The sequence below is a fragment of the Lontra canadensis genome, unplaced genomic scaffold, assembly GCF_010015895.1.
Source record: "Lontra canadensis isolate GAN:19392208 unplaced genomic scaffold, GSC_riverotter_1.0 scaffold1, whole genome shotgun sequence".
NCBI lineage: Eukaryota > Metazoa > Chordata > Mammalia > Carnivora > Mustelidae > Lontra > Lontra canadensis.
In genome coordinates this window covers 54316899-54388987 of record NW_022630995.1, presented here as the reverse complement: position 1 = coordinate 54388987, position 72089 = coordinate 54316899, and the positions used below count along the sequence as shown (strand labels likewise).

The following is a 72089-nucleotide window of genomic DNA, read 5'->3' as shown; positions in this document are numbered from 1 at the left end:
AAACACACATTTCCTCCACATACTTCATGTACATCTTACCTACAGATTGCACACTTCCTATTGATCCCACCAGCTGGATGCCTGGCATAAGGCACAGTCACTTTTGTGATGTAGGGACAGCACCCCAACATCATCCATAATCTAAAGAGTTAGAAAGTCCTTGCTGCTCCTCTCTAAGCATCCAGCTTGCTGTCCTTAGAGGGGAGGTATTGGTAATTTGATGTCAGAAAAGAATCAGAACAAGAGAGTCACCATGACTGGATGATATGTAGGTTTAATCAGAGGCTAAAATCAAGTCTGTTCAGTATGTATGTCTCACTCAATTATAGGACTCCACAGTAAAAATTGTAGTATAAAGTGCAGGTCTACAAAAACCCACTTCTGCTTATTTTAGTTCACTATTAATAATATTTTATTAAAAATGAAGGAACGGGGGTAAATGCTAAGCCATTTAGCAAAGACAACAGGCACAAACTCGGGCTGCCTCATACAATCCAGAACATATGGTTACTGTAGCAGTGGGCAGACTTTCTAGCTTGCTTATCAGAGCGGAGCAACCTCCTGGCAATAGTGATTGGTTCAAAGTTGAATCCAAGGCCTTCGTTGAACCAGTGAGAGTCAACTCCTGATATTTTGCTGAAATTTTTAGAAAAGACCTGTTTCCTTTCCACTAAGGGTTGCTAAGTCAAACCTGTTAGAGGTCATCTTGTCACCACATAGGAAGAAGCTGAGAATGAAACCAACATGGAAAGAGGCAGAGCCAACTGATTCCTGAGGACATCAGCTGAGCACCAGGATCTAGCTATACCCCAAATGGATAATACTTGGTCCCTCCTTGCACAAAGATCATTATATACTTAGGGAAAAAGTCAAACCAAGAAGCCATTCGCAATCTGAGTAAGTTGATCATTTTGAACTAAAAGTTACCAGCTATTTTAATATAATCTACTAATGTAGGGACACCTGGGTGATTCAGTTGGTTAAGTGTCCAACCTTTGTTTTTGGCTCAGGTCATGATCTCAAGGTTGTGAGATTGAGCCCCATGTCAGGTTCCTCTCTAGGGGTAGAATCTGCTTAAGATTCTCCCTCCTCCTCTCCATCTGACCCCCCCTACACAAAAATACTAATGCAGATAAGGTGTTTAGCAGTAGGAGAGATCACCATGGATGGCAACAATCAGAAAAAGCTACATGGATAAAACCTGAGCCGGACTTTGAAAAGTGAGAAACCAGAGGAGGAAAGAGGAGAGAGAGCAGGTGTGAGCAGGATTCAAGGCAAGAATGAAAATGGCATTTGGTAAGCCACCTGACTATTCACATGATGCCTTTCGTACAGCAGTTATAACTCAAGACCCATCTTAAAACTTGAACGGTTCAAAGGACCAAAGAGATAGATAATCAGTTGGTCAACAAATACCAAATATTTATCTAGCACCTAGTAACCCCAGGCAACTATCCTGGATGTTGTGCAGAAAAACAAAACAGAATGAGACAATATTCTTAGATTTCAAGGCATTTAAAGGATGATCAGTATGATCTGTAGATGTGAAAAAAATTGTACAAGAGCAAGTAAAGCTCTTCTATATCCAAACATGAGCAGGGCACTTTCGTAAGGAGTACAGCTTAGCTCTTCTGCCCACTTGAAATCTTGAATACAAATGATAGGTCAACACAATTCCCATCCTTTTCTTTAAACATCCTGGCATGGCGCTTTTTCATATACATTTTGAAGAACAGTGGAGTAAAATTGAACTCAACTATGTAAGACATGAAGCTTACTATATAGTTTTCTTGAGCTTTTTTCATGGAGAGCCAAATGATCAAAATACAAAGATTTAACCATGGTACAATTCTGGTTATAACTACAATTCTCATTACGGAACTCCTCAATCTAAAGGAAAGAAATGCTCCTGTCCTGGTCCACTGTTTGTGTTTCTTGTTCAACATTTTTCAAGAACCCTCATTTAATCCTCATGTTTACTCATATGTAAGGTTACACTGGAAGGTTGGCTACCATGTACCGTTTCACTGGCTAATTGAGAGTTCTCTGCTTCCCCATCTGGCATTGCTCACAGGTTTTATCACCTATATTTCTAGGCTGGAGCTGTTCCTACCCCTAACTTGATACCAGGTAGATTCATGCAGTGGTAAAACTTAAGGAAGCTCATATTTGTCCAATTATACTCTGCAAAATTTCCTGGTGCTGCAGCTTCTTTCTCCCAGATGTGATATCAAGGAGTTGGCCAATAATGGGTTTTGATTTAAAATTGTTTTTCTAAACTGTCCTCAAAAGTCTTCCACCATTTTTGAGGGAAAAAACAAATCTATTATTATTTACCAGGTTATGCTATCAAACATTCCCCACCATCTTCAAGAGTCAGAGTTTTGTTTTCTAGCAATTTATTTTCCACTTACCAAGGTGATATTGGCACTTCCAAAAATAAGCACTATTTAAATGGTACAAACAATAAATGCCATGGAAGTCTACCGCAAAAAAATTCCAGGACAGTCTACCATTCATTAACTCATTTATCCACCCAGGGAATATTTATTGATAATGGATCACATACCACACACCAAGTTAGTCAGGGTGATGAGTGAGATGGACATGATTTCTACCATAATGGAGATGGCTGTTTAGATGGAAACACATACAGGAAATACACAAACAGAGATGTCATTATAAAGTGTGGTAAGTGCTGTGCAAAAAAGGTACAAAATGCCATGAGAAAGAACAACTGGCATGGGAACTAGGACTTAATTTAGATTTAGAAGTGAGGGGGGATTTGATTGGGCTATAGGCAATAATCAAGATTTAACATGATCAAAGGAGTCTGAACTAAAATAATAGGTTATCTGAATATTGGGGCCTTGCAGGAGGGCACAAATAACCAAAAATAATTATGATGACTTCTAGGCCCCAGCAGGTGGTCAACCCCAGGAAGTCATGAAACTATGGTGTCATGCACAGAGCCCTCCCAGAATCTAACGGCTCATCCAACTTTCTGACACCGGTTTGTTATTCACTTTCTGCTCAGATTTACTCTACAAGTGGAGGGCTCCAAACTGTGGTGGTGGCAAATATCATTAGTTGTTTCAGTAACTGCCTCTGGCTAAACAAATCCATCCAGGGTCCCTGTCAACTAGCACAGTTGCGAGTGATAATAAGGGAAGTCTTACAACACAAAGAAATGGAAAGATATTCCATGATCATCTTTTGGAAGAATAAATATTGTTAAAATGTCTATATTACCTAAAGCAATCTACACATTTAATGCAATCCCTAGTAAAATACCAACAGCATTTTTCACAGAGAAAAAACGAACAATCCTAAAATTTCTATGAAACCACAGAAGACCCTGAATATTGAAAGCAAACTTGAAAAAGAAAAACAAAACTGGAGATATCACAAGTCTAGATTTCAAATCATGTTACAAAGCTGTAGTAATCAAACAGTATGGCAGTGGCACAAAAATAGACACATAGATCAATGGAACAGAACAGAAAACCCATAAATAAACCCACAATTATATGGCCAATTAATCTTCGACAAAGGAGGAAAAAATATACAATGGGAAAAAGATATTCTCTTCAACAAATGGTTTTGGGAAAACTGGACAGCTACATGCAAAAGGATGAAAGTAGATCACTTTCTTATATTATACAAAAAATAAACTCAAGATAGATTAAGATCTAAGTGTGAGAATTAAAACCATAAAAATCCTCGAAGAGAGCACAGGCAGTAGTTTCCTGGACATTGGCCATAGCAACCTACAGAATGGGAGAAGATACTTGCAGATGACATATCTGATAAAGGGTTAGCATCCAAAATATATAAAGAACTTACACAACTCAATATCCAAAAAGCAAATAAGCCAATTAAAAATAGGAGATATGAAAAGACATTTCTTCAAAGAAGACAGACACTCAAATGGCCAACAGACTCATGAAAAGATGCGCAAGATTGCTCATCATCATCAGGAAAACACAAATCAAAACTACAATGAGATATCACCTCACATCTGTCAGAATGACAAAAATGAAAAACACAAGAAAAAAACAAGTGTTGGCAAGGATGTGGAGAAAAAGAAACCCTCATGCACTGTTGCCGGGAATGCAAACTGGTGCAGCCACTGTGGAAAATAGTACAGAGTTTCTCAAAAAGTTAAAAATAAAATAACCTATGATCCAGTAATTGCACTACTGGGTATTTGTCCAAAAAATACAAAAACACTAATTCAAAGGGATACATGTACCCCTTATTTTTTTTTTTAAAGATTGTATTTGTTTATGTGACAGAGAGAGATGGCGAGAGCAGGAACACAAGCGGAGGAGTGGGAAAGGGAGAAGCAGGCCTCTCACACAGCAGGGAGCCTGACGCGGGGCTTGATCCTAGGATCCTGGGATCATGACCCGAGCCAAAGGCAGACACTTAATGACTGAGGAACCCAGATGCCCCTACCCCCTATATTTACTGAAGCTTTATTTAAAAGAGCCAAGTCAGGGGCGCCTGGGTGGCTCAGTGGGTTAAAGCCTCTGGGATCAAGACCCGCATCAGGCACTCTGCTCAGCGGGGAGCCTGCTTCCTCCTCTCTCTCTCTCTCTCTCTCTCTGCCTGCCTCTCTGCCTACTTGTGATCTCTGTCTGTCAAATAAATAAATAATATCTTTTTAAAAAATTACCAAAAAAAAGAGCCAAATCATGGAAGCAAGCCATGTGTCCATCAATAGATGAATGGATAAAGAAGAAGTGGTATATATATATATATATACACACATACAATGGAATATTACTCAGCTATAAAAAGGATGAAATCTTGCCATTTGCAATGCATGGATGGAACTAGTAAGTATAATGCTAAGTGAAATAAGTCATTCAGAGAAAGACAAATACCTTATGATTTCACTCCTATGTGGAATTTAAGAAACAAACAAACAAAAAAAAAAAAAGGAAAAAAGATAGAGAGAATGCAAGAAACAGACTCTTAACTACAGAGAAGAAACTGATGGTCACCATGGGGAATGTGGGTGAGGGGGGGATGAAATAGGCAAAGGGGATTAAAAGTACACTTATGATGAGCAATAAGTAATATATAGAATTGTTGAGTCACTATATTGCATACCTGAAACTAATAAAACACTCTATGTTAGCTATACTGGAATTAAAGTTAAAAACTTAATAAAAAGAAAACAATCAGGGAAGTCTTAGAGTGAGCCTCATTTGGTCAGTTACTGAATAATGACCTCAGTATTCTTTCACCTGTTGTTGAGCCTGGGGGAAAGAACTGGTACCAGCTGGCATTTTCTCAGGACCAGCAAAATGTGAAGCAGTAAGAGGGAAATGAGCAACCAGGCCATAATTCTAAAACATCCTCTCTGTAGCCCTACTCTCAATTAAACCAAATGAGTATTCCTTTACTGCAGAATTTCTCCATGTCTTTATTATGCCTTTATTTATTGTGAATCTCCAGGAAAGTAGCATATTATGAGACATCTTCTATGTTTCTATGACTACTGTGATAAATTATACAACTGTTTGCCATGCATCCAGTTCCCCTAGCTGATGGAAAATCTACATCTCCATTTTGAATAAGTCAAGTGTGGCCATATGGCTTGGCATGGCCAATGAAATAATGGTGGAAGTGATACCTGTCACCTCCTGTAGCCATGTCCAAAAGGATACCTTAACTGCCAGCTCATGGCTCCTCTTGTGTCTTCCATCTACCAAGACAATCATCAATATTCCAAGAGCAGTTTGCTCCTATCCTGGGTCCTGTAGTGAAGATGACATAAAACAAACCTTTAATCATTCTATATGGACATGAAATACGAGCAAGAAATAATAAGCCCTTATGGTTTATGTTCCTGAAGATCTGTAGCCATTTGTTATCACAGTGTAACTATCCTAGTGGTCCTCAAATTGTGGTCTTCCACTCCTGTGGATCCTCAGAGCTTCTCAGGGCATCCAGGAAGTCAAAATTATCTTCATAATGATACTAATTGTTTACCTTTTCAACATGCTGACATTAACATTAATGCTGGAAAAGTAATGGTGGGTAAAACTGCTGGTCCTTATCACAATTCAAAGCAGTAACACCAAACTGTATGAGAAGTCATGATATTCTCCACCTCATGCACAAGTCATTTTTTAAAAATGTAAGTTTCATTTCGTCACTTAACAGAAGAGAAACAAAGGACTGATTTCATTAAATCTCAGTCTTGAACACATATCTTCTTTTTTTTTAAGATTTTTATATATTTATTTGAGAGAGAGAGAGAGAGAAAGAGCACAATGAAGCAGAGGGTCAGAGGAAGGGACAGAAAAAGATTCACTGCTGAGCAGAGAGCCCGATGTGGGGCTCAATCCCAGGACCCTGGAGTCATGACCTGAGCCAAAGGCAGATGCTTAATAGACTGAAACACCCAGGCACCCCAAACACAATTGTCTTTGTAATGAAATGGAAAGTAAGCATAAAACTCTGTTGTAGCATCCCTAAATATTGTGGTTTGTTTTGAGGAAACACACTTGTAATTGTCTGAGTTGCAAGCTGAATTAGCCACTTCTTCATTTAAAAAAAAATTTAATTGGAAAGGATGACTGACGGACAAATTATGGTTATTTAGACTTTATTATTTGGCAAACATTTTCTTGCCATTGATCAACTTCAGGTTTTCAACTGAATATTAGAATTGTGTTAAACTGGTATCTATCACTATAAGCCTGACAGATTCTAATACTTAGAGATATTTTTCTGATGACATCACTGGTGATATTGACGAATGTGGTTTTTTTATATTGTATGGACTGTCAAAGTACAAGATAGATCAATGGATTTTAATTTCATATTCCACATCACAACTACTCTCTTGAAAATGACCATTTGTTGAGTTTGGGTGTGGCATCAAAGAAGACCTTCCACAATCATCTAAAAAGGGTGCTTAACTACTCCTCCCTTTCCAACTATATACTTGTGAGAAGACAAATTTTCTTCATAAATTTCAAGCTAAACAATAAATCACAACAGATTGTAGAAGCAGGTATGACAATCTAGCTGTCTTCACAGACATGAAAGACACTTGCAGAAATGTAAAACAATACTACTCCTCTCACTAATACATTTTGTTTTCTTTTTTTTTTTTAAACTTTATTTATTTATTTGAGAGAGAGACAGTGAGAGAGTATGAGCGAGGAGAAGGTCAGAGAGAGAAGCAGACTCCCCGTGGAGCTGGGAGCCCGATGCGGGACTCGATCCCAGGACTCCAGGATCATGACCTGAGCTGAAAGCAGTCGCTTAACCAACAGAGCCACCCAGGCGCCCTACATTTTGTTTTCAAAGATGTGTTTTCTTCAGTGTGATTTAACTTGTAATGGGTTTACCATTTTCAAGGAATTAATAAATAAATGTGTTTAATTTTGTCAGATTTATGTCTAATATGGTAATATCATTAGATAGAACCCACATGAACAGAAGCTCTTTGGAGTCTTCAATAATGTTAAGAGTATAAGAGTTCTGAAAATAAGAACTCTTTGAAAGTTTGAGAACCAATGTTAACCTGTCACTGCCAAGAACACAGACGCCACACAGAAACCTGAACAGGGCTATTGCTCTAATATAAAGAATTTGTCAGCGTAATAATGGAATAACTATAAAGATGTAAAGAGAATTCTAAACAACACCCTAGAGCCAAAGAGGAGCTTCGAGGGAAGGACAAAATCCTAGAAAAGAGGGCCCTACTCCGTCCCCAAGCTTGGCTGCAGCCCACTGGATGGCCAAGAAGTTCACTTAGCTAGAGCTGGCCCACAGTCTGCAGGGAAGCAGCAAACATCTGTCCAGAGCACAGAGGGGTGGGCAACAAAGTTGTCTGGGCAGCACAAGCCTGAGAGCACAATGTCCACACTAGGGGACTGTGTGAGGTGGTCACCAGGCTAGGCAGTGACCATGAGCTTGCTGAGGAACTGTGTGCTCTGCGCATGCAGCTGGAGCTAAATGCTGTTGACAAAGGTGCTTTTAGAACCAAAAAGAGGGGTGCCTGGGTGGCTCAGTGGGTTAAATGTCTGCCTTCAGCTCAGGTCATGATCCCAGGGTCCTGGGACAGAACCCCACATTGAGCTCCTTGCTCATGGGGGAGTCTTCTCCTTCTCCCTCTGCCACTCCCCCTGCTTGTGCTTGCTCACTCTATCCCTCTATTTCCCTCTCTCTGTGTCAAGTAAATAAATAAAATCTTTAAAGAAGAAGAAGAAGAAGCAGCAGCAAAAAGAAAGGAACACAGGAGTCTAGAACCTGAAGAGCAGCTCCTTCTTCCTGCAATGTCTCTCCAGCGCCGTCTACTGACGAAGTTAGATACCACGTTCTCTATAACGCACACTCCATGATGGAGCTGGTAATGAAGGGTGAATTTAGGGCTGTGGGGTGATAAATTGGTAGCTAGCAACTGACTGAAAACATACCACATACGCCTTTTTAAAAAAATATTACTTCTATTTAAATTTCAAAAATGATATTCTGGAAACCACGGGTTAAGAAACACTGATCTTTTTATATGATGGAAGAATTGTTCTGAGTCTCCTATCCTCACCCCCTTTTGTATTCTTCTTTGTTGTCAAATTCCAAAATCTGCATGTCAACAACCACATCTGGAAAACACACTCTGCTTAGGAAGGTTGCCAAGGGCCAAGAACTGGGTGTGTATATGTGTGGGTTAATTTCTGTAACAAGATTTTTTTAGAGCAGGAAGCAAAAAAGATTTGATGAATCATTAATAAGGGCAATTTAGCAAAATATATCAACAAGTTCTTGCATTTGGTGACAATATTATGACTATTTTCCCATTAGCCCAGATCTCTGGTTGCCTGGGCTTTGAAAATGCCCAAATTACACATCTCCTGAACTAGAGTTCCCACGGTTTTAGAAATAAAATCCTAAAGGGTAGAGACACAAACACTGGCTGTTTTTCACATCTCACAGAAAACTGTCAAGGTCTTTCTCATCCTTCAAGTGCAAGCGCAAACGTATAGTTTTCCCAGGCTCCCCAAGTCAGTGAATCTCTCTGAACCCTGGCTTTTATTGTTGCTGTTTATGCCTCTACTGAAGCACTTCCCCAGGCTAACTTGTTCTGTAGTGAATTATGTCTGCATCTTTCTTTCCCCCTAGACTGGGAGCTCCTTGAGAGGATGGAGGATATCTCAACATCTTTGCATCCCAGAGCCAAACACATGGCTTGACATGGAAAGCCCCCTACCCCTATATGTTGACCCAAATTTGTTCACTTCAAGTGAAGGAAGAATGGGAGCTTGACATCTCACCATTACCATCCCCAGCTTGCAAAGGAGCTCAGCCACAGACAAGCACTTAGCTGCTTTCTGCTGCGAGCAAACTTCAAGGCATTCTGAAAACAACTAGTCTTCAGAGGGATTCTTTTGAGATAGGCAAAGGGTATGAAATTTATTTGAGAATTTAAGAATGCAGAAAGTTTATGGGTTATTTCAAAACCCCCCCAAAATAATCAGATGTTATTTTATACAGTAATTCTGTTGCTGCTTATTTTGATTTATCGCTTCCCTTCCTCTCACCTCCCACTGCAAGCTTTGGTCCTCCATAATGTAAGACAGGAGTATTTTGTCTGGCAGAATCTTATGATATTTTGTTGGTAGCATGGAATGCTCCCCATTTCAAACCTTCCTAAAGAGACTCTCTTGGTCAAAAACAACTAGATTATGAGGCAGTAACAAACAGTCCCTGAATTTCAGTGCCTTCATGCCATAAGAGTTTATTTCTCACTTTTGCAAGGTCCACTGTGGAGCAGTGGACTCCAGGGCAACTGTGACCAGTGCAGTAACTCAGCAACGTAGATAAGTTTCACTTGGTGCTTCTGACATCTCAAGACAAAGTGAAGAAGCAAGAACGTGGAGATCTCATGTCTTCATGCCTTATGCTTTGGCTCAGAAGTGACACATATCACATTAGCCACAACCCTTTGGCCAAAACCAGACATGTAGCTCCCCAACAGGCAAGGGGGCTGGGAAGTGTAGTCCTCTGCAGACCCAGGAAGAAGAGGAAAACCAGGTAGCAGGGAGCTTTGGTGATCTCTACTTCCAAGGCTTTCCCAAGGACTTTATAAGTTAAAAATAGGCAAATGTCCTCCCATCAAGCCCAGTCCCATAGTACATGTGACCCTCTATGTCATCTGACCGAAGAAAGGCAGATGAGCAGAGGCAGCTCGCTTTTCCCACCCCTGCCTTCTGTCCTGAAAAGACTAACCAAGAAAGACTAAGCCAGGAAAGATCTCCTCAGCATCCTGGGAAGCAGAAGAGAGCAGAGAGCAGAGAGCCTTCAGAAAGCAGAAGGAAGAAATACGTACTCCCAACTTTTTCATCTACAATCTTATTTGCCCAAGGACATATTTAGGTCATAGAGCTATTCTGCCAGGGTTAAACAGGAAAGAAACAAAACAATTAAACAAATAACTGGTCATTCCAGGGCATCCAGCCTTAAAAAGTTCCATATGAGGAAAGGAAGAATGAGTAAAGCTTGAAAGGTTTCAACCTTCTTTCCAACTTCAATAACTAATTTTATTTTAATATTATACCCCATTTTGATTATTAATAACATACCTCAACACCTCCAACAAATATTCATTGAATACTTACAAAATACCTGACTGCAGAAAATGGGGACCCAAGTATTTATTGGACAACTATGATCCAAGTTTCAAATTATACCGACTTTACAAACAAATTATTTTATCCTTTTCATGACCTTTTGAAGTTATCATGATGGCTCCCATTTACAGCCAAATAAACCAAAGTTCAAAGAGTTAAGTACAATGTTCAAGGTCATGGCTAGTAATAGAGGGAAAGTGGGGATCTCAACCCACTCCTATCTGGTTCCTGATAAGAAAGTCCCACACATTCACCCCAAATCAATTAGAACTTAGAATTTATTGACTTAATAGCCTTTCTTAGACTTTGTATTGCTTGAAAAGTATAATCAGGAGACCACTCACTCATTGAAATAACTACAGCTGTATTTGAGTAAGTTAAAATTTGAAAGAATGCTAATCATCTCTTTTGTGTACTATTCACTCTGCCGTGATGATCTTTCTAATGCATCAATTTCTCTTTCTTTCCAATAAATCATTGAGCAGAATGCAGTCCTATAACATAGTCCACAGATGCACTCCTCTACCAGGATTAAATAAGATAATGTTCATTTATCACAGTGCCCAAAGCAGTTTATAAAGATCAGCTGTTATCTTGTCTGGCGAAGTTGGAGAACATTAGATCCTCATTTCATATAATGAGTGAAAAACTGAAAAAAACTAAAATGTCCATTTTCTGGTGGAAGGGTAAATGTCATAAACTAATAGAACTGAAGTGGACATCAAGATCATTATATGTGTCCAAAGTGACAAATCTTTAGCTTCTAAACAGGTACTCATGAGGCTTAACATGATCAAGTGTGTGTTTAATTATGACAGAGCAAACACAAAAACAAACTTAAAAGCATCCTGACATGTTGGAAATGTACTGGCAAAATTGCAACTAAAAGGCAGGATATAAATAGAGGCTTTATAATATTTTTTAGCTCTTTGAGAACACTTCACTTGACACTAGAGGAGCCTGTTTAGAATTTCTTACATTTCATTTTACACACATGTTCAGGGGTCATTATTCACAAAATTAGGTTAACGCCAGTGTGAGTGTTTGTTTGTTTGTTTGTTTGTTTGTTTTTTACACAATGGGTCTACTTTGTTCACTGTAACTTCAGCATCCAAAGCAATGGCTGGCACACAGTAGGTTCTCAGGAAGTATCTAGTGAACAAATAAATGGCATGATCTACATAAAAGAATATAATGTGGTGGGTGCCTGGGTGGCTCAGTTGGTTAAGTGACTGCCTTCAGCTCAGGTCATGATCCCAAGGTCCGGGATCGAGTCCCATATTGGGCTTCCAGCTCCATGGGAAGTCTGCTTCTCCCTCTGATCTTCTCCCCTCTCATGCTCTCTCTCATTCTCTCTCTCAAATAAATAAAGAAAATCTTTTTTTAAAAAAGAATATAGGGGCGCCTGGGTGGTTCAGTGGGTTAAAGCCTCTGCTTTCGGCTCGGGTCATGATCTCAGGGTCCTGGGATCGAGCCCCACATCGGGCTCTCTGCTCAGCAGGGAGCCTGCTTCTTCCTCTCTCTCTCTCTACCTGCCTCTCTGCCTACTTGTGACCTCTGTCTGTCAAATAAATAAATAAAATCTTTTAAAAAATAAATAAAAGAAAGAAAGAAAGAAAGAAAGAAAGAAAGAAAGAAAGAAAAAGAATATAAGGTGGTAATGAGGAAAAAATATTTCAAAAGCTGGATCTGAATGAGTACTGCCTTTTCTTGGAAAATATGTTGATGAGATTTTTATTTCTGGCAGGATAGGAGACCACGTATTTTAGATACCTGTCCACTGAAAAACCATTAAAATACTAAATGAAATTTTTAAAAGGTATCTTTTAAATGCATCACTTAAATAAGCCAGTACAGATGTCAGGAAGGTGCAGGGGCAAAAACAAACAAGACAAAAGCAGGAGCTAACTGAGCTCTAAAACTGACTTTCACCCTAAAGTTTTCTGCTCTGCTTTGCAGACCTTAAGCTTGCTGAGTGGTGGACAGAGGGTGAGGGAAGAAGGAATCAGGAACAAAACCAAGAATCTGCTAAAGTTGCCCAATTCTTCTTATTCTGACCTCCTTCTAAGGTTGACTTCTTTTTTTTTTTTTTTTTTTTTAGATTTTATTTATTCATTTGACACAGAGAGAGAGGGAACACAAGCAGGGGGAGTGGAACAGCGAGAAGCAGGCCTCCCGCTGAGAAGGGAGTCCAGTGAGGGGCTCGACCCCAGAATCCTGGGATCATGACCTGAGCCGAAGGCAGATGTTTAATGACTGAGCCACCCAGGCGCCCCTAAGGTTGACTTCCAATTCTGTTGGTTCAACCTACATATCCTACAAAGGGCTATATGTCACTTATAAAAGGGAACTGGAAATTAATTTTTTGTTCAGAAGGAGAGTATCTGGAAGGGACGGGAAAAGGTGAGTAGAGGGATTCTGAGTGACAACCAGGTTCTCTGACCCGTCTTTCCATTGGACAAGAAAGCCTCCCTGCTTTCAGACATTTCATCCAGAACACCTCCAAAGTCCAGTTCACGTAAGTCTCCTCCCAATTCAGTTCTTTATTTAGCTCAAGGGGTAAAAAAGTACAGCAGTGCCTTCATTTTAAGTCAACAGCTAAGCTTTCTTTACTGTATTAACATTTTCATTACTTCACCATAAATATGGAAAATGACTACCTGCTCAGGATTCTCTCTGCTTCTCAGAAATCTGCTGCCCCTGATTTGGGCGTGACCAGTACACTGCTTGGAGCAGCCACCAACGTGGTGGTGAGTGGTCACAGGACACCACACGTGGGTTTGTCATGTGTTCAGGTGTGTTTGATGACTTGGCCCCAAGCTTGGTGGACAGGTTCATCATAGCATCAAGGCGATTACATCTCTTTATCATGAAACAGTATGTCATTGATGCCTCCCAGGGACAAGGGGTGCAATTTAAGTTTCTGCCAAAATAATCAACTTGCCATAAACAAAAGAGGAAGAAAATGATATGAGAATGGGTTTTAGAAAGGAAAAACAACTTGTGGAGCATAAGGAATAGCAAGGAGGACATTAGGAGAAGGAAAGGAAAAGTGAATTGAGGGAAATCGGAGGGGAAGATGAAGCATGAGAGACTGGGGACTCTGAGAAACAAACAGAGGGTTTTGGAGGGGAGGAGCGTGGGGGAGTTAGGTGAGCCTCGTGATGGGTATTGCATGGAGCACTGGGTGTGCTGCATAAACAATGAATCTTGGAACACTGGAAAAATTAAATTAAAAAGAAAGAAAGGAAAAACAAAAGAGAGAAAACATGTTTTCAAGAGGCACCAGGAAAAAGCAGAGCATTCAGTTCAGTTAGATTCTACAGAGACCTACTGAGCATCTCCTGTGAGTAGGGTACAGGGTGAGGCCTGGGTAAATATCCACATACATATCTACATACCTAGCGGATAACATCTGGAAGCACACTAGAATGTGCTATAACCAGTGCTTCTGAAAACCTATCCCATTTTTTAATAACTTTTCATATTGAACTGTAGCCTACATGCAAAAAAGCTCACAGGAGTACCACTCAATCAATCTGTACAAGGTGAACATATTTAAGTAACCATTAGCTGGATGAAGAAGTACGAGACTACAAAAATTATTTTCTACCTTGACTGTTCTCTGATGCATTCAACCAGCTGTCTTTGTCATGTTTCCAACAACCAGCTGTCTGTTATTTTTCCAAACTGTAAATTTGTGTCCTTGGAAGGGTTAATCTGTTACCAGCTAGCTTGTCCCTCATCCTTAAGCAGAGGTTCATATAGACTACTGAATTCTCATAGCACCCTGTGAGGTGGCATTATTATCCACCAGGTTTAGGATACTGAGTTTCAGAGACACAAACTATATTCAAGAACCCCTGCTGGTGAGCAGCAGAGCTGAGGCTTAAACTCCAGGACTGATTCTAGAGCTCACCCACTTAACTGTGATACTACGAAGATGATACTACATTGCTTTTCTAATAAGACACAATCTGGCAAGTAAGGAACTTATGGTCTTTACAACATAATATTATATGTAAATTTTGGTACCAACACACTTATATGCTGCAGATGTATTATATAGAGATGAATTATATAATGTATTATCTCATTTAACCATTATAATATATTGTCTTATTTAAGCATTGTGACAACCCTGTGAGATAGAAATTAGTCTCCATATGTTACAGACATTAAACAACTTTCCTAAGAACACAGGTGCTAAGTAACCCAACTCCAGGGGTCGGGTTAGAGAAGAGACTCTAGCTCTTCCCATTCATCTGTCAAGACCACCCATCATTCACCTACACTACCCACATCATCAGTGGATGTCTGCAGGATAAAAGAGCAAATGCTATCAACACTCACTTGTGAGTTCAAGCTGATAGTAAAAGAAGATAATACCAGTCTCCTGAGATCATTCCCAAACACGGAATGTTGTCTAGCCAGATGTGCTCAGAGTCAACCCCAGTGAGAAAAGAAAAAGTTACCTTGATCAAGTTGCGCTCTCATTCATTATTATTATCTAGGATAGGTGTGAACTACCTCTCTTTACATAACCCTCTTCGAGCCTAGTCCAACAGAAGTTATTCTACAATCCGAGAAAGGAAACAGCAGGTTGCTGAGGACTAGTTATGTATATGCATGGAACTATATAGAACTAAGGAGACCTTTTCATATAGTTCCTCATTTCATCCTTTCTGTGAACCTGTGGAGCACATGTTTGTGCTCCCATTTCAAAGACGAGGAAATGGAGACTCATAGGGATGATGTGTCCAAGATCACACAGATAGAAACTGAAAGAAAGATCTGGCATTTGGATTCTGCCATCCTTCTACAGCCACATTCAACTGTAAGTGTTCTCACTCTTGTAAAATCTAAGAGCCTCAGAGGCAGTGACTGTCCTGAATTACCAGGGCACTCACTACATACCACTGGCACACAGGAGGACTGAGCCAGTAATTAGTAAGTAAATCTCTGACGTCCAATGCTGCCATTATGTTGCCTCCCTAAATTCTGTATCTACGCGAAACTCCGCCTTGTGTTTCCTCCCTGCCCTAAGACAACACTTAATTAGTTTGTCCTCTTGGTAAGTACATGTTCTCTTAAAACTCAGAGTTCTCCTTCATATTTTATCCTTCTGCCCCTGGGGAAAGGCACTCCTATTCCTGCTCAGATAGCCAGTTTACGGAAGTTGTCAACAGGAAGAAAGTACAGCTTGTCCATTGAACTGTCAACCAGGAACACGAGTTATATTTGGAATTTGCTGCACTGGAAAATCTCCAGCCTGCTTACAAAGCATCAGTAGAAGCTCAAAGAAAACCAGATACGACATAATCCTTTCCTTGTGCTAAATGACACCCTCATTTACATCCTTACCATATTAATTCTCTGTTTCAACCTTAACTAAAGTCAAGGAAGGCTTCTCCAACAGTGTCATTCACATGTATTAGATAGCCCTCGAATGACAAAAATGCTTTCATTCATTCCATCTGCTGATAAAAGTCCATTTGACACCAACACTAAGCTGTTATTTTTCAAATAACAATGGCAACATTTAATTAGAATTTAACCTAGCTGCTTGCTTTCACTTAACAATGTACAGTACAAGGGTGGTTCCCTGACTAAAGGAAAGATTGGCATCCAGGGTAAATGCTGCATTTTAAAAGGAGCTGCACACTAGTGATGTCTAATTATGCATAACACTCTGCCATTAATTGCTAGTATTTCAAGTGGCTTAAAGGGTCAGATGGTCTTTAGTTCTTCCTATTATGATGGCAGGTCCGGTTAAGTCTTTGTTGGACTATCACAATTGCTTTGTAAAGATTACTTCCATGGAGACAACAGAAGCCTCCCAAATGACTGGACATACCTCTCAATCCCATTTTAACTGAAAAGATAATAAATATAAGAAAGCATCATCATGCTAGCACATAGTAGGTACTTGGTAAATGGTAGCTTTAGCATAATCAATGTTTCATAAATATTTTACATTGGACCATAGTCCTGAGCTGTATATTGATCCGAGAAGTTTTCTTTCCCTGCATAGAACTCCTGCAGTGCATATCTGTAACGTTCACTCATTCGTTCATTCATGCCACACACATTCACAGAGTACTTTCTTTGTGCCAGAAGCACATTCCCTAAATAATGATCCCAAGGAAATGCTGTGTACTACATGTCCTTCTTGGAGATTTCCAATGTATACATTAGAGGTTCTGAGACTTTCAGCAAGGAATACATAAATGACAGACAAAAGGAAGATGATTGATTGATTGATTGATTGATTGACTGATTGATTTTCAGTATTTTCTTTACTTGTAGAACTCCTTTGTTCATGGACACCCATTACCAACCTGAGACAATGGTGTTCTAAGGAACATATTTTGGAAAACAGTACAGATCCACATCCAATACACTGCAGCATACCCCACCTATGGGGTAGCATAGCTACCCACACTTTTTAAGTTTTTGGAGAATGAATACTCATTGAAGTTGATGCTGGAGGATCTAGATGATGTGACATTAAGTTCAGGATGAACTGCAAACTCTAGCACTGAGACCATTCTGTCTCCCAAACTCAGTGACCAGGCATGTTTGCCCATGCCCACAAATTCCAGAACTGGCTGTGGCGTCACACAGATGACCAAACTGCTGGCTGGTTCACCTGCAGTGGTTGCATAACCTCTCTGGGTCTGAGCTTCCGGCATGATGATGTGTGAGGCCAAAGTTGGCCAATGCTTCCCTCTCGCCGTTGCCTTTGCCTGTGCTTGGCCATCACACCTGTCCTGGAACGCCATCCACTCAGAACCTGGCCCTCCAGGCCAAGCTGTGAAAATCAGCCTTTCCCTTAACTGGGAGGAGGAGGGGTAGGGATAAAAATTCTGGCCCGCGGGAGCTGGTATTTTTGTCAAGGGCTGCACCTGTGCAGCAAGATAGCGTACGCATGCGCACAGCAGGTTTACACTCCCCAAGCATGACGCAACACCAAGAAATGACGTGGCAAGAATGAAAACAAACCCATATCAAAGATCAGCAGCCCATTCTTTAGGTGTCCTTCGGCCCCGTGCCACCCCAACAAGGATAAGCATCGCCCTTCGCTCGGATTTCCTCATGCTTTTAAGCGGAACAAATCAGCTCCTCCCAGCGCCGGTTCCCAGATTTTACTCCAGATCTGCGAGCTCTCTGACGGCCATTCCCGTGACACAGTTGTCCTCATTAACAGGCAGTTAACGCTCGCAAGTAGTGACGTTTTCCACTCCCTAACCCTTCAACTACACAAATCCCTAAGGAAGCTGATGTCACATCCATAAACATCCTCTAAGGAGGCAGCTGGGGTGTAAGACAGAATTTCCCAGTTTTCAAGCATTTAAATAAGACCTTCACGATTTCCACCATATATTCAGACCAGGTCTACTAGTGATAGAATAAGGCTCCCCCAAAGCTGTTAATGTTCTCATCTCCAGAACTTAAGAATATGCTACTTTACTTGGCAAAATGGATTTTGCAGACATGATTAGATTAAGGATCTTTAAATGGGGAAATTGTCCGACATTAACAGTTGGCCTGTGTAATGGTTAAGAGGGAAGAAAGATGGTGGGAGTCAAAAGAAGGGGGTGTGAAGACAGAAGCAGGCATGAGGCTGGCATGGAAAGGCTTCAAGCCAAGGAAGGCTTCAAGCCAAGAAAGGCACCTCTAGCATCTGGAAAAGAGGAAAAAAATCCACCTCTTCACAAAAACCAATTTGAAATGGATCACAGACCTAAATGTAAAATGTAAAACTGGAAGATGACATAAGACAACATAGGAGGACCTGAAGCAGGGTGATGTCTTTTTAGATGCACCTCCAAGGATACCAATCATGCAAATAATATCTGATAATTTGGACTCTAGAGCTGGCTTTTCCCTAGAGCCTCCAAAAGGAATATAGGCCTACTGACACCAGGACTTTAGGACTTCCGACCTCCACAACTGTAAGATAGTAAATGTGGTTATATTAAGCCACTGCCTTTGTGGTAATTTGTTACAGCAACAATAAAAAACTAATACTTTATGTAATGTTTTCTTATATATTTTTTATTTTTTTATTTTTTTTATTTTTTAAAAGATTTTATTTATTTATTTGACAGAGATCACAAGTAGACAGAGAGGCAGGCAGAGAGAGAAGGGGAATCAGGCTCCCTGCTGAGCGGAAAGCCTGATGTGGGACTCGATACCAGGACCCTGAGACCATGACCTGAGCCGAAGGCAGAGGCTTAACCCACTGAGCCACCCAGGCACCCCTTCTTATGTATTTTTTAAAGACTTTATTTTTTAGAGCGGTTTTACGTATACAATATAATTGAGAGGAAGATGCAGAGATTGGCTGTATACCTCCTCCCCAACACACCATAATCCCCCCCATTATCAACATCACTCACCAGAATAGTACATAGTGAGTCTTCAGTGACACATCATAATCCAATGACACAGTATAATCACCCACAGTTTACCTTAGGGTTCACTCTTGCTATTCTATATTCTATGGGTTTGGACAAATGTATAATGACATATATCCATGATTATAATATCAGAGTGTTTTAACTGCCCTAAATATTCTCTGTGCTCTGCCTATCCATCTCTTCCCTCCCCCTCCCCCCGATCTTCTTACTGTCTCCATAGTTTTTCCATTTTTAGAATGGCAAGTAGTTGAATCATACAGTGTGGAGCCATTTCCAACTGACTTCCTTCACTTCATGATAGGCATTTAAGATCCTCCCTGTCTTTTTATGACTTGATAGCTCGTTACTTTTTAATGCTGAATAGTATTCCACTGTCTGGATGGACCACAGTTTATCCATTTACCTGTGGAAGGACATCTTGGTTACTTCCATGATTCAGTGATTATTAATAGAGATGTTATAAACATCCCTGTTCAGGTTTTTGTGTAGACATAAGTTTTCAACTCCTCTGGGTAAATACCAATATATATGATTTCTGGGTCGCATGGTAAGAGTATATTTAGCTCTGTTCAAAACTGCCAAACTGTCTTCCAAAGGGGCTCCGCCATTTTGCCTTCCACCAGCAATGAATGAGAGTTCCTGCTGTTCCACATCCTCACCCATATTTAGTGTCGTAAGAGCTCCAGGATTTGGCCATTTTGATAGGTATACAGTGGCATCTCATCATTTAGTTTGCAGTTCCTTGATGACATGTGATATGGCGTGTCTTTCCATATACTTTTTTGCCATTTGTATGTATCCTTCGATGAAGTGTCTGTTGAAATCTTTGGCCCATTTTTAAATTGGGTTGTTTGTTCTCTTATTGTTGAGTTTTAAGAGTTCTTTATATATTTTGGATGACCGTTCTTTATCAAAAGTGTCTTTTGCCAGTATTTTCTCCCATTCTGCTGCTTTTATTCCAATTCATTTGATATTGTTATTCCCAGAGCAGAAGTTTTTAATTTTCATGAAGTCCTAGTTTATCAATTATTTCTTTTAAGGATGATGCCTTTGGTGTTATATCTAAAAAGGCACCATCGTAGCCAAGGTTTTCTAGATTTTCTCCTATGTTATGCTCTAAAAGATTAATAGTTTCATATTTTACATTTAGGTGTGTGAACCATTTTGAGTTAATTTTGTGAAGGATAGAAGGCCTGTCTGAGATTTTTTGCATGTGGATATCCTGTTGTTCCAGCGCCATATGTTAAAAAGTCTATCTTTGCTTCATTGTATTGTCTTTGCTCCTGTATCAAAGATCGGTTGACTATATTTATGTGGGTCTATTTGGGGCTCTCTGTTCTGTTCCATTTGTCTATTTATCTGTTCTTTTGCCAGTGCCACACTGTCTTGATTACTCTAGCTTTACAGGAAGTCTTGAAGTCAGGTAGTATCAATCCTCCAACATTGTGGTTCCCTTTCAATACTGTTGACTATTCTGATATATTCTCTATGTAATGTTTAAATCTATCCATTTTTTACTTACTAATTTACTTACTTATTTAGCCTCATTCTAACAATAGTATCCATGGAATCAATGGCTTTGAAGCGCTTGTTAGGGATCTTCTAATACACAGTAAAATAAATACATGATTATTAAGTGAAAAACTCTCACCTGTGTCCTATCCCAACCCCCATCTCCTTATATACCTACCCCCATGGAACAGAACATAAACACTTTAGAAAACTGATGGGAGGGAATACTCAACACCCCCAAGATGAAAAACCAGAGTTCCACACTTGGCTCTTTCATTGATTGGCATTAGACTGGTCACTTCAATACCCCTAGTCTTTAGTCTTCCTTCTGTACAAAGGATCCAGTGGAACCTGAATGTTTTGGACCCCAGCCCCCAGCCCTGTACTGGCCACCAGGAGTATCCAGGGCAGTCCCCAGTTGAGCAAGGGATCACAGATCAGTTGAGTTAATGAAAAACTCTCATTCCATGACCCCTAACTCAACTCCTCTTCCCTGAGCCCTCCACCCTCTGCTCAAGGTCAGAAAGCTGAAGTTCAGAGTGACGACCACCTCTGTTCTCATTTCTCTTCTTGGCCTTGGAGCATCTATGCACCAAGCTTAGTTGACATCAAAGAGAAAAGCTGGTTAACGTCTCCCCCGTTTCCACTCTGGTCACTCTGAGTCAGACTCACATAGAGATGGTGATACATCAGCCAATCAAGGTGGTTTAAGGGCAGGATCAGTAGAGTGGAAATCCAAAACCTGGTTTAAATTACAGCTCTATGACGTGCCAGCGGTATGATCATCACCTCTCTGATACTCAAGTGCCTCATTTGTAAATATGGAAAATCCTTTCAACCTCAAAGTATTTGTGGGAAGAGTCAACGAAATACCATATGCTTGGTCCTCTAGCACCAAGACTGACACACACTGTGTGTTCAGTAAACTTTAGTTAAGGATGCATTGGAATAAATAGCCATTTCAAATGTAGAGGTGATGGAAACTTTACAGAGATTCCTGACAGACCCTTGCTGGGGTGTGTGTGTGTGTGTGTGTGTGTGTGTGTGTGTGTGTGTTTGTATACCATCATCTGTTTGTATGTGGACTGGGCTTTAAGACGTTGTAAGTGTGGTGATGTTTAGGAAAACTACCACTTTTTTAACCTGACTCTCCACTTCGGTAAAGAGAGTAAACAAAAGGAGTGCAGGGGAGAGAGAGTGGGAGGGAAGGAGAGAGGGAGGCCCAGGGAAAAAAGCAGAAGGAACAGCAGCAAGTCTCCGGTGCTGGAGGTTACTTATCGATCCTAGATCTACTCCAAGAGCTGAGCAGAGGCCCCATGAGTAAAAGAAAATTGAACAGTTTCACGTGAAGGTTTTCTCCATTTCTCATCTGTAACCAACGCCTGCCCCCTTGTGGATGTTTTCCAAACTGCTTGTGTTTTCTAAAAGGCAAAGAAAGCTGGAAAAGCTCACAATGAGACAATGTTTGTAAGCCTTTGGAGGTTCTCCATTGTCTGCAAGATTTAAAAAATCCACTAGGCGAAGATCCCTCATGATCCAGACCTAACAGCCAAAACAACCTCTTTTCCATGGAGTCCGTCGCAGGCACTTTATGCTCCAAGAACAAGCTTCTGTAGTTCCCCAGTAATAATGATGGTAAGAAGCCAATGTGAGAATCAGCCCAGAGTTCAAATCCTGACTTCTTTTCTCCCTATCTATTGTTACTTGACCTCTCTAAACTTGTTCCTCATCTGTAAAATCAGGGTAATAGTAGTACATGCCTCCTAGAATTGCTGTAGAGTTAAATGAGATAAAGCAGGAAGGGTATCTTACAAGTGTAATTCACCCCAATACCTTTAGCTGCTGTTTGTAAACTCATCATATTCTTTCTACCTCTGAGCCATTCATTAAACAAGTACTTATTGGGACGCCTGGGTGGCTCAGTCAGTTAAGCATCTTCCTTTGCCTCAGGTCATGATCCCAGCATCCTGGGATCAAGTCCCACATCAGGCCCCCTGTTCAGTGAGGAGTCTGCTTTTCCCTCTTTTCCTTCCCCCTGCTTGTGATCTCTCTCTCTCTCTCAAATGAATAAAATATTTTTTAAAAATTAAAAAATAAAAATAAATAAACAAGCATTTATTATGAACTACATGGATCACAAAATAAGGCACAGTCTTTAGAGATCTTATAGCTGGAAGAGAAAGATAGACAAATAATTATCATACTTGGCAAAGGCAGTGGTAGAGTTAAAGATTGTTTGAGATCCCCCTAAAAAGCAAACCTAAGATAAGGGATTGTAGGCATTCATTTATTTTGGGAAGTGGTCCTAGGGGACAGGGATGGAGGTCTGGGGGCTTGGGAAGAGAGAACCAGACAGAAAAGAAAGCCAGTATATAATGTTTCATCAGGCTGGATCATGTGGGGCAATTGGGGCTTGATCCCTCTGGGACTCTCGATATAGCCACAAGGAATGTGTCTCCTGCTGAGAAACAGACAGAAGAGAAGACGTTTGTCCACCAGCTCCCATGCCCCGTGCCCCAGTGTTCAAGATTACCCCTTAGGATGGGGACTCCGCCCTCCTGGGTTTGTGCATGTGCACATGCCTGGTGCATTTCTGCAGGCATCCAGAGCCTCACAATACAGTGAGCCCCAGAGGCAGAAAGCGAAATAGGAACAGAATACACGGGGGGGGGGGGGGGGGGGGGGGGGGGGGGGGGGGGGGGGGGGGGGGCAGGGTCAGCTTGAACCTGCTCAAAGCTGTCAGCCCCAGCAACAGCTGGAGTAAAATGCAGACAAACAAGTCGCAAGGCTGGGCATAAGAAGGGTCCAGTGATGGCACAGAGAATCACAGGAGGGGAAGAGGGACACCTAACATAGCACCAAACTCTCGTGACCTCGTGAAAGGGATTAGTGCTCTTGAAAAAGAGACTCCAGAGAGCTCCCAGCCCCTCCCACCATGGGGGGGATACAATGAGAAGTCTGTGATTCAGAAATGGGCTCTCCCCCTGTCATGCTGGCTCCCTCATCTCAGACTTCCAGCCTCCAGAACCATGAGCAATAAATTTTTGTTGTTTATAAGCTGCCCAGGTTGTGGTACTTTATTATAGCAACCCAAGCTAAGACAGGGATGGATACTGGGCTCTGATATGCCACGTTCAGGTCACCACTGGGACACCCAAGTGCAGAGGGTCAAGACATTCCCTGGAACCAGAGTCTGGTTGGTGAAGCTTGAACATTGGAGTGTGGAGAGTTAGAGGAGGATGTTGAAAGGACATGGTGTGTCAGTGTTTCTGGTGATACCCACAGGCTGAGAACAGGATAGGTACCAAGTCCCCAAGCAGAGTGTTAGATCATTTGTGCAGGGCCCATCAAGAGACTGGGAATCCATTACCAGGGTCCTTAAACACCCCCCTCCAGCCTGTAAGAGAGGGAATTTGTAAAAGGAGAGACAATGTCTTGGAGGAGCTTTGGAGACGTGTGGTGTTTCTCCTTTCCTTTCACTCAGAAAAGCGAGAGGAGGCAAAGGCCCATGTTTTTCTGCAAGCCAGGTGTGAGCTATGTGGAAAAGAACCAATCTCAAGCCATCTTGAATGGCCTGGAAGGACAAAGTGACCAGGACAGAAGGGAAACCTGGAAGCCTAGAGCCAAAGGTTACACCTGCTGGAGTAGAAAACTATGCTCAGTGTTACTGGGCAGAGGTTGTAGTCAGAGGACCCCAGCAGGGATGCACCCAACAAAAGAACCAGCATTGAAAACTGCCATTCCCAGACAGCACCTGTGGCTGAATATAGCTGAGCCAGTCTAGCACACCTTTCCTGTCCTGGACTCGTCCTGGAAGCAACTTCCCAGCACTCGTGGAAGTGGATGCACCAGCCCGATCAAGCCTTCAGATGAATGCAGCCCTGGTGACATCTGACAGTAATCTCATGGGACACCCTGAGCCAGAGCCCCCAAATTAACCAGCCCCAAATTCCTGACCCACAGAAACTGTGCAATAAGTACTATTCCTCTAAACCACTGAGTCTGAGGGTGATTTGTTGTACAATAGAAACTTAGACATGGGTCCATCCCACAACTACTGATTCAGAACTGGGGAGGGTTACAGGAACCCGGTTTTGGTTTTTGTTTTTGTTTTTGTTTTAAGATTTCATTTATTTATTTATTTATCTGAGAGAGAGGAAAACGAGAGAGAGAGAGAAGAGAGGGGGAAGGTCAGAGGAAGAAGCAGACTCCCTGCTGAGCGGGAAGCCCGATGCGGGACTTGATCCCAGAACTCAGGAATCCATTTTTAATAAGCTCCCTAGATGATCCTTTTGATGACTAACAAAGTTAGAGAAAGAAGAGAACTAAGCAGCATCTCTGGGAGAACTGACATTCATCCATGAATTTTACAGTCCTAAAGGTAAAAACAGGCAAATAAGCACACCAAATGCTGTCTTCCTTTTTTGATTTTTGTTTTTATTGAGATATAATTGACATATATCATTGCATCACTTTAAAGTGGACATGATGACCTGATACATTTATATATTGCAATATGATTGCCACCATCTTTGCTAACACCTCTATCCATCACATAATTATCATTTTTGTGTGTATGTGGTAAGAACATTGACGATTACTCTTAGCAATGTTGAAGTACATAATATAGCATTGTTGACTATAACCACTTTTGCTGTGCGTTAGATCTTCAGAACTTATTCATTGAGTTGCAAGTTTTTTAGTTGTAATTGTGGGGTCTGTGTTTGTGGAAAGTGGTCTAGGGCATGAATTTTTAAGGGAGTTAAAATGCACCGGTATAGTTTGTAGCTAGTTAAACCGACAGCGCCGCCAAGTGGACATTTTTAAAACTCTCATTTCGGTTTTCTTTTTCTGCACTGGCAGTCACAGATCACTGTGGGCTGAAATGCTGATTCAGATTTCCTTTACCTCTCTGCTGTGTCCCAGCCATTGGCCACCTAAACCACAAGCCCTTTTTACAGGCCTCCCAAGAAGTCCGATTTGGAAGATCAGATAGGAAAATCATGAAGACATAATACATCTTTACAAAAAAGTGATGTGGCAAAAGTACTTTCAAAATGTTAGAAATTAATTATGGAAATAAATTAGCTCAAAAAAAGAGAAGCATTTTCCATGAAATTTTTATTAGCCAAAAACCTCTTTCTCCACAACAGATATCTTTCATATCCGTTCAAAGACGTGTCAAATTTTTAGCCCAGTTTGTGGCCCAAACATCTCCGTGAGGCTTGTCTGAACCTCTTGGAGGAAGAAAAGGATCGCTAGACCATTGCGGGAACAGGTGAAAAAAAGTGTGTTAGGCTGGAGCACGAGTGAGGGATAAAAAGAATTCAGTATCAAGTTTACTGATTCCGACGTCCTTACTGTTCCCGAAAACCAGAGGCACAGAGCCCACCCCGAGGCATTGCCTCCCATGAGACAAGAGACCACAGCAGATCTGAGAGCCTATAGCCCAGTCATTCTCCCTTGGCCCAAAGCACCTGCCTGCCTGTGCCACTCTGGCTGCCGTTTTTTGTCACTGTGGCGCAAGATTGAGGAATAGAATGGCCAGAGGAGTTTGGCGGGTAAGGATTCTGACACCAATTACATATGGGTATTTTCCCCCACACCAAGCAATCCTCCAACACCAGCTGGGTGTCCTCTGATTCAACTCCATTCTGACACTCTCTACTGTGAAACAGCCTCACATCCCACGAGGTAAGAGCTCGGTCCCACGACACTACCCATTGCAGTTGCCAGTAACAAGTCCAAGATGTCACCTGTGCTTCTTGACCAAACAGCTATAGACTGGAAGTTCCCAAGATTCTCTCTTTGGGTTCAATTAATTTGCTAGAGGGGCTCACAGAACTCAAAAGAACATTTTACTTACTGGTTTACTCTCAAAGAATATAACTAAGAACCAGCAGAGGGCAAGTTCTGGGGGAAGGACAGCAGAGGTCCCGGGCCCTCTTTGAGGGCACCACCCTCCCCCCATCTCCACATGTTCTCCACTCCAGAAGCTCTCCAAACCCCATCCTTTTGGGTCCTTTGGTGGCTTCACCATGTAGGTATGACTGATTAAATCACTGGTCTCCTGCAGTTGATTCAGTCTCCAGACCATCTCCCTGCTCCAGAGTTTGGGAGGTGGGGCTAAAAGTTCTACCCTCCAGTCACCTGGTGAGCCCTCCTGGCAACCACCCCCAACCTCAGGTGTGGTCCAAAAGTCACTTCAAACAAAACACAGCTGTCTTGCACTTGTCACTTCAAAAATTCCAAATTTGAATGGATATGAAAGATATCTGTTGTGGAGAAAGAGGGTTTTGGTTTTAGGAGCTCTGTGCCAGAAACAGGGACTAAGACCAAATATGGATTTCTATTTTAAATCACAATATCATAGCAAGGGACCAAAGTTCCCAGGCCATGACAGCAGACACCCATAGGGGGTCACAGCAACCTATATATTCTAGGGAGGGCTGTGATTTCCTCCGCTGTTCCAGGGCACTGTTCACGTTCAACAAATATATATATCTCCAATGTGCCCCACACTGCGCTGTGTGTCGGAGAGATGAAGGTGAGTTTAAACAACAAACAGTGGGGTGCGTGGGTGGCTCAGACGGTTAGGCATCCAATTGCTGATCTTGGCTCAGGTCATCATCTCTGGATTGTGAGATCCAGCGCGGGGAATCTGCCTGAGATTCTCTATCTCCCTCTGCCCCTCCCCACCTCTGTCATATGCTCCACACCCCCCCAAAATAAATAAATCTTAAAAAAACAAAAAACAAGCAAACACTGCTATTCTTGTTTCATGGAACTTAAAGGCTGCTGGGGGACAGACATTAATCATGATCATGCAAACAAAGGCAAAACTGCAATTCTGGAAAGGACTATGAAACTGGCAATGTGGGATTCGACATTACCCCCACCCTCCCCTCCCACCCCCTGTGCCCCAAGTGATGCTGTGAAATGAGGAGGAAATAACAGGGCCATGAGGCAGTGGGAAGACTCATGCAAAGACCCTAATGACCAGGCAGCACAGGGCATCTGGGTGGCTCAGTCGGTTAAGCCGCCGCCTCCAGCTCAGGATGAGATCCCAGGCTTCTGGGATCTAGCCCCGCCCTCATGGGGACTCCTGCTCAGCGGGAGTCTGCTTCTCCCTCTCCCTCTCCCTCTGCCCTTCCCCCACCCCACCCCCAGCTCCTGCTCTCACTCTGCTGTTTCTCTCAAACAAATTAAATAAAATCTTTAAAAAAAAAAAAAAAGCCAGCAGCCCTCCTCAACCACATTTCTTCTTTAGCTAAGAGTTAGCTGGAATTCAGTGAAGAGCTTAAGATGAGCTTTACTTTCTATATACAGAATTTAACTCGGTACGTTTTTGTAGGGCAACCAACACTGTATAAAAATCTCATCACTGGGGCACCTGGCTGATTCAGTCCATAGAGCAAGTGACTCTATTGATCTGGGGGTCATGAGTTCAAGCCCCACACTGGATATAGAGCTTACTTAAAAAAAAAAATCTTACCACTTTTCAGGAAGGGAGGACCATAGAGACAAGGCAAAGGGTAAAGGGGAGAAAAAGGGAGGGGGAGAAAGCCAGGATTGTAGAGCAGGAGAGAGGAGTACTTATGTCCCATCCACTCCCAGCCTTTTTCCATCACCCCAGCTTTGGATGAGCTTCTTAGTTTACCTGGGTCAGCCATTAGAGGTGACCTTTTAAGCCGGTTATTTAACCTCCTGGAGCAACCCGCGGTTCAGGTGATACCACTGAGGGCAAAACTCCCAACAGGCTGGTGGAGAGCTCAGCGTGCAGAGCCGTCCTCCCAGGGAGGAACCCCAGTTCAACCACTCAGAGCTGTGTGCGGTGCAAGCGGCTGTTCCTCTCTGTGCCTCAGTGTTCTCATCTGTAAAATGGAAAAATACTAATGACGGATAAGGTTATTCTGAGGCTGAAACAGATGAAGTGAAGAACTGACATGGTGCCTGGCATGCACGAGGCGCCCTATGCTGTCAGCAGCCCCGAAGATGCAGGAGGGAAGAGAAGAGAACCAGCACTGGCAGCCGCTACCGTGTGTCCTGTCCTGGGCTCGATCGCTGGCTAACCCCATAGAATAGCGTGGGATGCAGCGTTCACCGAGTAAACAGAGTCTGCCTTTTGTTTGTTATCGCGTGCAGGCAAGATGGACGGTAAACAAAGGAGGACCAATTATTAACTAGCTGCTAACCAGAGGAAAGAGCCCTCCTTCTCTGGCAGAGGCAGAGTCCAATGGTCAAGATTCATCTCATTTGGGCACCTGGGTGGCTCAGTGGGTTGGGCCGCTGCCTTCGGCTCGGGTCATGATCTCAGGGTCCTGGGATCGAGTCCCGCATCGGGCTCTCTGCTCAGCGGGGAGCCTCTGCTTCCCTCTCACTCTCTCTGCCTGCCTCTCTGCCTACTTGTGATTGCTCTCTGTCAAATAAATAAATAAAATCTTAAAAAAAAAAAAAAAAAGATTCATCTCATTTGCACAAACTTAAGGCCTCACCCACAACCCAGAGACCCCTCACCGCTGCTGTTCTGGTGTCTTTCCTTCCTGTTTTTCCCACCTCGCTGTATTCAGTACTTTAATGAGTCTAGAACGCTGTTGGTTTTAAGTGACACCCTGACTTTATGGGCACTAAGAACACTACCAATTAAGCTACGAGACATCATCAGTGGTAAGACGCCACTGGTTTCGGCAACAGTGAAATACACAAATACACAAAGTGTCTTCACATCGACAAAATACGGCATGATGTGTTTAACTGGGGTCCCATGATATGATATAATCACATGTATCATGCATCCTGACTTTCACTTGGTACTACACCATGAAAAATTTCTCATATCACTAAGCATTATTTGAAAATGTGATCTTTAATAAGGGCAATAACAATAAATTACATCTGTCATTAGCACAACTAAGTGATGCTAATTCTCTGGCTTATTTGTGGCTGGTAGAGCATGGTGGCTGAGAGCACACTGTTGTTGTCCGAGTGCCTGTTCAAATCCTGGCTCTCACTATTTCCAGGTGACGTGGGGCAAGTAGTTCTCCCTCTGCCTCATACTTCTAACTGTAAAAAGGGACATCAAAGTAGGAGTTTCTCATTGGAGTTGAAAAGATTGGTTACTCTTTGTCAAGTGTGGCCTGCGCAGTGTGGAAAGTACTCCACAAATGTCAGCTTTGGTGATTATTTGACAATACTCTGTTGTTGGTCGGTTTTTGAACTGCTTCAGGGATTTCAGTAATTCATGAGGCAGGAATTAACATATTTGTTATAACTTTCGTCCTTGTTTCTGATTATTCCATAGCACTACATATGTGGGTCAAGTGGTATAAAGTTTTTAGAATAATGATAGAGACCCTCAAATTATCCTCCAAAAAATGTTCTTTTTGGCTTTCCTACTAGCAGGGTCCAACAAGACACATCACCACATGCATTAAAAGTCACTGCCTGTCTGTTAACTACTATTGCCACTATCTCATTGTTTCAGTTTGCATTCCTTAGATAACCAGGGAGGTGGAATATTTTCATTGTTCTCTTATCCAGATTTCCAGTCCAAATTACTTTATCCAGAGATAAAATAATTTGCAAACATTTTAGTAAGAAATTCGATCTGAAAATAGGGCAAACATGTATCTAGGAAACTGAGACAGAGGTCAAAAAGGGACTTGTTTGACTCAGGAGTATCCCCAGGACACACAGAGGTGATCTTACTGTTAAGAACATTCTAGAAGCACATCAGGTTTCTACCCACAATCCCCTGCACACAGACTGGTCCAAGGACTGCAGAAGCCTTTGGCTAAAAGGATTCTCTTACTATTCATCTGCTTCTTTTGGCCTCCTTGGAGCTTCCCATCCCCCCCCTTTCCCTAAAATGTGCCAGATGACATTTATTTTAAATCCAAGTGATAACAATGTCACAGTGGAAACTGACCTGTGGGAAAAAATCTGGACTCCATCCCAGTTTTCTCCCGTAGGCCGAGACCTAAAAGCAGAACCTTCCAAACCCACGTTTCAAGCCTCCTAGAGGCTCAGAGCTGTGCTTTGGAGTCAGGGCGTGCCTTCAGTTTCCCTGGCCACATCACTTCAACCTTTACCAGTTCTAGAATTTCTCAACAGCCGCGGCGTCAGAAGGCTCATAGTGACAACACCATACTATCCATCCTGCCCTGAGCTGGGACCTGCCACAGAGTGTGGTCGCTCTGGGAAGCTCTCTCTCAAATAAATAAATAAATATTTTAAAAAAAAAAAAGGAACTTTGGCTTCAGGAGAGAGAAATTACAGTCTGACTTCCCCAACCGCTGTGGATATAGGACTCCATCGATTACGAAGAACATACAGGTGAGTGAACTTCAAGCTTGTCTTTCGTCCACTCATTCAACATTCCCTGAACAATGAGGATGCAAGACAGAAATGATGCTTTAAGGGTTAAGGAGAACCGAACCTTCATTCTTCCTCTCCTCAAAGTTCCTCAACAATCAAGAGCAGACAAAAAGAGATAAAGTGCAGAGGGAGGGTGTTACAAATCAGTTCTTCAGGACCAAAGGAGAGAGGGCAGGGCAGTGGGAGCCCACCCCACCAGAAACCCGTGCAGTAGCCAGCTGCTGGCCCATAGGGTCCTACCAGTCTTTCCGCCACTCCCCCCTTCTCAAAAATGTCCCTCATCCTCCTCCTGTGTCAAGGAGCAAGTGAGAAGCTCAAGAGAGGAAAAGATGATTACTCCCGTCTTGGAGGATGAAGATGTGGACCCTTCAAGGCTGCTTGAGGAAGAGCAGCCAAGAAGGTCGGTGAAGCACCAGCCACAGAGCAGATGGTCTGTGCACGGCACCTGCTACCAGCAGCACAGGCTGGGAGCACGACGTCAAAGAGAAAACTCGATCGACAATTAGTGTGTCCCACCCCATCCATACACTGAGCAATCCCACAGACTTCGGTGCAAATCCTGGTTTCCCTCTACATGCTTTCTCTCTATGGGATTTGGGGAAATTACGACCCTTAGACATCTTACAAGTAAAATGGAACTCTCACCTACCTCATTGGGGGTCTTAGTCGAGATTCCCTAAAATACGGCTGCTGGAAGTGACAGCTTATGTGCTGGCTGGACAGCACCACAATTAGAAAGTGTGTGCTTCAAAGTATCCCACTGATAAAGTGAAAAACCACCCACAGAACGGGAGGAAATGTTCACAACTCATGTATCTGATAAGCGACGTGTAGTAGAATATGTAAAGAACTATCAGAACTCAATAAGAAAAATGAAAGCACAATATTTAAAAAGGCAAAGGATTTGAGCAGACATTTCACTAAAGATATGCAAGATGGCCAAATGGAATCATCACGGGAATGTCAACGGTGCGTCTGCTTTGGAAAACAAGCAATTCCTAAAACAGTTAACGATACAGTTACCATAACAATACCAGCAGTTTTATGCGTAGGCATATACCCGAGAGAAGCAAAACACATATTCACAGCAAAAGGTGTACACAAATATTTGTAGCAGCGTAATTCATAATAGCCAAAAAGTGGAAACAATTCAAATGTCTATCAGCTGAAGAATGGATAAATAAAATATGGCAAATCCATACAATGGGAAGTTATTTGGTAACAAAAAATGAAGCACGGGTGCACTCTCCAACACAGATCAACCCTGCCAAGATGTCATGTGAACATAAGCCTGTCACAAAGACCACATACCTCACAACTTCATTTACATGATATGTCCAGAAAAAAACAAATCAATAGTGACAGAGAGTGTATTCATGGTGATCTAAGCCTGAGGGAGATGGAAGGTTTGTGGGTGATGGCTAAGGGTACGGGTTTTCTTTTTGGCATAATGAAAATGTTCTAGAGTTGATCGTGGTGATGTTGGCAACTTGATGAATATACTAAAGGCCATTTGTTGAGTTGTAGATTTTAATGGGTGAATTATAGGTTATGTGAATTATATCTCAGCAAATCTGTAGATAGATTGGATAGATGATTGATAGATAGATAGATAAAAATCCCATAATAACAGGAGCTCCCTAAAGAAAAAAAGTTTATGGGGGCGCCTGGGTGGCTCAGTCAGTTAAGCATTTGCCTTAGGCTCGGGTCATGATCCCAGGGTCCGGGGATCAAGCCCCGCATCAGGCTCCCTGCTTGGCGGGGGGCCTGCTTCTCCCTCTCCCACTCCCCCTGCTTGTGTTCCCTCTCTTGCTGTGTCTCTCTCTGTCAAATGAATAAATAAAATCTTTTTAAAAAAAAAAAGAAAGAAAGAAAAAAAAGAAGTTTATGTACTAAGACTTTCTTTTGGGGTCTATGTAATCTCAGGAAGCAGAAATGAAGAGGAAAGGAAGCAAGACAGGAAAATAAAAAGAACAGGGGCACCTGGGTGGCTCAGTCGGTTAAGCATCTGCCTTCGGCTCAGGACATGATCTCAGGGTCCTGGGATTGAGTCCTGCATCCGGCTCCCTGCTCAGTAGGGAGTCTGCTTCTCCCTCTCCTTCTGCTCCTGCCCCCTGCTTGTCATATCTCTCTCACTCTCTCTCTCAAATAAACAAATAAAATATTAAAAAGAACAAATTCTAGGCAGTGCACTCCTGGGCCAATCACAGCTTAGTAACAAGGGCAGCTGGCTGCTTGGTCTGGCAAGATGTCTTCAGAGGGACTGAATGAATTATTGCATCTCAGAAAAGTCCATCCAAGGGAGCAAAAGGCTCTCTCCAGGCTCCTCCCCACTCCAACGGGATGGCAACTTATCCCCTTCAGAGTGATCACCAGGCCCCTCCAGGTCACCACCATGGGAGCCCAGCCCCTGTAGGTCCCACTGGCCAGTGTGCAGGACGGCCTCTCTGCCAGGTGGTGCAGACAAGGGGAAGCAGCATCAGGGGCGAGTTCTGGAACTGCAGGAACTACAGGTTACATAGCGCTGCTCTGGGCACAAAGCCACCCATGCATATCTGGGGAATGCATAAACCAAGGCACCAAAACCAAGGGTTATTTGTGAAAATCAAATGAAAACATATTCCAAGTTTATTGTTTAGTGAGCAATCCCACAGACCTCGGTGCAAATCCTGGCTTCTCTCTACATTCTCTCTATGTGGTTTGGGGAAATTACTTAATCTCGCATGACCCTTGTGAAGTGAAAGTATAAGGTAAACAATAAATGATAAATTTTATAATAAATATAAATAATATATATTATATACTATATATTATATAAACAAATAAATATAAATTATAAAGTATAAGGTAAACAGTAAATGATAGCTCTTTGTGTTCCTCTTTCTCTCCCCAAAAGTCTTCAAATGCCTCTTAAGGCAGATCTCTTACCCACCTTTGTAATACATACCACATTTTGCAAATCATAGTAGGTCAGTAAATGTTCTCCAATTAAGTGCATGTTTTTAACCTGACCCTGAGAAGGTGTTTAACAGATAATTGTACTACTGAATGATGTGCTCTTAAAAGGTAACATTCTGGTTTTCCCATCATATTTCAAGATAAATTAGAGACTAATCTATTTAACTAACACTTTCTGAGCACTTTTACGCACCAGTCCCTTTGTATTAATTCATCTGCTTAATCCTTGGAGATCATTACCATTATGCTCCCATCTCTCATCTGAATGAGACACAGATAGATTAAACGATAGACTCGAGGTTTCTACAATAAGTAAGCAGAAGTACCATGTTCAAACACAGGCATCCTTATACTTTTTAAGATTTTATTTGACAGAAAGAGGGAGAGCGCATGAGCAGGGGGAGCGGCAGGCAGAGGGACAGGGAGAAGCAGGCTCCCCACTGAGCAAGGAACCCAATGGGGGTTCAATCCCAGGACCTGAGTTGAAGGCAGACAGACGCTCAACTAAGTGAGCCATTCAGGCACCCACCACATTTGTAATTTTCCTCCCACCTTGTTGGTTGTTCCTTCTCAGTGCGCCTAGGTGATCTCCTCTCCCTATTCTCTTGGTTTTAGAGCGCTGGGTCCTTGGCCTTCTCCTCTCCACACGTATTTAATGGATTGCTAGCATCTTCGTCCAGGCTGCTGTATCACACTAGCGCAGATTGAGTGGCTTATAAACAACAGCAATGTATTTCTCACAGCTGGAAGTCTGAGATCCGGCTGCCGTTATATTTGGGGATTGGTGAGAGCCCACTTCTGAGTTGCAGAACGCTGACTTCTTGTCTCCTCACATCTGCAGCAACCAGAGGAGAGAAGCAAGCTCTTTCACAATTCTCGTAAGGACACGAATCGTGTGGGTCCCACTCCGGTGACTCATCTCATACTAAATATCTCCCAAAGGCCCCACCTCCCAACATCATCACATTGAGGGTGGGGTGGGTCTCAACATATGAATTTGGGGGGGGGGCACAAACATCCAGTCCATAACAGCCAGTTACCAGTGTATTGCCTCTCTGCTCCGAAGTCACATCTCATTGCCTGTTCTGCTTGAATGGAGATGAATCTTGCAAGCATTACTCCTGCATGTTGATGCAATGTTCCGTTTGCCAGTAGAGCGTGCTGGAGGGACACTGCAAGAGAAAGGGGCTTCTCTTCCTGGTCCTGGTTCATTTCCGTATTGCCCCTGCCTCATGACCACCGTGCATGTGCCTGCAGAGGACATCTGGCAACACTCCCATGGATAGCTTCCTGTTAAGTTTCAGCAGTTCCCAGTGGGCAGAATCTCCAGTGAATCTCAAAGATGCCCCAGTTGGTGTGCTTCCCAGCCTCAGTCTACTTATGTCTTGGCAGGGCATCTCCTGCTTCCCCGTGATCATAGACCAGCACTGGCCTAGAACACCCAGGAAACTTCTGTGCTATCCAATGAGCCACAACCATACCTTCTCGAAAGAGGTCCAGATGCTAGCCTTGGGGAGAGGTCTGCCTTCCAAATTTGTCCTTCCTTGAGTACTCTTCCCCTAGTCCAAGGTTCAGTTTTCTTTAGCTTTTTAGACTTAATCCTTTAGTCTTCAACCATTCTTTACCTTCAACTTGCCCTGTTCACCTCACTGTGTGGTCCTTACCTCCTAGATCATGACCAACACACTCCCATGATCTTAGCCGTCTAATCACACAGCTTCAAATGCCCACAGCCTCCAGATCACTCTCTCTCTCGAATTCCAGACTCCAAATGCATCTGCCCACTGGGATATTAGTAGAGCAAACCTTTGTCCAAACTACACTTCTGATACCCCAGCACAGCTTGTCCTATCCACAGCCTTCTCCATAACATTTATAAACAACCCAATCTTCCCTTCTGCTCATGTCACAGACCTTGGAAGTCATCAGTGACTTCGCTCTCTCTCCCCCTCACAATAAATCAAACTGTTGAGTCCACCTTTAAAATAGATGCTATTATGACTTTCTTCCCACCACACCCACGTCTCCCTCCCTAGCTGCTCTATCATCTCTTGCCTGGATGATGGCAATTAGCCTCAGAATTACCCTCAACACAACAGTCGAACCAATCTTTTAAAATGTATCTTGTGAGGGGCGCCTGGGTGGCTCAGTGGGTTAAAGCCTCTGCCTTCCGCTCAGGTCATGATCTCAGGGTCCTGGAATCGAGCCCCGCATCGGGCTCTCTGCTCAGCAGGGAGCCTGCTTCCTCCTCTCTCTCTCTGTCTCTCTCTCCCTGTCAAATAAATAAATAAAAATCTTTAAAAAAAAAAAAAAATGTATCTTGTGACTCCTTCACTCCGAATCCCAGCAATGGCTGTCACAGGTCAAAGCCAAAGTCCTGAAAATGGGCCACCCTACATTTGCCATTTTCGAACTGTCCCCCGAGGCACCTTAGAACAGCGCGGTGCATTCACAGGGGCACCACAGGATGGCTTCCATTTCCAAGGTTAACATGGCAACATCTGCCAGACTCGACTACTGAGTTGTGAGGATCTAACCACTTATAAAATCACTGTTCTGGGGGTGCCTGGGTGGCTCAGTGGGTTAAAGCCTCTGCCTTCAGCTCGGGTCATGATTCCAGTGTCCTGGGATCGAGCCCCGCTTCGGGCTCTCTGCTCATTGGGGAGCCTGCTTCCTCCTTTCTCTCTGCCTGCCTCTCTGCCTGTGATCTCTGTCAAATTAAAAAAAACACACACACACACACACACACACAAAAAAACACTGTTCTATATTTCCTTTGATGTAAGGCATCGTGAAAAACTACTAAGACACTAAGGGCACCATGAACCGAGATGGTTTGGGAACCTGTGCTCCACATGATCATGTCTCTGGCCTCATCTACAGCTGCCCCTCACTCTCCCCACCACTCCACTCCACCACCAAGGCCTCCTCAGCCATGCCTGGCACACTCCTGCCTTGGGGCCTTTGCACTGCCTGGTTCCCCCACCTAAGAAGTGAGAAACAAACCTAAATGAGTGGCTAACTTCTATACCTCCTTTAAGATGTGCTCAAATGTCACCTCCTAACATGAGGTCCTCACTCACTGTCTGCCTTAGTCAGCTCTGGCTGCCATAACAGAATACCACCAATGAGTGGCCTTAACCAACAGTTTACTTTCTGAAGGCTTGAAGTCCAAGATCAAGGTACTAGTCAATTAGGATGCTGCTCAGGACTCCTCCTAGTTTGCAGACATCCACCTTCTTGCCTTATCAGCTCCAGGGACCCAGGACAGGCTGCCTCAAGAATGGCCACTTAGGCATAAAGATAGTTTTCAGTTAAAAGTAATAATAACCCAACAGGTTCAGGAAAAGCTCTCTGCTCCCCTACCCCACAGCTGCCTAAATTTACATCAGAAAAGAGAGCCTAAAACAGACACTCCCCTTCACCTAAGAACTTAACTGCCTAAAAGGGCAACCTTGTTTCCCCAGACATCTCCACTCCTCTCCCTGCTAATGAGCTTCTCTTTGTATCCCCAGGCACTACCCCTCTCCTTAGCTCATGTAAGCTTCCTGTTGCCTCATTGTCTCTGGAATTTGCTGCCTGTGTGGACTCTCTGTATTTATGCCCCTTAAATTTCATTTTCTCTTGTTAATCTGTCACATGTCAACTTGATCTCGGTCCAGCTAGGACCATAGCACAGGGAAGGTCTCCCCCTTCCCCCCACACTTCATACAGCTTTTCCTCAAAGCAAGAGCACAGAGAGCTCTCTGGTGTCTCTTCTCATAAAGACATTGATTATACGGGATCCAGATTCCCCCTACTTTATTATCTCATTTCATCTTAATTACCTTCTTTAGCGGCCATCTCCAATTACAGCCGCATTGGGGGGTCAGTCTTCAACAGAGGAATTTTGGGGAGGACACTCAGCCCATACCACCCCCTACCTTAAAACTGTAAGCCCCTCCCACCCCAACACTCCTTTTACCACCCCCTACCATGTTTTTTTCCCCCACAGGCTCTACTTTTTTCACATAGTCTACACATATCCAGGTTCCAGTACACTGTTTAATGTACAGAATGAAACTCTTAAGAAGTCTTTGTCTCCTTCAGGCACCTGTGTGTCACAGACCAGAGCCTATGATGTAGGAGGCACTCAGAAACTACTTGTTGAACGGTAAGCTAAAGCATGAAAGAAAACATCCCCTCTTCCTCACCTCTTGCTACTTCTCGTCTTTTTGTACATCACTAAGGAAAGAGAAACACGCCTAAATAATCAATCATAAGTTCTGGTTGCCAAGTGGAATGAAATCAGCTCTCCTGAAACTAATTACACTGCCGGAGAGTCGCTTAACTTATGGGACTGTTTCTTCACATGAAGAATGGAAACTGTCCGTCTTGGGCTCACCAGAACAGACATGCAATGCCATGGGCACCACAATAAAACACCACAGGCTGGGGTGATTTGTAAACAGACAGGTACTGCTTGCAGTTCTGGAGGCTGAAGTCTCAGATCAGGGTGGGGACATGGTCGGGTAAGGGCCCTCTTCGGGGTCACAGACTTGGATGTCAGTGGTGGACGGGCCAGGGATCTCACAGGAGCTATGTTTATAAGGGTGCTAAAGGCCCATCTCCCAACGCCAATGCACTGGGCATGAGGATTTCAGCATACGAGTTTGGGAATGAGATGGGGAGGACACAAACATTCAGACCATAGCCCTGGGGGATTTGAACAAATCAGTCCCGCCTTCCTGAGCCCCCACCTTCTTTCCTGCTTTCCTGTACAATTTGGATACCATCACCTTGAAGCTGTCAGGGACCAAGAATATCCTGTCCCCACCAACAGTGGAAGAGGGTTCCCCATTCTCCACATCCTCTCCAACACACGTTGTTTCCTGTCTTGCTAATTTTGGCCATTTTAACTGGTGTAAGGTGGTATCTCAATGTGGTTTTAATTTGAATCTCCCTGATGGCTGGTGATGATGAACATTTTTTCATGTGTCTGATAGCCATTTGTATGTCTTCATTGGAGAAGTGTCTGTTCATATCTTCTGCCCATTTTTTGATATGATTATCTGTTTTGTGTGTGTTGAGTTTGAGAAGTTCTTTATAGATCCTGGATATCAACCTTTTGTCTGTACTGTCATTTGCAAATATCTTCTCCTATTCCGTGGGTTGCCTCTTTGTTTTGTTGACTCTTTCCTTTGCCTTGCAGAAGCTTTTGATCTTGATGAAGTCCCAAAGGTTCATTTTAGCTTTTGTTTCCTTTGCCTTTGGAGACATATCTTGAAAGAAGTTGCTGTGGCTGATATCGAAGAGGTTACTGCTTATGTTCTCCTCTAGGATTCTGATGGATTCCTGTCTCACGTTGAGGTCTTTTATCCATTTCGAGTTTATCTTTGTGTACGGTGTAAGAGAATGGTCGAGTTTCATTCTTCTACATATAGCTGTCCAATTTTCCCATCACCATTTATTGAAGAGACTACAGCCACTTTGGAGAAAAGTGTGGGGATTCCTTAAGAAATTAAAAATAGAGCTTCCCTATGACCCTGCAATTGCACTACTGGGTATTTACCCCAAAGATACAGATGTAGTGAAAAGAAGGGCTATCTGTACCCCAATGTTTATAGCAGCAATGGCCACGGTCGCTAAACTGTGGAGAACCAAGATGCCCTTCAACGGATGAATGGTTAAGGAAGATGTGGTCCATATACACTATGGAGTATTATGCCTCCATCAGAAAGGATGAATACGCAATTTTTTTTATCAACATGGACGGGACTGGAAGAGATTATGGTGAGTGAAATAAGTCAAGCAGAGAGAGTCAATTATCATATGGTTTCATTTATTTGAGGAGCATAAGGAATAACATGGAGGACATGGGGAGAGGGAGAGAAGGGAGTTGAGGGAAATGAAGGAGGAGATGAACCATGAGAGACTACGGGCTCTGAAAAACAACCTGAGGGTTTTGAAGGGGCGGGGGGTGGGAGGTTGGGGGAGGTGATGGGTATTATGGAGGGCGAGTATTGCATGGAGTACTGGGTGTGGTGCAAAAACAATGAATTGTTATGCTGAAAAGAAAAAAAAAAAGAGTATCCTGTCCCCTTCAAAGGTCCTTCAGGCTGGTCTAAGAACCAAGTGGACACCGAAACAGATTAACAGGGTATCAAATTTAATAATACACGTTATGTGTATTATTACACATAATACATTATTACACATTAATACACATAATACACATAAACGTATGGGGAATCCACACAGACGTGGAAATTCCAAAGACAGGCAAAATGAGCTACATAAGTCATCCCGAACTAAGTAGCAGGGGGTAGGGGTCTGGGTTTTCGAAGGGAAAACATAATTCACAAGCAATAGAAGAGCAGATGTTTGGTAATTCGATGTTTGCCCTGTCATACAGATGGGTCATTCAGATAAAACTTCTCTGCTAATAACCTTTATTCTGGGAAAGACACCCACTTTAGATTCTTCTGTGTAGTTAAGAGAGGGGCCCAAGTTTCTCTTGAGCCCATGGGGTCTTGCCTCCCTTCAGCTCAAAATATGCATCTGGCCCAAATGGCCCATTTGGGGTGGCTTGCCCTTGGTCCCCACAAAGTACAGTGTCTAGGGTCCGAAAAGTCCCCTCAAATAGTTAAATGCAGAACTGCCAAATGGCCCAGCAACCCCACTCTACCCAAAAGAACTGAAAACAGGTCCCCCGACCAATGCTCCCAGCAGCACCAGTCACATCAGCCAAGAGGCAGAAACCATCCACGTATGCATCAACGCAGGAGGGGTAATTGCAGTCTACACAAAGAAATACTGTTAGCCACAGAAAGGAACAAGGTACGGACACCTGCTCCTTCGTGGGTGAGCCTGGAAAACACACAGAGTGAGAAGCCGGGCACCAAAGGCTGCAAGTTACTGGACATGACAAATCCAGAACAGGCCACTTCACAGACTGGAAGCAGATTCATGGTTGCCAGGGCCTGGAGGCACACATGCGGAATGAGGAGCAACCAATCAGTGGGGATGGGGTTTCATTTGGGGTGATGAGTGTATTCTGGACCTAGACGGTGGTGGTGATTAAAGAACACTGTGAACACACTAAATGCTACTGAATTTTCCGCTTTAAAATGCTTAACTTTGTTATTTGAATTTTACCTCAATAGAAATCTTTTTAAAGAATCAAAAAAACAGGCACTGGGGTGGCTCAGTCGGTTCAGAGTCTACCTTCGGCTCAGGTCAGGATCCCGGGGTCCTAGGATTGAGCTCCACGTGGGGCTCCCTGCTCAGGGGGTAGCCTGCTTCTTCCTCTCCCTCTGCCTGCTGCTCCCCCTACTTGTGCTCTTGCTCTCTCTCTCTGACAAATAAATAAAATCTTTAAAAAAGAAAGAAAACATTTATTTCGGGCTTTGAGTCTACCCTTTCCCTGACGGCTGTAGGTTCATCTGTATCTGTATTTAAGACGCGGCTGATGAAAAAAGACGACACAATAAATGAAGTGCATTTATTAGCAAGATAAACTCCAAATGACCACAATAGTTCTGCTGCACTTTTGGCAACTGTACAGGAAAAAGGTGTCTCAACAGAATCCACGGGATTTTAGTTACACCACAAAAGGAGTTGTAAGGCAGTTCAATTTGAGGCTCCAACAACAATATCCACAACATAAATGTCACATTCAAAAATAACTCAGGCCCCCAAAACATCCCCCATATCAACAAACCTCTGAACTGGGCAGACGGGTCAACAGCCACCGTCAGGGACAGAGAATCGGAGTCTCAAATGCAATTTGAGATGACACAGATACAAGAGGGGCCCATTCAACACCTCCTAAACTCGCATCGCTGACACAGACTGAAATGCCATCTGCGGGCCTCTACCCTCATGTATCTTTTTTATTTCCCACAAACATTTTACACTGTCCGGGGAGGAAAAATGCACATTGGGAAAGAGGAAAAACAGGACTCTCTATCTTGTACCACAAACAGGATTACAGAAAACACAGGGCTGGACACAGCCACGCTGAGACAAACGACTCGTCTGGCAGGTCCCGAGGAGGCACTGAGACAAAGCTTAAAAATACGCCGGGGTGAGCTCTGTCTTTCCCTCTGTGGTTACCACCTGGATCAGGCTCCCTGAGCTCGGTCGGTTTTTCCCTGTGATCCAGTCATGGAAGGTTCTAGAACAAAGATGATCAGCTTTACATTTTCAAAGCAAAAATCTGAACACATGCTTCTATTCCCACCAGTGGCTTGGAGGGAGAGGAGAGCAGCAGCAGCCGTGGAAAAAGCCACAGATACACACACCCGGGCCCCTCATAATCTCAATATTCATTCGAATTTCCAAGTGGCAGGATTCAGCGAGATTTTAACTGAAGTACATTTGTATTCTTCTTCATTGTTGGAATCCTTTATAACCCAGCACTGTGATTTTAAGTGACTAAAAAGAAACCTTAACTAGTTAATTCTAAGAGATAAGAGATGCATTTTACTCTATTACTTTCCTAGAAATTTAAAAGAAAAATTCATTTTTTTTTCTTTTTTAAGGAAACAAAAATGGAACACCCACAGCAATGGGCAAAGATACAAAAAACAGAATATTAAAATACAATATATTAAATGCAGGAATGGGGGGGGGATTAACACTCTGTGTGGAGGGAGGGAACCCTGCTTGGGAAGACTTCTAAGAAGATAGAAATTAAAAAGGACACAGCACATTCATGTAAATGTTCGAAAAATTATCAGCTACTTGTTATACCTAACAAGTAGCTGATAATTTTTCGAACATTTACATTGAGTGCATGGTCCTTTGGACAATTTGCCAGCTAGGACTCTGCACCTTCATTAACTGGGAAGCACTCAGGAGGTCCTGGGAGATTCTTCAGTGCCGATCAGTAACCTGACCAGAGCTGACATTTAATGTCAAGTCATTCAAGGGCCCACCCTTGACAGCTGAAGAAGCCGAGAGCCGTTATTACATGAGCCCAAAGACCAAAGCACGGCTGAAACTCCCTGACATAACATCCATGACCCTTCTCTGGGGCCAGGCAGGGCTTAGGGAAGTCTCTGAAGGAGACTGGTTTTGAGGCTGGATGTGTCAGCACATGTGTGTTACTTACACATGTATCAAATGGTCTTATTTCTTCATCTTCCTCATCAGTCTGCCATAGACGAGAGAGACCACCAAGCTCCAGACATTCAAGGCACATTTCATGCCACTTTGCCAAGTGAGTTTTCAAATCCCACAAATGGTATTGTGATTTCTGGGACAAAGGAGGGCTATCCCAGCCACCCTCTGTGGATCTACAGCTTGGCTCTAATTCACACACATGACCCCAGATGTTGCATCTAGAACCTAGGTCATGGATGTCGTTGGGAAGTGTTGGCTTTTAAAAAGAAGCTTAAATGCAAAACCCAATTCAAACCCTGGGAGGCAGAAAGAACTGTGGGCCCTATTAAGACCACGGGCTCAGCAGCCACACCCTTCGGCTCAAATCTCGGCTCTGCTACGTGATCTTAGGCACGTTCCTTACTCCCCAGCTTCCAGGCCTCCAAGTCCCCAAACCTTAAGTAAAGATGAGAGCACCTCCCCCACTGACTTGCTATGAACATTAAATAAGATAATAGTTAAGGATTTAAAATGGTGCCTGGCACATAGAAAGGACTACTTAAAACTAGTCCCAAAAATCAGATAAAAGTCCCTGGTATCTCTCAATTTAATGAAAAAGAGATGTAACCTCAGGCCAGAAGCACATCCCAAACCTGGCCCACACCGACGCCAGCAGGGGAAAGGTCAGCCCCAGCTCAGTGAGGGCAGGGACTGCTCCTTATCCATCTCCCTGCCCAGGGCCCAGCACAGCACCTGGCCCACAGTGGGTGCTCAGGGAGTACGTCTTACCACATGGAGAGCTTTGGGGAACTGAGATCTAGACACACACAACAGGGTGAGAAAGCTCACTCTTTCTCTGTGATCTTCAAATGCCACCCAAATTCACAAAGGGCTGAATGGGATTTGGGGAATATAGGACACTTTCTGTAGGTCTGTGTCTCAGCACTAATTCAGACACAGGAGCCCCGATGTGCCCTAGATCAGCATCTTACCCCAGACCACTGCTCCCCTTAGCAGAGATGACAATGTTAACAGGAGTAGAGGTTTACGGAACACCTACTGCATGGGTCAGACATCGTGACAAGCCAAGCGTTCCCACATGTAACCGCCCTCACAGTTATGAAGGACTTCATTATACAGATCGGGAAACTGAGGCCTGGAGCAGTGAGACAATGTGCTCAGGCCGGTCAGCTCAAGATTCAGAGGTCAGCACTATCAAGCCCCCTCTGAGATTCACACGGATGTATGACACACCCTCGGGGGCCTGGTGACCTCACAGAGCTGTGTGTTAGCTAAGATAACACGGCTTGTCCCCCAGTCTATAAAAGGTGGACAACTGAGGCAGGCAGCTGCCCATATTATGACACCATGTCAGTACTCACTCAACCAGGAACTCCAAGGGTGTCCAGGAACTGAAGTCGGCCTCGGGCATGGATTTCCTGTTCATTGGGGTATCCAGAGTCACCCTGCAGGGCACAGACACAGGGCTGTTGTGTGTACATGCTGGCTCTCAGAATTACAGCCTCCCCATCCTCCTCAGCTGGGAAAATGCACAATGAGCCTCTGGCACCAGGGGTGGCCACACTTACACAGAAAGGTCCCATGAGGACAGTCAGAGGGAAGCCAGGGAGCCCTCCACACTTATAGATATCACGTCCAAACCTAACTCAGGGAGCTGTTCCATGACTCACCCTCCAGGCAGACAGAAACAAAATGAAAAAGTCTTTTCTAAAACACAGTCCTGCCATTTCTTAAGTATAGTTTTTATGAAGTAAACTGCTTTGCTGCTTTTATCTTTACTCCATGCCCTAAAACGTAGCAGACTCGTCTCTCAGGATTTTTTAAGGGTACTAAAAATAATATTCCCTTAAATATGTGAAAAGTCTCATCCTTCGTTTTTGTGGCTGTTTTCTACAAAACCTCGAGATTTTCAACAAGAGAATACGGAATGCAGACAGGTATGACTCTCCCAAGAACATTCAGACCTCAGGAATCATTCGAAACAGCTGGGTGGCTCAGTTGGTTAAGCAACTGTCTTTGGCTCAGGTCATGATCCTAGAGTCCTGCATCGGGCTCCCAGCTCAGTGGGGAGTCTGCTTCTTCCTCTGACCTTCTCATTTCTCATGCTCTCTCTTATTCTCTCTCTCTAATAAATAAATACATAAAAGCTTAAAAAAAAAAAAAAACAGCTGGGGAGCAGGTCACAGACTCACAGAAGCTCACAAGTGAAAGGGAACCAGAAATCCCAGGACCCTCTCGGTTCCAATGTCCACTTTCTAGAACTGCAGGCAAGAGGCAAGCCAGTCAGTGCTGGAATCCTTCTAGCAGGAAGGAACTCTACCTCCAAAGCAGCTGCCTTGCCTTGGGATGGCTGACTAGGGACCCTCCTCCTGGTCACAAATAAGAGCATCTCCCAGTTTCCCACATTCTCCTCAGACCCCATCCCCTACCACACACAAACACACCCACACAAACACTAAATACAATCTCTCTTCCACTGACCTTATAACTTAAAAGAACTATACATATCAAAATAAAATGTGTAGGCTACGTTTAATAAGGAGGAACAGAGGGACAGATAGAGGGAAGGAAAAAAAACCCCGGAAAGAAAAGAGGCAAGACAAACAGACCCACCCCTCAGCCAATCAACCACTCTGGACAGCCCGGGGACACGCCCAACATCTGAAGAAACATCTTCAGGGCCTCTGGCAAATTCTAGAAGCCAAGACAACAGCACACACAAGTCCCTGGTGGAAAGCTACTCAAATGTTAACTCTTGGCAGTGGGGCAGAGGTGGTTAGGGACCGGGAAGCCCCACCACTTACGGGAGCACAGCAACCGCTGCAGAGCCGGAAGGCATGCCGCTATTCTTCCCAGCGAGGCTCTGGCACAGCTGGTGTACAGCGCCCTTGGCCATGCCATAGCCGATCATCCCTGGGGAAGGGGGAGAAAACAGTTCAGTGACCAGTGGCCACCACGAGTGTGTCCAGAGACCATAGCACCAGTCTTGGAGGAAGAGAAGGATGGACACCTGTAGAGAGAAGGAAAGGGACATAATATTCAAGTGTTCCTGTTACTCACCCCACAGTTCACATTTATCATAAAAACCATGAGGTGGATCTTATTTTTACCGCTGACCAAACCGAGGCGCAGACAGGATGCAAAACGTGCCCAGGCTCACACACAGACTTGCATCGAGGTTAGAGGCCAGGCAAGAGCTGCGTCTAAACCCTCAGATCAATACATGCTCAAGGGAAAGATGGAACAACATCTGGAGAGCAGGCTGCCCAAGTTCAAGTCCCAGCTCCTCCACTCACCGCTGAAGAAATCACAGCCAAGTTTTCAAAACTTTTCTAATCCTGTTACCCCATCTGGAAAATGGGGAGAAAGTACCTGACTGTGGGTTCAGCCCAGGACAGGTGCTCAATAAACGTTTCCCATCAAAGTGACAGCAGTAGTGTGCCCCACTCACTGTTTATAAGGAATAGCAGTTAAATAATTCTCACGTTTTAAGGATACACACAATCTATTAATCTTCCTTTCCTCCCGCCTGGTCGGTGAATGTTTGCTGAATGAAGCAAGGCATACATTTCACTAGGTCTGGTTTCCGTCTGTCCCACGGACAGGTGGCAAGAACCGGTCTCTCTCCCCAACGGGACCCAGCTGTAGATTCTCTCTAACCAACAACAACCAAGCAAGTAAACACCTCTCCTCCTTCAAAAAACCAGTTTCTTCTGGAGATCAGCAGCCTTCTTAGAAAAACTCAGTAAGCATGCTGTTCAAGGTATTAACAGACGAGAAGGCCATCAAAAATCCAGGGGAGGTGGGGACCACAGCCCAGCTAAGGAACCAATCACTACGCTCTCCAACAGCAACCTTGAATTGCAAAAGAGGGTCAAGGTCTCAAAGCGCTATTGAGAAGCACAAGAAGATTTCGCCATCTCTGGCTTCTCTGTCTCATCTGGGAAAGGAAACCAACAATGATATAAAGATCTAACACACTCTGCATGATTAAAATTAACCAGCACACGAATCTTATGCACGCAGCCCCAGGCCCCACCAGACACGCAAGGTCTCCTCCTCCTTCCATTCAAACAACACGATGAAGAAAGAAACCAGCAACAAGCTACCAGAGACCTTTATGACTTAATTCCACAGAATTCCACACAATGTAGGTAAGGGGATCATTTGCAAGACGCATTCATGGGGAAGATAAACACTTTCCTCCCAATTATTAAAATGATCAGTGTAGTCCCTAAAGACTGATTTCCAAACACAGCACAGGTCCCTAGGTGGTAAACAAGTAATCACCTTCCTTCTAATCATTTATCCACCAGGAGATGCTATAGCTATAAGCCTGGACACTGAAGGGTGAGGTTTTCTGAGTACTTTTCCAAGAGAAAACTCTCCAATTTTGAACAACCTTTCTTTTTTTTTTTTTAAGTTTTATTTATTTATCTATTTCAGAGAGAGTGAGAGAGAGAGCACAAGCAGAGGGAGCGGCAGAAGGAGAGGGAGAAGCAGGCTCCCCACTGAGCAGGGAGCCTGATGTGGGGCTCGATCCCAGGACCGCAGGACCACGACCCAAGCCGAAGGCAGTCACCCAACCCACTAAGCCATCCAGGCACCCTTTAAACAACCTTTCTTAAAAAAAGAAAAACAAAAATCTTTCATGTGCTTGAAGGACCACTAAGCCTGTTCATCATTTACTTTTGGATTATGCATAGATTTCCCCAGATTACTCTGGGATCTGAATCAAATTTAAAAGACCTCATGACTCAAATGCATTTAACAACATCTAACTAAGAACTTAAACATGAACAAGCTTATTAATATACGAAGCAGAAATAGTTGGGCTTTTAACATCAGTCTGGAATAAATAACAACGAAAGTTCACACTGACCACTGACTCTATAATTTAATCTTTCTAAGCCATTTACACCCATTAAGATATTTACAAGTCTCAACTACCACACAGAGGTGGTACAATTATTTATCCCCATTTTACAGATGACAAAACTGAGGCTCAGATAAGTTAAATAACTTGCCAAATACTGCACAGTAAGCAACCAAACCACAACAGAAAACCAATCAGTGTGGTTCCAAAACAATGCAGTCTTAGCCAATATCCAAAACTATAAATAAAAAAGATATTTAAAAGCCAAAATAAGGGAAAAGACTGTTTTGTTCTTTAGAAAAATTAGTCTTTTGGTCATAAGGTTTTCTTTTTTAAACGTCAAGCTATAAACTTACTCATTTCTCTACTCACTTTCTAGTGCCTCTGTTCTATGTCACCTTTAATAAAAATCAGATCTCAACCAAACTAACATCTAACATTTACAGAGCTATAATTACTGCAAGAGCCATGGGCGTGTAAGATCACAGGCTCCAAGACATCTAATATGAAAACGAGTGCCAAGAAATTGTTAATTTGTAAGAGCCTCACACTTCAGTGACCTACATTAAAATTGAAAAAGGTGCTCGAGGTCTCTACCACTTACTAAAAAGCACCTCCACCCCAAAAAACCTCCCTTCCTTTTTTTAAGAGAAGAGCTTACTTAGGTAGCAGAGGGAGACACTTTCTGCCTCTCTGTGCTGTTCCCCTACCCCACTTAAATTTCATTAGCCTTATCCCAAAGGGAGGGTTATGGATTGACTTGTACCCCCAAAATTCGTATGTTGGAATCCTAACCTGTGGTACCTCAGAACGTGACTGTATTTGGAGACAAGGTCTTTAAAAGGGTCATGAAGTTACAATGAGGTCTTTGGGCCCTAAAGTAATGTGACTGGTGTCCTTACAAGAAGAGGGGATCAGGACAGACACACAAAGGGAAGACCACAAGAGGACACAGGGAGCAGCCGTCTGAAAGCCAAGGAGAGAGGCCTCAGAAGACACCTAGCCTGCCGACACCCCTGTCTCAGGCTTTCCAGCCCCAGGAACTGTAAGAAAATAAGTCTCTCTGTTTAACCCCTGAGGACACAGTCCACGGTCACGGCAGCCCCAGGAAACGAAGAGGAAGTAAAAACGCCAAGGAAAACGCGCATCTGTGTGATGTAAGAGAAAAGATAAACAATTTAGAAAGGATCAGGGTTTTGGTTCAAAGTAAATCTGCAGCTCACTGATGCCATCATGACCCATCACTTCACTGAACTTCCAGTCTGCCTGCCTGAACTACCCACCTCAGGATTCAGTGAGAATATACACAAGAGGACAGGAGCAGCTGTAAGAGGGCTGGGCCCGTGCTGGGCACTGGATATGCGTCCATGCCTCCAATGCCTCATGGCTACACATCGGTGTGGCATTACTGCCACTTACAGTGAGAGAAACTACAGCAGAATTTGGTCAAAGACATCAAAGAATCTGTTCAAAGCCCCTCGGCTCTGGTGGAAAAACCACTGCTGGCTTCTCTTACCCTACAATCCCCATTTCCAGAGGCTGAGCTGCTTCCTGGGGACACGCAGACACTCTGCCATGAAGATAAAACTTGTTTATTAACTGATCAGTATCTGGCTCAGCACCATGCCTTGAAGGGTAGATCTCTGACAAGGGAAGCTGGTGGGAATGCCAGATTACAGGACTCTGTCCCCAGACCAGCATGAAGATAATGCACCTAGAAGGGTCAGGAGTCCTCCCCCTAAAAAGATCCAGGCCTCAAGGAAGCCAACTCCACCCAGTTGTAAAGCACCTTGGAGGGTGAGGGGCTCCCAGGTCCCTGACCTCAGGGACGCACCCAGCAGCCCAGGAGAGAAGGGGGAGTGCTCCCTTTTCACAGACTGGGAAATGAAGGCTTACCTGGAGTCCCATCCAGAGCAGCCTTGGCACCAGCCAAGGTCAGGAGGCCTCCTTCCTTGAGGTGCTTGGTGGCCAGGTGGCTGGAGATGGTCGACGTCCACATGCTTTGCTTCCACATCAGGTCACAGTTTTTAAAGAGAGCTGAGTGGAGAAAGAAAAACATGTGAGCTCAGCATCTGCAGGAAAGACAGTGGAAGGTGAGCTCCACTCATGGCGTCACGAGGCCCCAACAGCCACTCCTTCCCTCCCAGTCCCCAGCTCAAGGTCCAGTCCAAACGGCACAGGGCCTGTAGTCAGAGACTTGGGTTCGAAGCCAGACCACAGGATTACCGGAGTCTCAGCTTCCTCAATGTTAACTAATACTCCGGATTGGCTCTAACTAAAAAATTGTTCTTCTTTATAAAGGGCAAGAGACTCAGAGTAAGAACCTGTATGTCTAAGTCAGGTTCTACCTGGAATAAAAGTCTGAGGGACTAGTAGAGGGATTTTATACAGCTACATTTTTTATGGCTGAAAGTTTAATGCCAGCTTTAAAGATTCTTTAAAAGAGAGCTGATAAAACAACCACTTCACGCTTATTTTCACCCTCTGGCCTTGCCTGAGATGTGGTGGGGAGTAAGTGCTAATGTACATCCCATCACCCACCAAGCAAGAGAGAAAGAAGCCACAAGCCAGAGAGAAAGGCCTCCTGATACAGGAGGACAGGTCATCAGGCAGAGATAACCTGGGCACTGAATTTCCCAGCTACAAAGGACTAGACCAAAAAAAAAAAAAAGTCATCAATTCTTGTTTCCAAAACACACAAAAGGCTATGAGGGTGTTTTGCCAATCTGATCACTCCACAAAATACCAATTTTACATGTAACTGATTTCACAGAGAAATCAATTCCTTTTTACAGAGCTTTGACTGATACACAAAGAAGGAATGACAGAATTTAAAAACCACTGACTCAGGCACAGATTATCAATGGAGGCTTAACACCACTAGGTTTGGGGAATTTGAGACCCTCAAAGGGCTTAGAAATAGGACATTCACACACGATGCCCACATAGCATCCCACAATCACTAACTACCAACACGAAAACGTTACCTTCACAATGGCAGTCTGTCGCTACCACCTTAACCGAGTACCCAATTGACATCACTGTGGGTGGGGACGTGATCTGACCTCGTTAAGTATCCCAACGTGATGTCACATGAAGCACACATCACTCAGGAGGAACACTCACCTCCAAAATATTTAACCTGGATCTAAGTAAGTCTCTTGATCTAAATTCTAGTTCACAGGAAATACCATGGACAAGGGAACAAGGTACGTGACACCTTAAAGAAATGGACAAATTCAGTATGTAGGACAGTCTATGAGAAAAGTGCCCTGAACACACCAAGTCTATCATAAGAAAAAAAAAAAAAAAATTCTAGATTAAGGGACTAAAAACAACAAAATGCAATGCACAAACCCTGACTAGAACATTTAGGTGGGGGAAAAAAAAATGATACAAGATCTGGAATAAATTAAGGAATCTGAATACAGCCTGAGTATTAGTAATCTTATGGAACCATTATTAATTTTCTTAGGGAGGTCCACGGTATATGAGAATGTAGGAGAATAGGTTTACTCCCTAAAGATGAATGCCAAAGAGTGGCACAATGTCAACTTACTTTCAAATGGTTAACAAAAAAATGCACACACAGGACACACACACACCAGAAAGAGAGCAGGAGTCCAGCAAATGTTAATTACTTAATCTAGATATGTACACAAATCATAACAAGGAAGAAAAATAAGTAAGTAAATATGTTTTTGGTTATTTTTAAAAGATTTTATTTATTTGACAGAGATCACAAGTAGACAGAGAGGCAGGCAGAGAGAGAGAGGAAGCAGGCTCCCTGCTGAGCAGAGAGCCCGATGCGGGGCTCAATCCCAGGACCTAGGGATCATGACCTGAGCTGAAGGCAGAAGCTTTAACCCACGAGCCACCCAGGCGCCCTAGTAAATATGTTTTTAAAAAATGTTTCAGTGTCAGGCAACCATAAAAATTTCGTTAATATTTTATTATTTCCAGATGTTCATGTTTTCAACTAAAATATATTTTCAACTAAAATATATATACATATTAAATTTACCTCCTACACTTATATATAAGTAAGGGCACAGTGCATTCAACTTCTTTTTTTTATTTATTTATTTGACAGGCAGAAATCACAAGTAGGAAGAGAGAGAGGGGGAAGCAGGCTCCCTGCTGAGCAGAGAGCCCAATATGGGGCTCGATCCCAGGATCCTGAGATCATGACCTGAGCTGAAGGCAGAGGCTTAACCACTGAGGCACCCAGGTGCCCCACTTCTTTCAACTTCTGTTCTTTCAACTTCTCTGTATGCTTGAAAATTTCCATAGTAAGTTGAAAAACATATTCAGCTTTATTTTTTTAAGTAATCATTTTTTATTTATTTATTTGAGAGTGAAAGAAATCGAGAGACAGAGCACCCACGGAGGGGGGAGGGGCAGGGAAAGGGAGGAGCAGACTCCCCGCTGAGCAGGGACCCTGGGATCATGACCTGAGCCTAAGGCAGGCAGGCGCCCAACCGACTGAGCCATCCAGGTGCCCCTATACTCAGCTTTAATACACACACAGTTTTGAGTCTGACTTTCAGAAGGATCTCTCCATTTCTCACATATTCTCCAGTTCCCAGTAAGAGGCCCTGAAAGATTAGGGTGGACACAATGCTGATTTCTTTCTGCTGACTTCAAACTCAACGTCCCTTTTCCCTAACCCCCTTCTATGGGAAGTTTTTCCTTTATCTGTCACATGGGAGGTTAATCCCTACCTCTCAGAGCTATTGCAAAGCTTCTGGGAGAATACAGAAAACATCTGGCCCGGCACACGGGATGGACCCAATCCGTGCCAGCTGGACAAAGAGCAGAGTGGAATGAATGATTAATGCAGAAAAGGACTCACACTTGGATTTGGCGTTGCCTCCAGCCCAGCCTCCAGCCACACAAAGGATTGCGTCCACCTTCTCCTCACCCAAGAGCTTTCCGACCTCAGCAGTCACCTTAAACAAAGGGGACAAAAAAGTGCATAAACCGTCAGGTAAACCTAAACAAGCTAACATCTTCATGGACACCTCCGTTTATTTTTCACTTCATTTCAAAGTCAGTTAACAGCACTGGCAATGAACACTTTGAAAGACTGGATGCACGACCAATCTACAATAAGCATTTTGGATAAAGAAAATTCAATGTGATTTTTACCAAGCAATCTAGAGTCTTCTCTGGAGCATCCTGAAAGGCTGGGACCTAAGCATGCCTCGAATAAAACAACGGGAGTAAAGTTAGGAGAAGGCTTTAAAATTTAAAGAATTCACCGAGAGCTTCACTGCCCACAACTAACCTTCTGGTGTATTTCTTTCCAGACTTTCTTCACGCATCATAGAAACACTATCTGAGATAATCAATTCTTTTCTCCCCTCCATACAAAAATCCCCAGAAGTGCAACTCCAAAACAAAATGCCAGTGAAAAATTATATTTTTTAAAAAGAGCAATAAAAAATAACCAACTATACTTCAATTAAAAAAAATAAAAATAGTCAATGGCAAAATGTTGGTCAATACCAGGTACATGGTATTCATTTATCTCTCTACTTCTGTTTGAAATTTTTGAAGTGTTGAAAATATACACATGTCCTTTTGTTACAATTTATCCGAACAAAAATCTGGCAAGACAGGCAATTCTGGCCATCAACCACATGACCCTTTCGCACTTCTCTAGAATGGCTAAGAAGACCTGACCCAAGTGGCAAATGTTACCAGTGGCAACATTTCAGTCCCCCACCTCTTTCCCCGTCATTTTCTAAGGACTCCAATCACTGCCTCCAAGAGAAGGGTTGGGCAATGGAAACCAACCTTTCTTCTCCCTACATCCCATACCTACATCTTTCCTCTTAAATTTCCCTTGGTCTCTACTCATGAGTGTCTCACCTAATCCTGCCTTACGTTTGTCGACCTTCCTCCTATTACGCTGGTTGCCAGGCTGCCCCGGCCTCTCATTCTTAAACCAAGTCCTGTTACCAAGAGCCCAGATCTCAGCTGCCAGACGCTGGAGATCTTCCAATGTCCATATGTACACACAGCCCTGTGCATGTTCTACTCTTCAGGGAAGTATGGAGCCCACAGAAACAATGCGCCTGTTTGACTTGTTTTTACATTTGTGCATTTTAAAATTTCTCCCCCTTCAATTTTACTCTCTGCCCAATAGTTTTCCAAAGACTTAATGCCTTTTAGGGTGCCTGGGTGGCTCAGTCAGTTAAGCCTCCAACTCTTGATTTCAGCTCAAGTCATGATCTCAGGGTTGTGAGATCAAGCCCCATGTGAGATTCTCCCTCTCCCTCTGTCCTCTCTCCCCCAAAAAAAAAGAAAAAAGAAAAAAAAAAGATTTAATGCCTTTCTCACATCTTATCTCCTCACTGTCTCTAGTGAATTTCCTGCCTCAGGGGTCAATTTTACTTATATTAGAATTGAATTTCCTCTTCTGAAGCCTTAAAAACAAAAACTGGATGTCATGCCGTTTATCCAGAAATTCTTAACTAAGTGAGTGGCGGTTAGGGAGGGTTAAAGGTTTTAAAGTCTGAACTTGTAATAACTAAGCCATTGCTCCATCTTTCTCTTTAAAATGCACTGGGGTGCCTGGGTGGCTCAGTGGGTTAAAGCCTCTTCCTTCAGCTCCTCAGGTCATAATTCCAGGGTCCTGGGCTCTCTGCTCAGCGGGAAGCATGCCTCCCCCTCTCCCTGCCTCTCTGCCTACTTGTGATCTCTGTCAAATAAATAAATAAAATCTTTAAAAAAAAAATTATTTTTTAAATAAAATAAAATGCACTGTCAAGTCTCAGATGGGGTCAATTTCAAAAACGCACATGACCTCAAAAACCTGCAATTAACAGGAAGAGACAAGACAATGAACACAGAAGAGCTGCCGATACCAAGCCCAGGTGCTTCCTTGCATTTACTTTGGCTCTCGTTACTTGGTTCACATGGAGCTACGTTGCTGAGAGGCAGCTTAGCATGGAGTCAAGAGCGCAGATATCAAACCCCACTGCGCAGGTTCAAATCCCAACTCTGCCACCTCCTGCCTATTTGACCTTGAGCAAATGCCAAAGCTTTTCTCTGCTTCAAATTCCCCATTTTGAAAAGAGAGATCAATCAGAAACTTTGTTCTGGGAGTGTAACAGAGATTAAGCAAGTTAAAGTGAATGAAGCACTTAGACCAGAGCCTGACATGTAACATTGCCTAGCTGGGTTTTATTATTAAGCCCATTAAGGCCAACAGGTAATCACCGGGTTCAGCAAACATTAGGATCATGTCAAGAAAAGTAAGAACAACAAAAACCTATATTCTGGAATAAGTCAGCTGGCTTTTTGCATCCTAACCTCTGTCAAATGGATGCTGTAGAAAGAGCAAATGAGCAAGACAGTATGCTCAGTCTGGATTATTGTTTTTCATTTTTTAGACTTACACATGTATACATTTGGAGAAATGGATTGGAAGGAAATACTGCAAAACATTAACTACATAGTGGGGCTGAAATCCACCCCCTTCTTTTTGCTTTACTTAATTTTCTACATCATATATGTATCACTTTTTTTTAAGATCTTGTTTTTTTAAGATCTTATTTATTTATTTGACAGAACAGAGAGAGAGCAGAAGCAGGGGGAGTGGAAGACAGAGGGAAAGGGAGAAGCAGGCTCCCTGCTCAGCCTGATGTGGGGCTCAATCCCAGGACCCTGAGATCACGACATGAGTAGAAATCAAGGGTCAGATGCTCCACCAATGAAGCCATCCTGGCGCCCCGATAAGTCCCTTATTAGAAAATCCATGCTCCGGGGTGCCCGGGTGGCTTGGTGGGTTAAAGCCTCTGCCTTCGGCTCAGGTCATGATCTCAGGGTCCTGGGATCAAGCCCCGAATCAGGCTCTCTGTGCAGCAGGGAGCCTGCTTCCTCCTCTCTCTCTCTGCCTGCCTCTCTACCTACTTGTGATCTGTCAAATAAACAAAATCTTTTAAAAAAATAAAAGAAAAGAAAATCCATGCTCCTTATCCACCACCAGCCAGCCTGTTCGCCATGTCACTTAAGTGTCTGAAACTCGGTCTCCCAAGCTCCAACATGGGTCTATCCCCACCTGCCCACCTGCTTCACAGAGTGCTCACAAAAGTATGGCACACCACACGAAGAACGATGTGGAGATCTCCTTGGGAATGTGGGCTATAGCGCCAGCATGAGAACCACAGACAGCACAGTCCCCCAAACAGCTTGTGGGAACAGCTCTTCAGGAAAGACTAGACCACTGAGGGGCTTCTCTGATATTTACACCAAGATGGCCATCAACTTGTCAACAGTGTTCCTTCCAGGCAGTGGCAGGATCATGGGGAGAAAAAGGTTATTTCACTGTTTACTTACATATTTGTTTGACTTCTGGTTTTCAATAAGCTATCAGTTTATAATTAAAAAAACCTCTTTTGTTAGTATTCATGCTTTGAACTGGGGAGCTCCACTTTTTAGAATGCATCCTAAGTAATCAGAGATGGAGACAAAGATGTTCACAGGATTCTTGGTAACTTAAAAAAGAAAAACTGCAAAACCCTTACATGTGCAGGAAGTGGAAACTAAGGAAATTAAAAATCACACACCGACAGTGTTTTTGTTTTTTTTAAGATTATTTATTTATTTATTTGACAGAGATCACAAGTAGGCAGAGAGTCAACGGCAGAGAGAGAGAGAAAGAGGGGGGAAGCAGGCTCCCTGCTGAGCAGAAAGCCCAATGTGGGGTTTGATCCCAGGATGCTGGGATCATAACCTGAGCCGAAGACAGCGGCTTAATCCACTGAGCCAGCCAGGTATCCCCAGAGGTTTTTTTTTAAAGTGATCTGAAGTATTTAAATAAAGTGTTATGTCAAAAAAAAAAAAAAAGCTCACCATGAAATATAAAATACAAGATTATCTCAACTTATGAAACTAAAAACATATAGTATGCATAGAAAAGACAAGAAAATGGGCCAAGGGACGCCTGGGTGGCTCAGTCGGTTAAGCCACTGCCTTCAGCTCAGGTCATGATCCCAGGATCCTGGGATCGAGTCCCGCATCGGGCTCCTTGCTTGGTGGGGAGCCTGCTTCCCTCTCCGCCTCTGCCTGCCACTCTGCCTGCTTATGCGCACTCTCTCTCTGACAAATGAATAAATAAATGGCTTTCATAAGTAGAGAATACTAGTTGAAAAAAAAGAACATGTCACCAGTGGAAACCACTCCTCCTCCCCCTCCATGGTCCCCCTACCACAGTGCTTGCAAACATGGGGGTCCTTTTCTGGAATTACCTGGTCAGCCTGCTCTGTGAACGAGTCTGTCATTTTAACCACAACACTGGCACTGGCTTCTTCATTCTCCACCACATCGATGCTGGCAACCCACTAGCATGAAGAGAAAACAGCTTTGGTCAAGAGACAGTAAGCTATAATTCCATTAAAGATCCACACCCAGAAATGGGGGCAATGGAGACAGGCAAGAGGCTTAAAAAGAAAACCCACTGGAGAAAGGATCTCAACTCCTGACCCCAAGCCATCCTTACAGGGACATGTGGCTTCAGTCAGCCTACCCATTACCAAGCCCCAGCCTAGCCCAGCCCATCAGCTTCCAAACACCTCACCTTCCTCCTCCCCTCTCACCTCTGAAGCCAAACCGTCTACCTCCAGAGACCCCTAGACCAGGGGTCTGCATAAATCTTCGTCTGTAAAGGGCCAAACATTTTGCTGGTCATACAGTCTGTGTCGAAAGGCTCAGATCTGCTATTTAAACCCCAGAGCAGCCACAGACAATCTAGATAAACCAACAGGCGTGGCTATGTCCGGATAAAACTTCAGGCACTAAAACTCCAGAAACGTGAATTTCATGTAATTTTCACATGTCACAAAATAGTATTCTTTTCATTTTTCTCACCCCACCAACCATTTAAAAATGTGAAAACAATCTTAGATCATGAGGTGTACAAAACCAGATGGCAAGCCAGATCTGGCCCTTGGAGGGCTAGAGTTTTCAGACTCCTGTCCTCAAGCACAGAGGAATGGCTTTGGGTCCTCATCCCACAAACTAGTGCCTTTCTCATGCCTGTTCATTGTTAACAATTAACAGGGTTAGTGTGAAAATTAACTGCGAGAGCTCCTGGTATGTGTAACACCCAGTTCTTTCTCAGAAAGTTCCAGCGACCCAAGGTCTGCAGGCCCCACAGATAAATATCTCTACCACAAGCTTTGAAGAACACAGCATTCATTCAAGAACACTTACTACTTCTATGTCACCAGCCACAGGGGATACAGACACAAAGAAAAGGTTGTATCCCAGCCCCTCCCTCCCAGGGCTCCTAGAAATGAAGAGATAGGGTAGGGGAGACAGAGTAGAGAGGTGAATCAGCTTGCCAGATTGTGCCAAGTGCCCCCAACCAGGGGAACCCACAAGCCTCCCCTCTTGAATACACAGATACCAACAGAATCCACCATATTCAAGTCTGGGGAAGAGTAAATGAAATTAAGAGTATATAGGAACACAGTGTCTAGCCTGCGGCCAGCACTCCTTACCTGTTCCCATTCTCACCTCCGCAGACCTTGGAAGACCCCTCAAAACAGTCTTCCCAAGTTCAGAGTAGAAGCCGGTGGTGCATTTAGAATCTTTTCTAAGTACTATACCAGATTCTGAACAAGAAGGAAACTCTCTCCCTCGTTCCTGGGCACCCTGGCCCAAGCTCCTGCGGCTACTAACTAAACCCCCCAGATGAAGCTCCCCAGAGCTCCAGGACATTTTGTGCAAGTGACAGCTGCAGCGAGAAGACACAGGGCGGACCTCCACCAGGAATGTGCTGAGCCCTGCCTGGCGGCTGGGGTCAGGGTCTCTGACCACAGATCAGTTCCACTCCTACTTGCTTCCTGCAGGGAGCATTACCCGATTATGCAAAGTAGTTGAAATCTTTTCAAAACGAAGAAGCCACCAGCATTTGAGGCGCCCAGCCTTCAAAATACCACGTCCAAGGCTGGCTAAATGATGGGGTTAATTCCAGTAATACTAATAGCTAATCTTTCAACAGCTCCTACCACGAGTCAGGTACTTTAAATGATCTCATTCAATCCGCACAACCCCCTAAGGGACAGCTACTAACAACATCCCCATTTTACAAATGGGGAAACTGAGGTTCGAGGGCGTTAAGCTGTAAGTTCACGATTTTAGAGGTAGTAACCCGTGCCAGGCAGCCAAATTCCAGAGCGTCCTTCTCACCGTCTCTCCCTGTACCCTCAAACCCGCTCCTCTTCATTCCCCTCTGGAATTCTCTCCGGAGCCATCCCCGACTTCCAGGGCCCGGCGGAGACCGAGCGAGCGGCCCATCCCCCACCTCCTTGCAGAGCAAAGGCCGGCACCTGGGGCGTGAGCATGCACTCGTAGTCAAGAACAGCAGACTTGTGTAAGCACGTGCAAGCTCTCCTGTTTTGGGGCGCGCAGGGGCTCCGGCTTCGTCCGGTCAGCCCTCCCGGGCTGCACGGGCAGGGCCCTCTGCTCCCCAGTCATTCGCGTTCCCGCCCGCTACCGCCACCGGAGACCCGGCCGAATTACCCAGTTGCGGGCCCGGAACGCCTGCACGCATCTTGAGCCCAGCGCGCCCCTGCCGCCGTACACCAGCACCCGGCGCGCCTCGCCCGCTGCCGCCGCCATCCTACTACTCTCGCCGGGCTCCCGAAGCTCAGAATGCCCCGAGCCCGAACGCTGCGCCCGGGATCGCCCGGCCCCGCCCCGGCCCGGCCCGCCCACCGACCCGGCCAAGAGGGACCGCGTGGCCGCCAACCCTGCGCGGGGCCCGCTGCTGCCGCCTAGCGCGCGGCCACGCTGGGCGAGTATCGACACCCTGCAGGTGCGCCAGCAGAGCCCCGCAGCCCGCCCGCCTCTAGGTGCCGGCACCCGCTGTGTGCAGGGCGCGGGGCTAAGGGTGGGGAGGGTGGAGAGCAGGTGTGCGCTCACGATGTTGAGAGTCCACTGGGGACACAAACAAAACCATGTATATATTTTACCTTTAAGTAAGAGTGCAGGCAATAATAATAATAATTTTAAATAAATGAATGAATGAATGAATGGTGCAGGCTCTGAAGCTCCACGGCTTGGCTTCCCTGTTTAATAGCTGAGTGCTCCTAAGCAACTTGCTTAACTGCTCTGTGCCTCAGTCCCCTCTCAGTGAAATGGGAATACTAATGGTCTGTCCTCCTATAGTTCTGGAAAGGATTTTCTTAAAATAATACTAGAATACTGGGGCGCCTGGGTGGCTCAGTGGGTTAAAGCCTCTGCCTTCGGCTCAGGTCATGGTCGCAGGGTCCTGGGATCGAGCCCCACATCGGGCTCTCTGCTCAAGCAGGGAGCCTGCTTCCCCCTCTCTCTGCCTACTTGTGATCTCTGTCTATCAAATAAATAAATACAATCTAAAAAAAAAAAAAAAAACTAGACTACTTAGAGCAGTGTGTGGCCAGTAGTAGGAGCTCAATAAATGCCCATTGACATTATTAATATAATTAGTTTTGCCACTCCTTCTGTTACCATCACTGCACATCTTAGAGATTGTGAGTTTACGAGAAAGAAAATGCCAGGCTCTGTTAGTGGGGCCAGTTGGTGGGGCTTCACTGTGGACCTTTACCATTCCTGTCACATGGGGTCTTACATATGGTCACAGAGGTCCAAGGACCTATTATTGGACTCACGTCTTTAACTGTGTCTCTAGCAGACCAAGGCCTGTTGTACCATAAGTAGTCATATTTTTTAGAACTCTTGTAATAATTTTCATGGGTTTTTTTTTTGTTTTAAAAGCATTAATTTGTGAAGTGTTATTCATTAAAATATAGTATACTACAATTTTTGTATCACTGTTTTGGCAATATTATACATGTTTGTGTCACCCTCCACCCATACGCAGTGTGTCGTGCATGTAGCAGACATACAGATGTTTGCTCAGTAAGTACCCTTGTGCCAGATAAGACACAGAAATACCTTCTTGGAGAACAGGATGCCAACCGCAACACCATTTATTATCAGAAGCGTCATTACCAAGAACAGAATTACTAGAAGTCTAGATGAGGAGATTAACACCACTTATTTGATGCCCTCTGTATACCGTAATCTGAATGTGCTATTTCATTTTACTTTGTACAACAATCCCATGCCATATTAGGAAACTGAGGCACCAGAGCCTCAAGCACTTGCCCAGAGGAGTAGGAATTTGAACTCAGGTCCTCAGTAGAGTTATACTTAAGCATACTTCCATTCAGCACCTCAAGGGCTTATTGGGAATCATTTGTTTCCCATATTTTTCTTAAAATAATCATTCTAAAAATAATTGCTTAATCCCTAAAACACCAATAGTTGACATAGGCCCATCATCTGAGGGAGAAATATGATGCAAAGGTATCACACAGGTCCAAAGCATGCTTAACATTACTATAAGAATAATAAATGTTATTGATCATTTATTAATACACCAACTCCTCTTCTCAGCCTTTTGTATATCTTCATTACCAGAAAAACATTTGCTATTTCAAGGTCATTGTGATGAAGATGACCTGCTATATTTCAAAGACCTAAACTCCAGCCCCAGCCCTGATATCCAGTTTTCTCATGAGAGGGTTCATCAGGATAGAACATCCCTCATCCCTTGCCTGCCATGAAGGCTTGTTGCAGCATTGTGGGGGCCGGGGCGGGGGAGACAACAAGCATCTAGTAAAAGCCTTCTGTATGAGGAAAAGATCTACACAAGCTTCAGAGACACTCTTGTTTATTTTCATTATGGAGAGACCACAGAAGTGAACCCCACTATAAGGAAGGAAACTAATGTTTCCATTCCCATGACCCTCTGTCCCCTCATTGCTTTCCAAGTGAGGTTTCTGGAACTCCTGTCCATTAACAATGCAAACTCCTGAACCCCCCCTCCAGACCTCGGTGACCAAATAAACAATGTCCTGTGCCACTTCTGCCAAATGTGACCTCCCAAAACTATTGAGAGTTGCTGTTATCAGTCTCACATGACGTCAAGTTGGCTTACAGTAATAGACTAAAAATCAAAATTGAAAAGCCATGGTATAAGATAGAAAGTAGGAAATATTTCATTCCTAGTGGCTATACATTAAAAGAAAACACACACACACACACACACACACACACACACACAAATTTTCAGTATTAGAAGTAAAGTCCCTGACAAGGCGATCATTTGCTAACACATTAGAAAAAGACTTTTCTTTCCCACTTCAGATGACACAAGGTTTTTGGTGGGGGAGGTGCTGTTGGAGGACAGGAATGTGAGTGTTGGGGTCCAGACTGCCCCAGTCCAGCCACAAGTTGACTTCTGCTGCAATTTACCCACAGCAGATTCACCCAGTGATAAATCCACGCATCATATAGCCTGTCTACACATTTCAATTAAAAACCTTGAGAACGGGGTGCCTGGGTGGCTCAGTGGGTTAAGCCTCTGCCTTCGGCTCAGGTCATGGTCTCGGAGTCATGGGATCGAGCCCCGCATCGGGCTCTCTGCTCAGCAGGGATCCTGCTTCCTCCTGTCTCTCTGCCTGCCTCTCTGCCTGCTTGTGATCTCTCTGTCAAATAAATAAATAAAATCTTTAAAAAAAAAAACAAAAAAAAACCTTGAGAACAGAGGTCATCCCAAGGTATGAATAACGGTTCTGGAGATCCTGACAGCAGTGACATTTCACAGAAAGAAATGCCCAGGCACACAGCCCAGAGCTCGACATTTGACACCATGCATTGTGGGCAGCATTCAAGTGCTAACCCTTACATGCTCAGTTTCCTTCTATTGCATGCATTTTTTTGAGAATAGTTAGTGTTTCTTTATAGTCAGATCTACCTAGTTTTTGCCTGCTAATAACTTCCTGGCCATCAAGAGGTCCACGCCAGGGTTATTTAAATACCTCAAAGGAAAAATTAAACCCGCTGTTGAAATAGTAGTCTAGTGGGAGATATATGGTTACTTCCCTCAGTAACACACGCCTCTACACTTGAGTCAGGTGAAGGCGGTCTCTGTAGAAACTTCCGGATGTGCTGATAGTAAACACAGGCTGTGGAGGCAGGCAGTGAGGGAGGACCAGAAGATGCACTCGAAATCCTGAAATGCCGTGTTTGGAAGAGCTGACCCTGGAGCCGGAGACCGCAGCGTGTCCAGAGAATGCCAACCACCCTTGCCGCCCCTGGGACACCTGCAGGATAACCTGCACCCACTAGAATGCCTGGATGGTTCAAAAAGGCGTGGTATGGGCTGGCATCTTTACTCAGCTTCTCCTCCTTTATCCTGATCATTGTTGCCCTGGCAGCACCCCACTGGCTGAGTGGGAAAATCCTTTGTCAGACTGGAGTGGACCTGGTCAATGCTACCGACCCAGAGCTGGTCAAGTTCATTGGGGATATTTACTACGGGCTCTTCCGAGGATGTAAAGTGCGACAGTGCGGGCTCGGGGGCCGCCAGTCCCAATTCACGAGTGAGTATATTTGGGGTACACAAGCTGTTTCAGGACACTTTTCTTTTTTAATTTGTAAGAGTGCTTATGTCTAACTGTGGAATTTGAATTCTGCCTCAACTTAAGGCACGTTGACATTCCTGTTCACCACCAAGAACATTTCTTTCTTTCCTGAAGAGGCTTATAGAAACATTAAAAACGGGGATTTGTATACTTCTGTAGTTCACCTCTATTAGAAATAACTTAAAATATTGAGCGCTTATGAGTATCAGACATTCTGCTAAATGTTTTACATGGCTTCTCTCTCGTAAGCCTTAAAACAAATTTATGAAGAAGGAATTATTAACGTTTCCATTTTGCAGAGGACTACACTGAGACTTGGAGAGGTTATATAACTTGCCTGAGGTCCCCCAGCCAGGAAACGGCAGAGCCAGACTTCAGACACCTGCCACGTGACTGGGATGTTCTCAGCCAGCCCAGCACGCTTCCACTTCTATTTATATAAAACCTCCACAGGCTGAGAACAGGCAAAGAGGCTGTGTGCCTGGGCTCTGGAATCATACTACTTGGGTTGAGAGCCCAAGTTGGGTGATCCCTGGAGGGGAGCCCTGGGGCAAGACACTGACTGCCCTCCATGAACATGAGTAGTCAGGGTCATCTGCTGACATCCAGGCTGACCTCAGAGCTGCTCTGGGTGTAAATAGAGCAGAAATCCAAGCCCAGCTTTACAAAGGGTCTTCTGGGAATTAAAAAACAAAGCAAAAAAGTCAATATTCTGCAAGTTTTTAGAATCAACTAGAATGCTCCAGAGAACAGTGTCCTACACAAACATAATTCATCAACATAATACAATGCAAGGGGATAAGGACTTGTACTCATTTGATTTCTATATTTCAGAATTGTAGTTTTTAGAATCCTGCCCAGGGTTAAGTATCTTATTAAATACATAAAGATAGGGGCACCTGAGTGGCTCAGTGGGTTAAAGCCTCTGCCTTCAGCTCAGGTCATGATCCCAGGATCCTGGTATCCAGTCCTACGTCGGGCTCTCTGCTCAGCAGGGAGCCTGCTTCCCTCTCTCTCTCGCTCTCTGTCTACTTGTGATCTCTCTCTCTGTCAAATAAATAAATAAAATATTTTTAAAAAAATACATAAAGACAGAAAGCTAAAGCCATTAACAAATATGATAATATGAGCTGGCATCACTTATATACATAAAAGAAATACATATTTGTTATGGATATTCAGGAAGAAATCTCGGGGAATATTTATATTTACCCAGCAATTAAACTGGACCAAGGGTATTGGAAAAATACCTTTAAAAACATTAAATTCCAAATTCCATTAAAAACATTACACACACCCACACACAGAAAACACATATACATAAAGAATTAAAAATAAAGGTCATCAAAAGGAGACCATGACATGATACACACTAGGTGATTCCGCATTGGGTCTGTTTGCTTTAAAAGACATCACTTGGTGAGAAAATTGGCGGAACTTGAATGGAGTGTCAGGATTAAGTGGCAGTCATGTGCTAGCATTAACTCAATGATTTTGCGACTATGGTTCCGTAAGGCAATCTCTTTCTGAACGAAATAGACCCTAACGTACTCAGGGATGCAGAGACAATTTACCTGCAGTAGTTCAGGAGAAAAAAAACAAATTCCTTTGTACCATTCTTACAATTTTTGGCAGTTTGGGATTCTTTCAAAACCACACACACACACACACACACACACAACTGAGGGAGAAAAGACACAATTTTTAAATAGTCATCATTAATGGAAATGAAAGAACCTCATGAAGGAAGTTCTCAAGCTTGAACAAGGGAGTGACAATTAAAAGCAGCACGATTCCAGAGACTGTAGTCAGACAGTGCTTAGGGAATATAATAAAAATAGCCCCTGGTAATTATATAGCAAGATGTATCATGTAACCATGATAACTGCCTTCTTACATACTAGATAATTTATCTGTTATGTTTATTATTTATTATCTGTCTCCACCCCTTTAGTATGTAGTGCCATGAGGGCAAGGATCTTGTCTTATTCATTGATGATCTCAAGAGCCCAGAAGAATGCTTCAAAACACTGGCACTCAAAAACACTGGTCAAATGAATAACAATAAGTACTTTTTAAAAAAAGGTTTTATTTATTTATTTGACAGAGAGAGAGATCACAAGTAGGCAGAGAGGCAGGCTCCCCGATGAGGAGAGAGCCTGATGCGGGGCTCAATGCAGGGCTCAATTCGGGGCTTGATCCCAGGACCCTGAGATTATGACCTGAGCCAAAGGTAGAGGCTTAACCCACAAAGCCACCCAGGCACCCCAACAATAAAGTACTTTTAAATTCATCTGTTCTGAATGTTCCCATGCAAGACACCAAACTTGTGACCCATGCTACACTAATCCCCATAACCTTGCCAGTTAGGAGAAAACTAAGGCTCAGAGAGGTTAAGCAACTTGCTGAAGGTCACAGAGCCCTCAATGTTGGAGCCAGACCCCAACCCAGGTTAGTCTGAACCCAGACTTCTTAATTTCCTCCATGTTGCTCCTTCTGGAATTTGTGACTGGTGACTTTCCCAAAGCTAGGCATCTCCCTAGTAGTCCTTACTGTTCTCCTAGAATCCAGCAAAGAGTCGTGGGGAAGTGGTGGGTGAACGGGGATTCCTAGGGGTGTGAGGTTCCAGGGTGGACAGATCCCACTAGAAATGACTGAGTGGTTACCCCAACAAACATAGGGTATATTAGTTCCCCGGAGCTTCCGTAACAAAGTACTATGACAAACTGGGTGACTTAAACAGTAGAAATGTATTCTCATAGTTCTGGAGGCTAGAACTCAGAAATCAGCTTGTGGACAGAGCCATGCTCCCTCTGGAACCTATGGGAGAAGGAGCCTTCCTAGCCTCTTCCAGCTCCTGGTAGCCCCGAGGGTTCTTGGCTTGTGGCCATGTCATCCAGTCTTCACATGGCACCCTCCCCGTCTCTCTTCACGTGGTCTTCCCTCCACGTGTCTGTGTGTCCAAATTTCCCCTTTTACCAGGACACCAATCACATTGGATTAGGGCCCATCTTAACAACTTCATCTTAATTAGCTCTTAAATACCCTATTTCCAAATAAGGTCATATTCTGAAATGCTGGAGATTAGGACTTCAACAATTCTTTTTTGTGGGGGATAACAGGGAGAGCACAGTTCAATGGATAATAGAGGATGTGAGGTGGCAGTTCGTAGGTCTAGCATAATTTAGGAATCCCGAAGCACAAATTACCATTTCTGGAGAAGGAGCTGAGGCAGATACCAGCTTTGCAGTAGAAGGAGCCCCGAGGAGAACAGACAAAGACTGAACCCTTCCACAGCAGTGCTGATTAAACCCCTGCCATCCCAGCTCACAAGAATGTAAACTCCCTCTGCCAGAAGCCAGAGCAAAGAAAGGAGCACTTTCTGTTTGTCCACTGGAGGAACTCAATAAATGTCCCTTTCCCTCCTCTTCCTTCCCAGAGGGATGCCCCAACCAGAGACAGCCCCCCGGGGGCTCATCTAACACGGTCTGCTCTCTGCAGCACCAGAATTGTGTGAGAATCATAAAAGATGTTTTAGTACCAACTCTGGGTAGGACAACGTTCAAGAACGTTTAGTTTTCCCAGCTGCCATGGGGTGTCCCAGAGGAGGGAATATAAACTTCCAATCACAGCACCTTGGGTTTGATTCTCTCTGAAAACACTCACTGGAGCTGAGCTACGCTGTGTTGGCTGGTTTTGCATTGCTGTGGGTCAAGGACAGACTTGAGTCTATCACAACATTCACTCATGCAGGGCTGAACATTTGAAAAGAAAAAAAAAAATCTAAGGGACACTAAGAAAGGAGAGAAGCAATGGTTAAAGAGAAACCTTGCAAGAAAAATTCCTTGGAAAGACACTCAGAGTAGTTTCTGATGCCCACAAGATAACCACCTGGAGATAAATACAAATGGAAATACAGAACTGGAAAGAAAGATAGATTAGAACTAGGATGTAAATGTGGAGTGTCTGGAACTTCTCAGTGGAAAGAATTTTGAAGGGAGAAGGACCAATATTTAGTTCTCAAGCTTGGGAGGCACCAACCTTCTGTGACTACAGGGAGGCAGGTGAGCCAGCAAAGAGCCAGAGGGGAACGGGGTTCAGGGGAGTAAGGTGGAACCAGGAAAGCTTTGAGTCCTGGCTCCCCAGGGGGGACAAGAAGGGGCTGATCATGACATCAAAGGATGAAGCAGAGAGTTCAAACTCACAAAGTGGACCCTGATTTGACCAGGAGGTGCTCAGTAGAAACCCTGGAGTAGCTGCAGAAGAAGGGGTATGCTCGGGCTTTCTTTAGCTTCCGTCATTTTAAATTCTTCAGTGTGATTACTGAAAACAGCGATCTAAACTCCATATATCATATGGCATCCAGGATTATAATCTCATATAGAATTCAGAGTCACCTTGCCCAAAGATAAGGGACTTAATGCCCAAGCCTATATGGAAATTGGTTTAATAAAATCTACCTTACATCCTTGTCACAAGCATTGAATGACATAATGATGTAAAGTAAAGGGTTTGGTACTTGACATGGCTGTGCTCAGCATATGTTGGTTACTCTCAGTTCATATGCAGTTATTGCTACCCCATTATACTGATGAGCAAACTAATGCTCTGTGGAGTCATGTGACTTTCCCTAAGTCAGAGAGTAACAATAGAACTGCAACAGCCCCAGCCGCCATCTTGAGAACTCAGTCTTTCCTAGGCAGTATCTGCCATACCGTATCATTTACTTCTCATAGCTACTGTGTGGTGAGCAATATAGAGGAAACAGATACAAATTAAGATCTCACTAAATTATCCTGCCACATGAATATGGAAAATTAATATTCTAATAGAGTATGGTCCACATGAAAAGTAAGTGTCCATCATACATGGGGAAAAATGACTACCTTGTCCAGGGATCCAAGGTGATGCTTCTAGCTTCCTATCAGTGCTTATTAAGTACCATTATTATTCCCATGCATTTCATTTGATCCACTCAACAATCTGGTAAGATGGGTAGGGGAGGCAGGGTTCAGAGGATTCTATTTTATACTTGCGGCAAATGAGCGAAACTGGGATTTGAACCCAGATCTTTGGATGCCAGGTCTAGGCTTCACTCTGCTATGCCCTTCTACACTCTTCACAGATGTACCTGAAACCTCTTGCACCTGTCTGATTTAATGAAAGCAACTCTCTGACCCAGATTAAATCTTTTCAGTTGGCCCTCTTTGATTCTCTTGCCCACCTCCTTTGCTAAAGAGCCACCATCTAGGGCTTGTGTGCATTAGCTCACACTGGATCCCAGGGCTTTGAAGCCAGTGCAACTTAAATTGCCAGCCAGGGCACATTCCGATTTTGCATCCACTGCAAGAAAGAGAGGATTATTGGCCAAATGAGAAGTGGCAAATCTGGGGTCCATGCGTTCATCTCAAGAAGTCTCCTGCTTTTTGAAAACCCAGACCTTGCTGCCTTGCCCTCTCTCCACTCTAGTAAAGCCTTGGGGTAAGCAAGCCTGGACTGTTTAAACTTGAGCCCAGCTCTGACACTGAAATATTGGCTGTGTCTTCTCTTCCCAGTCTTCCCACACCTGGTGAAGGAACTCAATGCAGGCCTCCATGTGACAATTCTGCTGCTCCTCTTCTTGGCCTTGGCCCTGGCTCTGGTCAGCATGGGCTTTGCCATTCTCAACATGATCCAGGTTCCATATAGGGCAGTCAATGGCCCCGGGGGCATCTGCCTATGGAACGTCCTCGCAGGTAAGGAAGGCCCCCAGGGAGAGAAATTCATGTCCACTGCCACCACCAGGCTGAGTTCCAAGTAGGTAGGTGGAAGGTGTGTAGGAATTAGAACGCCCACCTCAGTCTTTACTTCCCTAAACTATAACCTTCCTCATGGGCATGAATGTCCTCTTTACTGAAAGTTGCAGAATCTCTGTCACAGTAAAGAGCGAAATTGATGGCTTGCATGAGTGGCTGAGGACTTGGAGCAAAGAGGAGAGGTGGGAGTAAGAGGAGAAGAGAGAAGAGAGCTGGGGGTGGAAGGGGGAAGAGAGGGCACTGTGGGTGGAGGGGAAGAGGTTGAGCCCACAGCTGTGAGGGTGGGAGGGAGCCTTCCAAATGACAGAAGATGAGGCACCTGGCCTCTTTTCATTTAAAGCTCACAACCTCCTTATGAGGCGGTATCGTTAGACCCATATTTACAGACGAAGATCCTGAAGCTCAGAGAGTTAAAAGCCTTACCCAAGGCCACACAACAATAGGTAGCAGAGGTGGGATTCCAACCAATGTACAACTAAGTCTAAGCCCTTTGTCTTTCCTTTAATCATGGTATCAATTATAACCATCATGACCTATTTTCCAAGACAAAAGACAAAAGTGTGTATTGATTGGGGATTATATTTTACTCCCAAATATATATAGATATATAGATATATAGATATATAGATATATATATTTATATATAATATTTTATATTATAATATCTTATATAATATACATATTTAATTCATGTTTAGCATTTAGTTATGCACTTAAAAAGCCATATGCAAAAAAATAACAAGATTCCCAGAAATGAAGCTGTTTCCGAAAACAGTCAAATGGTCAAGGATCATGATGGCAATAACCTATCCCTATCTTTGGGATAGGTTATACAGGGTGACCAAAAAGTGTACAAGGACATAATGTTGTTTTACCATGTATTGTAATGTAATGTCAGTAGATCAGTTACTGTGTATTTGCCTGCATTTGCAGACCACGACTATCCTATAGAATTACTTATATACATGGCTGGCCCCTTCCAAACTGCAGGTATCTTGGCTCCATCTGCATGAACCCTCCTAGCGGCTGACATGTAAAAAGTGCTCAGTCCTAGGATTAAATAAACGCTCCTCTCTGTCAAGTTACTGCTTCAGAGAGATGGCACTCTCAAGAACTACTGATGAGAATATCTTAAAAAGGCAGTTCAACAAAACTTTAGTGTTAAAAGTGTTACAAGGCATAAAAATAATATATATTTTTTAAAGACTGCAGAAGGAGGGGCAGAGAGGGGGTGGGGAGAGAAGCAGACTTCCCACTGAGCGTGAAGCTTGCGGCAGGTCTTTTTCCCATGACCCGGAGATCCCCACTTGAGCTGAACCAAGAGTGGGGCTCAACCAACTAAGCCACACATGCACCCCCAAAATATGAATATTTTTTAATTAAACCAATCCAAATAGGGATTTATGCTAAGGAAATAACTGGAAAAGAGTACACAGATGTATATAAAAAGGTGTTCACTGCAGCACTTTATAGTAACAAAACTTAGATGCAATCTAGATATCCAGAAATAAAGTCATACTCAATTAAACTTAATTAAATTGGTTAGGTGTGTTGCTTGAAGAACACATTATGCACCAGTTTAAAGTGGTGCTATAACAGAACACTTAACAATATAGAAAAATGTTCAAGTAAAGAGGGAAAAAAGAGCATTACACAGTAAAAGCTTCAGAATACAATTTTGTTAAAGAGGAAGAAATGTAAAGAAACACATTAAAATGTTCAAAGTATTTATACCCAGCTTTTAGGATAAAAGTGAATTTGTATTTTCATCTTTGTGACTTTCTCTGGTGTCCAAATTTCCTTTAACAAAGACATAATAATCTAAGCAAAAAAGCGTGATAAATGTGTTTTTTAAATATTAATTAAAACCATCCAGTAGAAAAGCAAAAAGGAAGAGCGAGGAACCTCCCAGAACACGGAGGTTGGAAGCAACAGGTAGGAAAGTGAGTGAAGTTTGGAACCGTTCCAGGTTCCCCTGTCTGCTTCCTCTCCTCTTTCTCTTACCTCCTCTTCTTATCCTTAAATGGAAAGGGAATGATTAAAGGGTGGTTAAGGATGATTAAAGACTTCTCACCTTGGAGTCCAGAGGTAGATCCCCACAGTGGAGGTAAAGTTTGCTTGAGAAAAAAAAAAAAATTGTTGTGTCACCCTAAGAATTTTTCAACCCAAAGCAAATGTGTCGCATGTGCTACAGAAGTGCCTTCTCGCAGATGGCCAGTACAGCTGTACCAAGGAGCGCTGAACGAGGGTGACGTTTTGGGTTGCAGGTGGAGTCGTGGCATTGGCCATCGCCAGCTTCATGGCCGCGGTCGAGTTTCACGACCTCACCGAGCGCATCGCCAACTTCCAGGAGAGGCTCTTCCGCTTCGTGGTGGTGGAGGAACGGTACCAAGAGTCCTTTTGGATCTGTGTGGCCAGTGCCTCCGCCCACGCTGCGAACTTGGTAGTCGTGGCCATCAGTCAAATTCCGCTCCCGGAGATTAAGACCAAAATCGAAGAGGCCACGGTCACGGCTGAGGATATCCTGTATTGATCGTCCTCTGCGGCTCACGCCCTTTCCTGAGTCAGTTCTGCGGTGTGAACCACCACCACATTTTGCGCGCAGGCTTTGCAGTCCAGAGCGCCCCTGTTCTGGAAGGTAAGAAGGAGAAAGTGGAGAGAGGAAGGGCGGTGCCTGGACCAGAAAAAAAAAGCTTTCCCATACTCCTGGCATCTCTGCCCTTCCTCTCACTGACCTTGGAGTTAGAGACTCTGCTCCTTGCCAGCTGTGTGGACACTGGACAATTCACTCAATGCCTGCTTCTCACTTTCCTCATCTGTAAAATGGAGGTAATAAGACCTCACAAGGTTGTGATGAGGTTTAAATGGGCAACATGTTGCCAACCTTT

At 43.7% G+C, this 72089-nt stretch overlaps 2 protein-coding genes across 2 annotated transcripts; one reads left to right on the top strand and one right to left on the bottom strand.

Annotated features, from left to right (window-relative positions):
* Window positions 1-41399: 41399 nt before the first annotated feature.
* On the bottom strand, window positions 41400-59610 carry QDPR (quinoid dihydropteridine reductase). Its single transcript, XM_032854510.1, has 7 exons — window positions 59454-59610; window positions 57176-57268; window positions 52771-52867; window positions 49812-49952; window positions 45844-45952; window positions 44401-44484; window positions 41400-42089 (listed from the first exon to the last, which is right to left on the bottom strand). The coding sequence occupies exons 1-7, from the start codon at window positions 59550-59552 to the stop codon at window positions 41984-41986; spliced, it is 729 nt and encodes a 242-aa protein (XP_032710401.1). The 5' UTR covers window positions 59553-59610; the 3' UTR covers window positions 41400-41983.
* A 3051-nt stretch (window positions 59611-62661) lies between these two features.
* On the top strand, window positions 62662-71778 carry CLRN2 (clarin 2). Its single transcript, XM_032868162.1, has 3 exons — window positions 62662-63364; window positions 68962-69141; window positions 71469-71778. Exons 1-3 carry the CDS (start codon window positions 63112-63114, stop codon window positions 71732-71734), a joined length of 699 nt encoding a protein of 232 aa, XP_032724053.1. The 5' UTR covers window positions 62662-63111; the 3' UTR covers window positions 71735-71778.
* Window positions 71779-72089: the final 311 nt, after the last annotated feature.

Bases quoted from the DNA above. Each gene is read 5' to 3' on its own strand.
- QDPR (XM_032854510.1), bottom strand. From the start codon at position 59,552: ATGGCGGCGGCAGCGGGCGAGGCGCGCCGGGTGCTGGTGTACGGCGGC. The intron at 57,269-59,453 runs GTAATTCGGCCG...TCTTCATGCTAG, and splicing joins CGTTCCGGGCCCGCAACTGG to TGGGTTGCCAGCATCGATGT. The intron at 42,090-44,400 runs GTGAGTACTGAC...TCTTTGTTCTAG, and splicing joins CCCTTGGAGTTCCTGGTTGA to AACCTTCCATGACTGGATCA.
- CLRN2 (XM_032868162.1), top strand. From the start codon at position 63,112: ATGCCTGGATGGTTCAAAAAGGCGTGGTATGGGCTGGCATCTTTACTC. The intron at 63,365-68,961 runs GTGAGTATATTT...TTCTCTTCCCAG, and splicing joins CCGCCAGTCCCAATTCACGA to TCTTCCCACACCTGGTGAAG. The intron at 69,142-71,468 runs GTAAGGAAGGCC...TTTGGGTTGCAG, and splicing joins CCTATGGAACGTCCTCGCAG to GTGGAGTCGTGGCATTGGCC.